The sequence below is a fragment of the Rhincodon typus genome, chromosome 9 (genome assembly GCF_021869965.1).
Source record: "Rhincodon typus isolate 14 chromosome 9, sRhiTyp1.1, whole genome shotgun sequence".
Classification (NCBI taxonomy): domain Eukaryota; kingdom Metazoa; phylum Chordata; class Chondrichthyes; order Orectolobiformes; family Rhincodontidae; genus Rhincodon; species Rhincodon typus.
In genome coordinates, this window is record NC_063340.1 from 20,687,950 (window position 1) to 20,760,038 (window position 72,089).

The following is a 72,089-nucleotide window of genomic DNA, read 5'->3' on the forward strand; positions in this document are numbered from 1 at the left end:
TAGATTAATTTAGAATATCTGGTCAGCATGAATGAGTTGGACCAGAGGGTCTGTTTCCGTGCAGTACATCTCCATGACTTGAAAATATGTTTTCTCATTCATCATTCTGATTTTATTTCTCATAACTAACATTTTACATTGGGTGGAATCTTGCTAAAATCTGAACAGTGTGGGCCATGGAGAGAAATTTGGGAAAATTGGGTGAGGTGCTGAGACCAAACTGTCCCTTTTTCCAACCATGTTTTTGAAGGTCAGGATGAGATTTTCGCTAATATGGGTTGAGAGGAGTCCTAGCATGGATTATCACTAATTAACAACCTCATTGTTATTTAATTCCATTTCATTGATATGTAGTCTCCCATTCTCCATCCTGCCAGACAGAAACTACACAGCAACAGCTCTTGACATGAAAGTCAATGCAGTTACCTCACAACTCCAGAATGCTGCTTGCTCCTCCAGACCATCACCTTGAAAAGCCAGCACCAACATCATTAATGCACAAAACTGCATATGCCCCTTGTCCACAGACATTGGTATCTGACATGTACCAGCCTCATCACATCCTTATGGCGCATCTCACACTAAGGTTCTGTACTTCAATGCTGTCCATTGGAGCACACCAACACCTTTCATTGGAAGGCCACTGCCCAGGACACTTTGTGCACAGGGACGGACACTGGATCAGGCTACAGATCAGGACTCCTCAACTCTTCCCTTGGCACTCATCTGGGAGATGATGATCTAGTGGTATTATCGCTAGACTACTAACCCTGAAACTCAGCTAATGTTCTGGGGACAGAGGTTCAAATCCCACCACGGCAGATGGTGGAATTTGAATTCAATAAGAAAAAATATCTGGAATTACAAATCTACCGATGACCATGAAACCATTGTCGATTATCAGAATAACCCATCTGGCTCACTAATGTCCTTCAGGTAGGGAAATCTGCCATCCTTACCTGGTCTGGCCTGCACATGACTCCAGACCCACAGCTATGTCGTTGACTCTCAATTTCCCTCTGAAATGGCCTAGCAAGCCATTCAGTTGTACCAATCGCTACAATGTCTCAAAGAAATGAAACCGGACGGATCACCTGGCATCGACCTAGGCACCGGAAAAGGCAATGGCTGAAAAAGCCCTGTCAACCCTGCAAAGTCCTACTCACTAATGTCTGGGGGCTAGTGCCAGCATTGGGAGAGCTTTCTCATAGGCTAGCCAAACAACAGCCTGACATAATCATACTTATGGAATCATACCTTACAAACAATGTCCCAGATACCACCATCACCATCCCTGGGTATGTCCTGTCCCTACTGTCAGGACAAATCCAGCAAAGGTGGTGATGCAGTGAGATACCGTCTGGAAAGAGATGCCCTGGAGTCCTCAGCATTGACTCTGGACCCCATGAAATTTCATAGCTTCAGGTTAAACATGGGCAAGGAAACCTCCTGCTGATTACCATGTACCATCCACCCTTGGCTGCTGAATCAGTACTCTACCATGTCAAACAACACTTGGAGAAAGCACTGAGGATGGCAAGGGCACAAAATTTACTCTGGATGGGGGAGTTCAATGTTGACCACCAAGAGTGGCTTGCAGCAACACTACTGATCAAGCTGGTCGGGTTCTAAAGGACATAGTTGCTAGACTGGTTCAGCAGAAGGTGATGAAGGAACCAACAAGAGGGTAAAACATACCTGACATCATCCTTACCAATGCTACAGTTTCATCTGTCCATGACAATATCAGGAAGAGTGACAAACGCACAGTCCTTGTGGAGGTGAAGTCCTGCCTTCAAATTTAGAAAACCTCCATCGTGTTATGTGGCACTATCACCGTGCTAAATGGGACAGACGTCGAACAGATCTAGCAACTCAAGACTGGGCATCCAAGGGGACCATCAACAGCAGCAGAATTGTACTCCAGCATAATCTGTAACCTCATGGCCCGGTATATCCCCAAACTCAACCGTTACCATCAAGCCAGGGGATCAATCCTGATTCAATGGAGAGTGCAGGAGAGCATGCCAGGAGCAGCAGCAGGCACACCTGATAATGAGGTGTCAACCTGGTAAAATACACAGAGGATTACTCGCATGCCAAACAGCATAAGCAACAAGTGATGGACAGAGCTAAGTGATCCCATAACTATTGGATCAGATCGAAGCTCTGCAGTCCTGCCACATCCAGTCGGGAATGGTGGTTGACAATTAAACAACTGACTGGAGGAGGCTGTTCCACAAATATCCCCATCCTCAATGTTGGAAGAGCCCAGCACTTCAGTGCAAAATATAACACTGAAACATTTGCAGTAATCATCAATCAGAAGTGCCGAGTGGATGATCCATCTCGGCCTCCTCCAGTGGTCCCCAGCATTACAGATACCAGCCTCCAGCCAATTGGATTCGCTCCACGTGATATCAAGAAACGGTTAGAGACACTGAATACTGCAAAGGCTATGGGCCCTGACAACATTCCAGCAATAGGACTGAAGACCTGTGCTCCACAACTTGCCGCTTCCCTAGCGAAGCTGTTCCAGTAAAGTTACAACACTGGTATCTACCCAATAATGCGAAAAATTGCCCAGCTATCTCCTGTACGCAAAAAGCACGACAAATCCAACCCAAACATTTACCGCCCCATCAGTCTGGATCATCAATAAAGTGATATATGGTGTCATCAACAGTGCTATCAAACAGCACCTGCTCAGCAATAACCTGCTCAGTGATACCTATTTGGGTTCCACCAGGGCCACTCAGTTTCTGACCTCATTACAGCCTTGGTTCAAACATGGACAAAACAGCTGAATTCCAGAGGTGAGGTAAGAGTGACAGCGCTTGACATCGAGGCCGCATTCGACCGAGTGTGGCCTCGTAAAAATGGAATCAATGGGTATCGGGGACAAACTCTCTGGTGGTTGGAATCATAACTGACACATAGGAAGATGGTTGTGGTTGTTGGACTTCAGTCATCTCAGCTCCAGGACATCTCTGTAGGAGTTCCTCAGGGTAGTGTCCTCGGCCCAACCATCTTCAGCTGCTTCATCAAAGACCTTCCCTCTATCATAAGGTCAGAAGTGGGGATGTTCGCCGATGATTACACAATGTTCAGCACCATCTGTGACTCCTTAGATACTGAAGCAGTCAGTGTTCAAATGCAACAAGATCTGAACGATATCAAGGCTTGGGCTGGCAACTGGCAAGTAATCTTTGCACCAAACAAATGCCAGGCTATGACCATTGCATGTAAGAGACAACCTAACCACTGCTTCTTAACATTCAATGGTGTTACTATCCCTGAATCTTGGACTATCAACATCTGGAGGGTTGCCATTGACCAAAAACTCAACTAGACTCACCACATAAATACAGTGGCTATAACAGCAGGTCAGCGGCTCGGAATACTGCAGCAAATAACTCACCTCCTAACTTCACAAAGCCTGTCCATCATCTACAATGAACAAGACAGGAGTGTGAGGGAAAACTTCTCACTTACCGGGACGGGTTCAGCCCCAACAAAACTTTCTAAAGGAGTCACTGCTTTATTTGTAGGCAAGAACGTGTGATTCAAGCACTGGAGTGTGCTTAAATGTTACAATTTCAACAAGATGCAAGCACACACAGTACAAATGGAGACAAAAAAATCCCAGATCCCACAAATGTTTTAAAAAATTCTCACCCAGGAAGTGCCTCACAGCATCCCCTGCCTTGTTTTGCCCTCTTTGCACTTGGCCCCTCAGCCAGAGCTACCAGGATCACTGTATGTCTATTTTGCTGAGCCTTTCAGCACAGATACAAAGCCAGGCAGCTCGTCATCAGTAATGATCAGTCAACAGGGTGGGTATGTTGTGATAGGGCACTGTGCTACGTCAGTGCATCACATACTGCACATGCTTCAAGCCAAACAGGGGTGTGGACATGGTCAGTCGACTGCCGGGGTGATCCTGGTCAGCCTAGTGCAGGGAGTTGCATGAGTGTCAGTCAGGGTCTGGTCCATTCATTGCTCAGGACCACGCAGCTATGTTGCTAAAGGATTCAGCCATGATCAGTCCAAGGGATCTATCACTAAATGTCAAGAGGAGGGGTGTCATCAGGGGCTAGTGCTGCTGAAGGAAAGCTGGGGAATTCAATAGTGGGGATTACAGGCAGAGTGCTAGGATTGTAGAGGGAATAAGCAGGGGCAAGTCAACATACAAGGGCAGGAAACAACAGAGCACTGAAGGGAGGGGGTAAATATTTTGTTCTGTGAGGGAGAGGGTTTCAAGCATGAGTAAAGTAATGCCCTTCAAAACAGCATTACACAGACGCCTGCACACTAAAGGGAAAACACAATCTGAGGTCACTACATGCTTAGTCATTGACCTATACAACCTGTGCCACCTGAGTACTCTTACAAGGTTTTCTTTTTACCCCTCCCCTCTACATCTCAGTGCAGCCCTGACTTCAACTATGGGCTGGAGGGAGTCTGACCTATGTTGGAGCCCATTCGCTTGGGGGTTTTGGCTGACAACCCAAGGGCTGATGGTGGTTGGAAGGTCCAGACATGCCCCGAGGTAGGTGCACTTTCCACAGCTTGAACTCCCACAGGGATAGGGTGGCAGGCAGGCTGGAGGTGGAAGGCCTGGCCACCTTTGGAGGGTCCTGGGGCACAGGGGTTGCTGTTTGGGGTTTCTCCTCTGACTGGCTGCCTCCTGGCACTGTCCTGTCTCCTTGTGAGTAAGGGGCACCTGGAATGAGGTCAAAGTCCCTGGTCCCCCTGCGCCTTGCTTCTGGTGCTCAGCATCATTGACTAAACGATGGAGTGCAAGTCTGTGCACATATCCAGCACACCCTGAGGGACCTAGATCTCCGCTGCATCACCAACCTGTCCATTGAGGCAGCCAAATGATTGCATCCCTGAGGCAGCAGCGTGCCAACTGTGTTACTGCAGTTCTGCAAATTTGAGTCAGGTTGCCCAGTGTGCCCCCAATAAACCTGTCTGCTACTTCTATGTCTGCTCGACATGTCAATGAAGCCACAAATTGCCAGTACCATAGGGTGCTCTCCTGCCTCGGGCTGAGCAAGAGCCTGGACTCCAGCAGTCCTCTGAGTGCCAGTGATCTGGGGAATTTCTCTCTTGATTAGTTGACAAGATGTGGTAGCGATGGCTCCCCAGTGGAGTGCTCCTGACATATACATGATAACATAGCCTCTGAGGTGTTAGTATCTAAGCTGGTGGAGCAATAAAGGATGTAGTCTTGCTGATGCATCCTTTGAACCATCTGTGCTCTCTATCTCAGAGGTAGAGGTGGCAATGTCTTGTGGCATTGCCCATTTGACCAAGGAGACCATGCAGATGCTACTGGTTCCTGCAGGAGACAAAAGAAGGAATGCATTGTGACTGAAGGGTAAAAGATCAGGCCTGTTGAGAATGCACTCACACTGGGGGCAATGGGACAATGGGCAATGGGACAATGGGCAAAGCTTCTTACTTTGTTGCTGAGACATGGGTGTTTCAACATCTCCACAGGACCAATCCCAGTCCTTGTTGGAGAAGATCGAGATCCTCTCATGAAAGGGGCTAAGGATCCAAATTTCAAGAGACCCAACACCTAACCTGGCTCTTTTGTCCCTTTTATGGGCCTTTTTCTCCTGGATGAGACACAGGAGGGATTGAATGAGGTGAAAGTTTCTGACACAGCTGTCCTGAGTGAGCACATAGACAGCACAAAGATCAGGGGAAGTTGGTGGTTTGAGAACGAAGGAGAGAAGATGTTTCATGCATGAGAGGGTTAGGTGGGAGGTGAGTGCAGTAGTGGAGATAAAGAGAGGTCACAGAGAGAAGAGTGTGGCACTTACCCTGGTGAAGGTCATTGACTTTCTTGCTACAATACTGGGCATTCCTCTACATGGCTAAGACCACACAGACCTGGGTGGCAAACTTGGAGCAGGCTGGCAGGTTCCGGTGTCATGGCTACGTCTCACAGGTCTGGAGGAAGAGGAGGTCCCTCCTCTGCACCAGTCTGTCCACCAGGATGTTCAAAGTCTTCAAATGCGTTGCCAATTTCCCCTTATCTGCCATGTCTGGGGCAAGTTAATCAAACCACACAAGGGCAGCTTGGGTCTGTCATGACTTGACTGGGTGCACAACTGCCTTTTAAATACAGTACCAGTGCCAATGATCCAGGGATATCCCAGGCACAGGGGGTGAGCTAGCACTGGGTGAGTGGGACACCATAAGGGTACCTATTTAATGAGGTGAGTTTGAGATGAAAAGATGACAAATCTTGCTTTGCCTTGCAGAGAAAATCTTCCATGAAACTTGACAAAAATCACACTTCACTGATGTCTGCTAATATTCAGCCCATTGTCTCTGAATGATTCTCCTCCTATACCGAAATAGTCATCTCTAATATTACTCCGGGATCCACTCCTACACCAACTCCTTTCATTACTCACAACCTTCCCCTTGATGATATTGCCGCTCACATCTACCTCTCCACCTCCGTCTCACAATCTCCAAGCTGTTACCAAACTGACTATGGACAAACATTACTAAAATACCATGGATAGGTACAGAAAACCCAACTTTATGACATGATTTTTAGTCATCTCCCCTAAACTCGCCTTTAAGTGCTTGGTATCCATTTTATTTGATTACATTCCTGCAAAGCATCTTACAGTTTAAACACACTAAACATGCTATCTGAATACACATTGTTTTTGTCAGGCAGCTGAAGACAGAACTGTGAAAGTGGTCTCACATTCAAGATCAGACTCTTGTCCCTGGGCAGACGGTCCTTCTAATGTAGACCTACCCCAGGCAGGATACTTTGCCCTACTCCCTGCTGATATTTTTGACTATAGATGTTATTATAAAATGGAGGAGATTATTAATATTGGAAGCTTATTGGGAGATTATTAATATTTCATGCTTCGCTCGTCTGAAAATCAATACTTTAGTCCTTTTACACTCCAAAATGATTTCCTCTTCACCATGACGTCACGGAGGAATGATTCCTTTCAAGAAGAAAATGCAGCAGATTCTGCAGAAAGGATAACCCACACTTTATTGCTGGATTTGCAATTGAATAGGTTTGTGTCAAACTGCCTCACACATGTCGGCTGAGGTCCTCTCAAGCTCAGCTAGGAACTTATTAAAAAACCTGTGCCCTACAGGGTGTGTCCTGCTTTGAATGTAGAGTGGGAGGATATACAGGTAGGACAGGTCTGCTCTTGTCCAAATCCATGGGCGGAACGCTAAGATATTTTGAAAGAAAATTGCCAACCATCGTTGTTTATTAAAACCTGTTTGAAACTTACAACTTTTCATTACTTAATCTTATGGCAACACACTCTAAAAATGATAAAATAAACCATTTAATAAGTGGAGCTGCTGATTTTGTGAAGGAACTAATTAGATGGATGAAGACAAACAGGGTCAAAGTTCCGTATATTTAAGTCAGAGCTGGATAAGGTGAGTTTTGATTTAATTTTTTTTTAATTAACCTTCTGAGCTTTAAGGGCACCAAAATTCCACAAAGTTTCTTCTGGTCTTCAGCGTTCTGGGAGAGACCAAGTCCAAAAATTCTCAGTTTGGATCAAGGTTAGTCGCCCAGTGTATCAGTGACAAGCAGTGCACCAAGATAAATGAAGAATGACAGAAACCATAAGGGGCACCATGGAATCCACCAGCTTGTCTTTTGGAACGAAAACCCAAAGGGGCTAAGAAATATTAAATATATATACATATATATTCACTTCTCTTGCTCAGGGGTGAATCATTGTAATGGCAACGTCCAGGTGTCATGGTATGAGAAACACCAACCCTTACATGGCTTTGTCTGCTCTCATGCATATGGATTGGCAGGTATTGAATAAATGTCCGAGATGGTATTCTCACACACTGACTGCAAATGAGGTGCCCTTCCATTAAACCCAAAGACTCTGGCTGGCCCAGTCTTGAATAGCATTACTAATACAATCATTAGGATCACAGGCTGTCATAACTTGAAGCCAAATCGATGGGTTCAGTCCCACTTGGGAGAAGGTGGACCCAAGATGTATGTCACTTCTGGATTGAATATCATGGATTATGGTTGTAGAAGATAATGCAGAAGTGGCTATCCTTTCTGCAGCTTGCACAGGTGAAAGGTGGAGGCAACTGATGTATTTTCCTTCCAGCATGATCCCTTTTCTGGTCATTTCTTATGCCCTCTGCCTTTTCTCATGCCTTTTTTGACTGCTTGTTTCCAGGCATCTTGTCAGCAGAGCGGAATTCCCATGCATCAACTCTGATCCTAGTCAGCATGAAGTCTCACTTGCAGACATCCTCCTATTGTAGATGTGGGCAACCTGTTGGTCTTAAGCCAATAGCAATCTCTTCAAAGAGCATGTCTTTGGGGATGTGATTGTCATCTATTTGGCTCAACAAGTTCTGCTGACTCAAGAAAGCAGACATACTCGGGATCCCTGCAGGCTGGTGTACTTCTACAGTCAGCACTCTGGCTTCCTAGGAGTAGCACAATATTTGTTTGCCTGGGAGAAGTGGTATCTGTACAGCTGCTTTTCTTATCTTGCATAAGTTGTCCGTACTACGCAACTATAAAGCATGATGCTGAGAACACAAGACTGGTACACAGGGAGTTTTGTACCAAGTAGTCCTTGCTTGGTACAGCTGAAGACGACTGAGGTTTGGAGTAACCTGGGGCAATGCCAGCTTAATGAAGCAAGTTGTTTGTGAAAGAGCTGGAAGTATTCCAGTGACTACGCATTGAAATGCACCCTCAGGAATCCAGTGAAATGTAATCTCATGGGAAGAGATTGAACTACCAGGATATGATCAGTCATTGAGACATTCCTATATGGGTTGGCTTTACAGGCCATTCCAAAGGAAGATCTTGAAAAGTGAAGATTTGGAGTCCTGTGTGAAAACATTGAAGTTTTAATGAAATCTAATGTCCTAGATTTTCACTGTTATGTGGAGGAGGGATCAGTTGTGCCACACTGGATATCTCAGCATTGACATGATAACTACAGCCTTGGGAGTTTAGCATCAAGGAGAAAATTGCTGGTAATTATTGATCCAAAGTGTGACAGCATTGCTGGAAGTTACAGTCCCAATGTAGTGGTCCATAACTTTGGTTTTCCTGATGCGATTCCTTGAAGTGCAGGGAGAACTGGTACACAAGCTGTTGCAAGTGAACTTCTGTCTTTGCTGTCACTGTGGCATCATCAAAAAACAACAACCCACGAACTAGGCCATTACACACTTTGGTATGCAGTTCTTACCAAATTGAACAGCTTGCTGTCAGCTTTGGCATGCAATAAGATTTTTTTGTCTCCATTTGTACTGTGTGTGCTTGCATCTTGTTGAAATTGTAACATTTAAGCACACTCCAGTGCTTGAATCACACGTTCTTGCCTACAAATAAAGCAGTGACTCCTTTAGAAAGTTTTGATAGGTCATCCAGATTAGCTCAATAGTTAGTGGACAGCAGTTCAACTGACAGCAGTCAGTTTTAATCAATGACAGAGTCAGAAAAGATGACTCAGTATTGTTAGGAGACAGTCAAAGCAGAAGGTTACTATCTTTGAACTGCTGGTCAGTCAAGTATTTAGAAGCAGGAGAACAGAGGTGCTGATGTTCAAAGTCACCGGGCAGTCAGGACTCAGGAGAAGGTCTGAGGAGATGGGTAGACAATGAAGGTTGCTGGCTCTATGTTGAAAAGAAAGGAGCAGACAAAGAAAATTTCTTCATACCAGCTAAATTGCTGTTGTTGGCTCTGAATGGCAGGGAACTCACTGAGGTCTGATGAGCCACTTGATAAATGGGAATGCAGCAAGCTCAAAAGTATTCCATGCTTGGTACAGCTGAGGAAGATTGAGGTTCACAGAAACATGGGACAATGCCAGCTTAATGAAGCAAGCTGCCTATGAAAGAGCAGGAAGTATTCCAGTGAGTAGGTATTGAAGTGCACCCTCAGGAATCCAGTGGGATGTAATCTCATGGGAAGAGATTGAACTACCAGGATCTGATAAATCATTGAGATATTCCAATGTGGAATGGCTTTTGAGGGCATTCTAATGCTAGAACTTCAAAAGTGAAGATTCAGAGTCCCATATGAAAAAAATTGAAGTTTTAATGAGATCTGGTGAGCCATATTTTCACTCTTATCTTGGGATGGGATCTGTTGCTGAGAAATCGTGGAATCTGTCTTGACCACATTAGCTAACTAATGACCACTATAGGATGTTCACAGTTTATCTGTTCACCCACATTTACTTCATGTTAATTTGTACTCTGATGTCCAATATTTTATATGTATGTATATAATATAATTATTTTTCACTTTTCTAACCTTGTACAGTGAACTTTATTTGGCTTATTCAAAATTGTGGGATCTTTGTTTTATTCTCTTTGAAAGTACCTGCGATCTGAAACTCCATATAATTTACACAAAAGATGTCACTGGTCCTTAAGCAAATGACAAAATGATTTGGCAGTGTCATCAGGGATTGCACACATGCAGGTAGATATCTTCATTTGAGTCACAGACAGCTTACAATAGCAGCATGGGGAAAAAAAATATGCCAAATAGGCACAGATAGACATTTCTCAGTATAGCACTACTCTGTTTCTGTTTGGAGAATTTTATTACTTTCATCATTTGTGGGAGCAGCCCCGAAGTCACCCTTTATATTCACTAACAGGTCAGGAAGTGTTTAATTTTGATATATTAAAGCATTATTAACTTCCAGCATAAAAGGTATTAATGTGAAACATCCTCTGCATATTGTCAGGCACATTGCTTTTTGGGAGAGTAGAAACCCTTCCTAGAGAGAGAATTGAAGCGGTGTCTTATTGGACACAAAGTAAGTCACTGGTCACCAAATAAGCTTAGTCAGTATCAGCACTGCATCCTGTAAAAAGAGCATAGAACAGCTTGTGCATTGGGGACGCACTGTTTGAAAACTGGATCTAGTAGCAATGATACCAATTAAGTGGAAACTGAAAGAACTGCAGATGCTGTAAATCAGAAACAAAATTACCCTTCTGAGGAAGGGTAACTCGACCGAAAATGTTAACTCTGATTTCTCTCCACAGATGCTGCTAGACCTGCTGAGCTTTTTCCCACAATTTCTGTTTTTGTTACAATTAAGTGGCTTGTTCTCCCCTGGGCTGTGCTGTGTTTATTGTGTTAAGTACTTTGAGACATTTTTTCGTTCAGTTAAAGGCATTATATAAACATAAATTGTTTATAGCTGCATGTGACCATGCAAGTGTTCCACCACACTCCTGCCTTAAAGGAAGTAATAGGATGTAAAAAGGGGGTCAGGAGAGAAGCCGCTTGTCACAATTACACAGTCATTACCCTGCTTTTTTTTAAATAACATTGATGATATGGCTCGCCCAGTTACATTTCTGGATTAGCTTCCAAGATATTACACGCAAGGGTGAGGGTGTTGCCATTGAAAGTCAGGAGAGATTATTTGGTCATTACCTATTTGAGGGAATCATTAACATTTTGTTAATACTTTAAGGGGACACAGGCATCAGTGAAGCCAGCATTTATTGCCCATTCCTAATTGCCCTAGGAAAAGTGGTGATGAGTTGCCTTCTTGAACCGTTGCAGTCAATCTGGTACAGTACTCCCACAGTGCGGTTCAGAAGAGAATTCAAGGAATTTGAACCAACAATGGTAGGGAACAGTGAATATATTTCCCAGTCAGGATGCCACCCTTTTCCTTCTAGCATAAATATTTGGGTTTAGGAAGGTGCTGTCACAGGGACTGTAGTACATCTTGTATATGGTACACACTGCTGCCAACGGTGGAGGAAGTGAAATAATTTGGTGCATGAACTGTCAATAAAATAGATTATTTTGAGCTGGATGATTAAAACTATTGAGTTTTGTTGGAGCTGCAGTCATCCTGGCAATTTCACAGTATTCCTTCAGACGCTTGATCTGTGCCTTGTAGGTGGCAGATGTTGACTTTGAGAAGTCAGGAAGTGAATTATTTGCCACAAAATTCCCATCCAATGACTTGCTTTTGTAGCCACAGCACTTATATGGGCTGATCCAGTTCATCTTCTGGTAATGGTAACCAGCAACACACCTCCTTCCACCCACCCCATGCCAAAGTCATCAATTGTTAAAAGAAGATGGTCATTGCCTGGCACTTGAGTGGTGTCCATGTTACTTGCCATTCATCAGTTCAAACCCTGAATGTTGTCTAGATCTTCCTACATAGGCATGCAGGCAGCTTCAGTATTTGAGAACTCATGAATATCGCTGAATACTGGGCAAACATCACCACTTCAGACCTTATGATGGAGAGAAGCTCAATTATGAAGTAGTTGAAGATGTTTGGACCTAAAACCCCGCTTTGAGGGCGTCCTGAAGACATGTCCTTGTACTAAGATGACTGGTCTCCAACAAATACAACTTTCATTTGTCCCAGGTATGTGTCCAACTAGTGGAGAGTATTCCTCTTGATTCCCATTGACTACAGTTTTGCCTGGGCTTCTTGATTTGACACTTGGTTAAATGTTGGCTTAACATCAAGGGTAGTCATTCCTACTTCACCTTTTGTGTTCAGCTGTTTTGTCCATGTTTGGACCAAGCAGTACTGAGGCCAAGTGACCCTCAAATTGAATATCAGTGAGTAGGTTTCTTTTCTGTAAGCACAATTTAAAAGCACTATTCAAAAACTTTCTTTACGATCAAAAAGTTGTTGGACCAGTTATTGGCTGGGTTGAATTTGCCCTGTTTTTGATAGATGGGACACAACTGAGCAATTTTGCACATTATCAGGTAGATGCCAATGGACCAGCTTGGTTAGGGTTTCAGCCAGTTTTGGAATTGTCAGGGCCCACTGCTTTTTGCAGTATCCAGCACCTTTAGCCATTCCTTTTTATCTCATAGAGTGAATTGAGTTGGTTGTATACTAGCATCTGTGATGTTGGGTCCTCAGGAGATAAATCATACACTTGCTACTTCTGGCTGAAGACAATTGCAGACACTTTAGCCTTGTGTTTTTCACTGATGCACTGGGCTTCCCAATCATTAAAGATAGTGAGGGGTCCTTCTCCTGTTAGTTGCTTAATTGTCCATCACAATCCATTTGTTACTGATGTGGCAGGACTGCTTTGACCTGATCCATTGTTTGTGAAATCATTGTCCATCACTTCCTGCTTCCACTGTTAGGCATGTCACATTGTAACTTCATGTTGACACTTAATCTTTAAGTGTGACTGGTGCTGCTCCTAACATGCCCTCCTGCATTCTTCATTGAACCAGGTCAATCTCTTGGCTTGATGGTAATGATACAGTGTAGGATATGCCAGCCCATGAAGTTATAGATTATGGTTGGATACAATTCTGATGCCTTTGAATACCCAAAGCACCTCATGGACGCCAGTTTTTAGCTTCCAGAAGTGTTCTTTCATTTACCACATGTGCAACATGGGAACTTTGTCTTCATGAGGATCATGTAGTTGTCACTCTTTCCAATACTGTGTTGGTTGGAATGAGTCTGAGACAGATAGATCAATAAGAAAAATGTCTAATAATTTTATCCCTCTTTTAGGCTCCCTCACTAGTTGCTCCAAACCAAATATGGCAGATATGTCCTTCTGGACTTGATCAGCTCAATCAGTAGTGGTGCCTCTGAGCCACTATTAGTGATTGACATTGAAGTCCTCAACCATAATAGTTTCTGTGCCCTTGCCATCCTCTGTGCTTCCTCCAAGTGGTGCTCAAAGTGGTAAAAGGTAATTAGGGGATTTCTTTGTCCAAGTCTGATCAAATGCCATGAGGCTTCATGGGTCTGAAATCAAATTTGAACAAAGATGGGGCAATATCCTCCTGTCTGCATTCCACTGTGCTGATGTCCTGCTGGTGGGACATGAAATACTGAGAGAGGATACAATGGTTGTAAAGCGTGATTCAAGGATTATGATTATGTCAGGCTGTTACTTTACTACTCAGTGAGACTGCTGTAATGACACACCTCTGGAGCAGGTGGGACTTGAATCTGGGCTGTTCTGGCTCAAAGATTAGGACACTACCACTGCACTTGAAGAGCCCCAGTTGACATAATATATTTGGATGTCCACAAGGTATTTCAGAAGGTACTGCATGTTAGCCTACATAATAAGATTTGTGTCCATAGCATCAGAGGTTATATATTAGCATAATTAATAAAAGACTGAATGTTGGAATAAGAATGGCATTTTCAAGATGGCAATCTGTAGCTAGTAGTGCCACAGGGATTAATGCTGAGCTACACTTATTTACAATATACATTAATGACTCGGTTGAGGAAAATGAAAGTACTACAGCCAAGTTTGAAGATGACACAAAAAAAAATCTGCATAAGGTATCGAAGATGCACATAGTTTAATTTGAAGGAACGCAAATACAATTCATTTGTTTGAATTTTGCTTTGTTGCAATTTGTTAGCAATGTCTCCGGGTCTGTACCCGAATTATTTTTGGCCCTTTTTCATGTGGTGAACGATTTTTACTTCAGAAAACTAAAACTTTCCTTCCTCTCCTGTAAATATTTTCCTGATCAGCCTGTTCAGAGATGTTATGTTATTACACACCTCTCTGGAGCAGGTAGGAATTTGAATCCGGGCCTCCTAGGCCAGAGGGTCACAAGAGCCTTCCTTCCTCCCCAATAGAGGTAGAATTTGAATAGCGCCAGAACGTCCCAGTGTCCAAATTCTCACTCCACAAAACGCCGAACTATTTTGTGAGGTCTTGTGGTGTCAAGGGGAAACTCAATGGCTTTTTTCCACCCCCTCCCCCCGGAAGCGCCACATTCCCAGGAAGATTGTGGGCGGTCTCGGAATTCCTCTCTGCCCAAGTATGGCAACAGTCACCTTCTTTAATAAGACAAAACCAGCGTCATTTACTCCAACCAAGAATGAATCAAAATGTTGGGTTTTTTTCTTAAAAATGGGCGGGGAAAAGTTTTTTTGAGAGACTGTCTCTGGAACAGACTGTGTCAGGTGAGCGCGGGAATGGTGTTCAATAGGCGTAAACAGCAGATTTTGGGGAGGGAGTGGATTAACGAGTGGGAGGATCAGAACAGCCAGTTCCATCGAGAGCAGCGACGGAGAGCAAGCAGCTACTGCCGGTTACATTATGGTAAGAAATGCGGAGCTCTCCAAAGAAAAGTTGAGGTGGAATGAAACTTTGTTACCTTTCTTTCCTGTCGCAGTAATTTAGTGTTTCGCCAAGCATCCTCAAGGCTGCTGATTTTATTAGAGAGGTTGTGCGCTTTCCCGATGCTTGGGGGGGAGGGGGGGGAAAAAGTGTTTTTAGTTGCGGGTTTGTCGCAGGTTGTCAGTGGGAGTGCTGGGCTCTGCTTCTTCCCTTTCACAAAGCCGGCCTTTAACTTTTCTTCTGAATCCAGCGAACATCCCGTTGCCCAAATGTAAATCTATATCTATGTATTCGAGATCCAGTGCCTTTATAAACGAAGTTTCGTCCATCGAGTTTGAGGCAACTGGATGGAGTTTTTTTTTTGTGTATGACAATTCGACTTCCATACGACTTCCAAATTGGATTGAAGTCACGAAACATTAACGTTGCTTACTTCCCACTGATGTCCAAAATTCTTTGTTCTTTGTTTTATTATATTGGCTTGTTCGGCTCCAAGTTTGTTTGTTTCTATGCTGTTCGATACCTCCGACGAACAGAACGCTCCTTCATTACAGTGTGGAGCTGGAGAAACACAGCAAGTCGACGTTTCGGGTTTACGCCCTTCACCCAGTCCATCGACTTTCCTGCCCCTCTGCTGCCTAGCCTGCTGTATTCCTCCAGCTTCACATTGTGTTGACTCTGACTCGAGAATCTGCAGTTCTTGCTATCTCCAGGACACTTCTCATTTTTTTTTGTTTTGCTTCGTTACAAAGTAGCTGCAACATCATTGTATTTGAATTATTTTGGGGCCTTTTTTTTTAACCTATATTTTTCCCTAATCTCTCTGTTCAGAGATGTTATTACACACTCTGGAGCAGGTGGGACTTGAACCCGGCTCTCCTGGGGATACTTATCATTGCGCCACAAGAGACCTTTATCATGTGAGCCTTCGCTGTGTGCGACGCCTCTTTCCCCATATCTGTGTAGAAATGTATTAGCAGCAAAGAGTAGTTTTACCTGTCCGACCAGTATATGGTAGGTGTGGTAAATGAGTCACCAATTCTTTCTCTTTTAAAGGCTCAAAGAAGTCTTGCAGCTAGCAGAAATGTCTCTGGCCGGAAGTTTTAGTTTAGAGTTTGGGAAACACTCACTGAACCTCGATTCCTTACTGGCTGGGGTCAGTCCAGCTGGTGTTGTGTTTGAAGTTTTTTTTGGGGCGGGGTGTAGGTTATTGTGGATGGTAGACTCAAGGCCTCCAGGATGCTTGCAGTGTAACAGTTGGTTTGCATAGCCAACACACCCCTCTAATTTTTGTTCTAGCTCTGCCCTATCTGAAAAATGTAATTAATATGTTGCTCACAACCAGAGGAATATATATAGTCACATTTGTTTTGATACGTTCCACAGGCTAAGCTTGATGTTCAAGATAAATTGTATTCAGTAACAGTTATAACAATTTTTCATAATTTATGAATACACAGATCATTTGGATATACATCTTGCCATTTTGGTTGACAAATGAAGGAAAAGTTCCTTATTTAACTTTCTGTGAGCACTAAATAAAATTATTGTGGAATTTAAAAGCCAAAGTAACGTGATCTTTCTGCTTAATTATTGATGCTTGCTATTAGCCTGCTTTCCGTTTTCAGCTTGGTTTGCATGAGCCTAGCTAGTCAAAGTGGCCGTGAGATCTAGAAGGTGTTCTATTATCCATAGACACAGTATCAAAGTACTTTTTTTGGATGGGGGGAGGCAAGGGTCACCGAATGATACTGTACAAACTAAGGGAAATGGTTAAAAGTATGGCCTGACTAGGTTTTAGGTTTTAGGCTTTCAAGTGGAAGCATTTGGGAAAGATTTCCACAAAGCCAGGTGAGACCAGCTGGAAATTTGTACAGAGTAATCTTGGCCTAAAAGCTTGGAAACTGGTAAATAATTCTGTAGAATTTCTTCCGCTTTAACAGCTTCCAATTCTAATTAATACGAGTGCCTGCTGCAGAGTTTGAGTTCCGCTCTTGACGGTACAATCTGGTAATTGTTCAGTTTGGACACTTGAACAAGAGCAGAACAGTAGCTTCATAATTATCATAGATCAAGGAAGGGTGATGCATAATTAGTTATGAATTTCCTTTTGAAGCAAGTGATGAACCTGCAGTCTAGCCTTGTCTTGCCTCTTACCTCAAACAGCAAACAAACTGTATTACATCAAGGTGTTAACTATTTTGGTATTACCATTAATGCTAATTCCTATTTAGTGTGTTTACTACTTTTATTAGTGCCAGATAAAATTAGCTGTTAACAGTCCTCGTTATTTTTTTGATAGCTTGTCAAGCCACATGATATTTTCTTGTTTTGATTGTTCTGTTCTGAAAGCAACAATTCAAACTTAACAGTAGCTACATGTTGGAAATGAAGAAACCACATTTTGTAAAGGGAAAATTACTTGGATCTGCTAGATTACAGGCTGTCTGATTGTTCACTTTACAGTAGAAGTAAAATGTTTTGAAAGTATTCAGTGTATTCTGGAGCTGTTTAAAATGAAATTAGGCATGAGACTTGACCAAATACAAAACTAAAACCTTGCAGATACTGAAATTGAGATACAAAATGTTGAAAATGCTCAGCTAGTTAAGTCCACTGATTCCTGCAGTTAGCTTGACTGCAATCTTTCACACCCCATTTCTTGCAAAACTTCATCCTCCTGTTTTCTTCCTCTTTTCACAATGATTCTGTTGTTGGCCACTTTCCAAAATTTTGTATTTTCTTTTGCACCCCCCCCCCCGCCCCAAAAAAAAAGTTTAGGGTTCCACTCCACTGGCGAGGCATGTCCCTCAATATCAATTCCTACACTGCTCTTCCTGTCACTTCCCAATCCATGACAGGATCACATTTCACTCCATTTCACCTCACCAATCTCTTTATTCATTAAATCCTTCTCTACCAGCTTCCGCATGATGCTATCATGAAACACTATCAAAACCCTTTCAGAATTTTGTTCCTTTCGTGACACCAGACCCCCTTCCGGATGAAATGGCACCTTTTTTTTTGTATTTCTATCACTGAGTATGATCTCTCCTGCAGCTTTTGGGTGACTGCTTAGCAGACCATGTACATCCAGTCCACAAGCTTGACCCTTTGCTTAATTTCTGTCATCTCAATATCCAGTGCCCCAACAGACTGATCTCATGGTTCTCTGTCTCCTACTTTATGCCGTGGCATTGGTATAAATTTGAGTGGTTTGAATGCATCTATTTCAATGTTCAAAATTACCTTGCATTAGTATCAAAATGGCAGTGTAACTCCACCCTTGGTGGGGGATGGGGAAGAAACACCTTTTTTTTCTTAGCACATTAAGTTGCACAATTGCCAGATCATTTTGAGGATTTGGGAGAAGAATGTGCATCAACAGTTCCACTTTTATAAGGAATTAATATAGCGAAGTGATTTTATTTATTTAATTAGCTTTTGGCAGTTGGAGTTAATGCAGCTTTAAGAAACAAATTTGCGGATTGGGAGGAGTCTCCGGTTGGGGTAGTGTTACGGCAGTATTAGGCTGGAGTTGGCTGAAGTGAATCTGAAATCTTTGTTTTACATATTTTTGCATAAAGAATTGGATCGCTATGTTTCCCATGCAGGGGACAGCCTGTGGCTTTACGCAGTCTAGCTACAATCTGACTGCAGTTCTACACCTGGTTGATACTTAAAATCTGTAGTTCAAGCAGCTGTGGGCCCAAAATTGGACATTCTGTATTGACCCACAGCTGGAGAATTCGGGCATGACAAAATATTGGCCAAAATATGCTTAAAACAGCAGCTATAGGCTACAGAGAACAGTGGAAACCAAGGTCAAAGAGCTTACAAAGGTTTGAGGGGAACCAGTTACAACCCGTCTGAGAGGATTGATGCTTTTCCAGCTCACAATTTGTCCTTTTGGCACCCTGACTACTTGAGATATACTTTGCATCTTCCCAGCAAGCAACAGTAAGGGGTGTTGGTGTGACCCCATTTGATGCTTTGAATCCCACTTGTAACCTAGTTAAAGGCCACAATGTTTGGGATGGTCTGGGGTGAGGGGGATAGAAACAGACATCCTGGAAGTTTGGGGTGATATACTTTCTCAGAGCAAGATAGAAAGAAAATATTGTGGGAATTTGGGAAATGCTGTCATTGTGCTTTTAATGAGGAATATTTTGTTAACAAAATCGATTAAATCACAAACCAAATTGTATCCTTTTGTCCCTTCACTGACCAGCAGCACTTGGGTAAAGTGCTTTTAATACACAGTCTGATCGAAGCACAGAAAACAAACCTTTTGCCTCAGAGGTGGCCTAGCAAGCCACTCTGTTCTAATCAACCTTGGATAACAGTCTTTCCATTGACTCATCTCCAGGATAAGTTGCTTTATCATTGATTCTGGCTCATATAAACAAATGAGGCTCATGATATCTTGGTAAGTAGAGCTTTCTAGAAGCACAAATGAGCTTGGAAACTTCCAATAGTGTAAATCAAGCAGAAGTGGCCTCCATTTCGATTATCGCACTCCAAATGTAGTTAGAGTTGTGGATAGGAGAAGTTAAGGAAATTTAAGGCTGTGATGAATGTAATCTCTGTGAGGGCTTTGCAGGATATCAGTAATAGTCTTCTCTGCACGGTTGGAGAGACTCCTGTCTGATTGGACTTTGACCTCTAGTTGTATATTGGAAAATGGAGGCTCACCTTTTGAATGTACTATTGTTTGGTTTTATTGGATAAACCACAGGCTAATGAGTTTGTCTTTTTTAATAGGCTGTATTTTTCTTTCTTTCAGGACTGTGGTATCCAGGTCAAAGATTCAGTTGTTGAAGCCTTCAATCTAATGAAGATAGTGTCCAGAAAGTCAGAGCAAAGGAGAAAGTTTCTTTGTTTGCGCGTTAGTGACGATGATCGATATGTCATTGTGAATGAGGAATTTGACAATGAGGAATTTGACAATGTGAAGAAACCATCTGAAGATGACTTTCTGAAGTTCTTAAGCTACCTCAAGTCTGACTGTTGCTGCATTGTGATTTATGATGTCTGTTATGAAACAACGAACTCCCTCGTCAAAGATGATCTGGTGATTGTAAATTGGTATGTTAGCTGCAGTAAATTTCCTTGTGGTTATTAGCACTGAATGGAAAGACATGAAACATTAGGATGGTCTCTTGTGTGTATATTAAGTTTCAAAACTGATTTATCTCTGTGCTTGTATTAAATTCCTACCTCTGTTCTGCAAAAGGTCTTCCCTAATTTCCAAACAGGCAGACTAAGTTATTTAGCTCTGTATATGATCCAGCTGCAAACAAAGAATGCTGGTTCTGAGGAAGGGTCACCAGACCTGAAACGTTAACTCTGATTTCTCATCACAGACGCTGCCAGACCTGCTGAGCTTTTCCGGCTACTTCTGTTTTTGATTACAGCATCCGCAGTTCTTTTGGTTTTTAAACTGGAATCAGTACTGTCCAACAAATTGACCACTTCATACCAAGCCTTCGTAAAGGCCGTGGTGTTTGAAAACTTTCTGTTGCTCAATCCCTTTCGACTCTTACAATAGACGATGCAGTATCTGTTGCTACAATAGATGGAGTAATCCTGCTACTAGACTGCTACAGGAAGTCACTAAATTTTTACACTGCAGAAGGAAGCTAGCCATATGGCCAGTCCTGTCTGCACCAGCTCTCTGAACGTTTTAACTTGGTGCTAATCTGTCTCTCCCCTGCAACTCTGTGCATTGTTTCTATTTAAATAATCATCCAATATCCTCGTTACTGCCCCAGTTGAATCTGCCTCTGTCATACTTCCAGACAGTGCGTTCCAGATCGTATGTACTCACTGTTTTTGGAAAAGCTTTTTTTTTTTCTCAGCTTGCTTTTGTTTTTCTTGTAAAATGCTTTAAAACTGTCCCTCTGTTCCTGGATGAAAAAACAGTTTCTCCCAGTCTACTGTCTTGACCGTTCATGATTTTGGAAACTTCTGTCAAATCTCCACTTAGCCTTCTCTTTCCCCAAGGAGTACTGCCCTAACTTCTGCAACAGAGCAAAATGCTGCAAATTCTGTAAATCCAAAAGGGGGAAAACAATCAAAAAATGCTGGAGAAACTTGTATTGGACTCAACCTTAACTCTCTTTCTCTCTCTCCACAGATGCTGCCAGACCTGCTGAGTGTCTCCAGCATTTTCTGTTTGTCTGATTTTGTCCAGTCTTACTCCAGAACTGAAGTGTCTCATCCCTGCAGCTATTCTTGTAAATCTCTTATGCACCCTCTGCAGTGTATTCATCTTCTCATTGTATAGCACTTGGAATTGGACAGAATACTCCAGCTGAAGTCTGACCAGTATCTTATAAATCCGTAATCTCCCTGCTGACATTGCATGTCAATGAAGCCTAGAATACTGTGCTTTAGAAACCGTACTCTTTGTTGTCCTGCTACTTTGAATGGCTTATGTACACATATAATGCCAGGATTCAGTACAATTATGAGGCAGAGATGAGATCAGCTGAGAGACTGTGATGAATGGTGAAGCAGGCTTGAGGGGCTGAATTGTCCACTCCTGCTCATAGCTTTTATGTTCTCATGTTCTGTGTTCCAGCACAAACCCTTTAGAACAGTACCCTTTGTTTTATGCTGTCTGTCCATTTCTTTGTACCAAAGTATATCACCACATACTTCTCCATTTTGAACTTCAAATATCACCCATCTGCCCACTCCTCCAATGTGTCCATGTGCTTTTGAAGTTCAGCGCTGTCCTCTTTCCAATTCTCCCAAGTTTTGTGTTGTCAGCACACTTTGAAATTGTCCCCTGTGTGTGAAGGTGCCAAACTGGTCCTACTCCTCCTCCTCGCTACCTTTTTTCACTATTGATGTGCATATGGAAAACTGTGGGATTTCCCTTTATGTTGGCTGCCAGTCGTTCTTCATAATCCCTCTTCGCTTCTCAAAATTGTTCTTTCTGTTCCTTTCTGCACTTTCTGTATTCCTTATGGTTCTCAATTTACTGCCTGACTCTTATAGCAAGCACACTTTTTTTTTTTCTTTTTAACTTCATTTCTATCTCCTTTGTCATTCGTGGAGCTTTGAATTTGGTTGGTCTGCCTTTCCTTTCCTTTCTTTTGCGGTGACATACCTTGACTGTGCCCAGGCCATCTCTTTGAAAGTTCCACTCCTATTTATTCAGCCAAACTTGATCTACCTGGCCCATCTAATTCCTGAGAAGCAGGTCTAGCAATGCCTTCCTTCTTACTGGGTGAGACACTGCTGTAGGCAATTCTCCTGAAAACCAACAGTGTGGAGCTGGAGGAACACAGCAGGCCAGGCAGCATCAGAACGGCAGGAAAGTTGACGTTTCGGGTCGGGACCCTTCTTCGGATGCTGCCTGGCCTACCGTGTGCCTGTAGCTCCACACTGCTATTTCTGACTCCAGCATCTGCAGTTCTTACTATCTCTGAACAATCTAAGAATGCTTGTTCTTTGCTGCTCCTTGCAGTACCTCCTTACCCTGTCTGTGTTGGTCCTTAAAGTTCCCCCATTACAATGTTTAAACCGCTCTAATTTCATTGAAGATTTATTCCTCCATACCCTTCCCACTAATTGGTGGTCAACAGATTAAACAGATCAGTGTAACTGCACCCTTCTTATTCCTTAGCTCTAGCCAAATCAATTCTGTCCTCGTCCTCTGAACTGTCCCCTTTCTTCAAAACTGCAATATTCTCCTTAATTAAACCCCCCAGCTGTCAGTCTCCAATCTTGCCTAAATATTATACTCCACAGTACTGAAGTGACTGTCCTGCCCCACCCTCAACCACATCTCTAATAGCAATTATCTCATCTTCTTGCTTTAATCAACATACCCTTGTGTTGCCAGCATTGGAAAGTTTGAGCTATAGGGAGAGGCTGAATAGGCTGGGGTACAGAAAATGGTGCATGTATGGAATGAGCTGCCAGAGCAAGTGGTGGAGGCTGGTACAGTTACACCATGTAAAAGACATCTGGATGGGCATATGAATGGGGAAGGGGTTAGAGGGATGTGGGCCAAATGCTGGCAAATGGGACTAGATCAGTTAGGATATCTGGTCGGCATGAACAAGTAGGACCGAAGGGTCTGTTTCTGTGCTGTGACTCTGACTCTATTCGCCTTACTTGCAAGACTTCATGCTTTTAAAATAAATGCCATTCAGCCTTGTGCTGCTCCTTTGTCCCTTAACTTTGACTATATTTGCATTTTTGGACTGACCCAATACTTAGCTGTGCAGTAAATCCCATGCCCCTGCTTATCCCATGCTTATCCCCCCCACTAACCATACTAGTAAACCTCGCCACAAGGATCTTGGTTCTATTCTGCTTCAGTTCCAATGTGCACGTGACCCATCTTCCTTACAAGTCTGGTAACCTGGAATCTAAAGCCCCCTCCCTCATGCTCCAACTCTACAACCATGCATACTGTCTCATCTGCCTATTCCTATACTCACTGAAGAAAGTGGCACATGGAGTAATGTTGAGATTACAACTTTTGAGAACCTGATTTATAATCTGCCTGGCTCCCCAGATTTTTGTCACAGGACCCGATTCCTTTATCTGCCTGTGTCGTTAGTCCCAATGTGAAGCATGGTCTCTCTGACCAGCCATCTTCCCCTTTAGAACGCATTCCTGCCATTAAGTGACATCCTTGACACCAGCAGCACACCATCCTGGAGTCACATCAGTGGCTTCAGAAATGCCTGTCTGACCCCTTACTATTGAATCTCCTACCGCTATTGTTCTCCGTCTCTTTCTGATTGCCTTCCTCTTCTTCAGCTAGGCTCTGGCTGAACTCCGAGAGTCATTCTTGCCAATTTCCAGCCTGAAAATCTATTTTCAAATGAGATGCATTCAGGGACTTTGCTGACCGCTTGCCTACTACTCTTCTTCTGACTGATGGTCAATCATTCCCTTTCTGACTGCAAAACCCAGCTCCAAAACCCAGTGCTGAAGCTGGTCAAATCAGTGATGCTTCCTGTAAATGTCACCCAGACTGCCAGGAGTGTCTAGGATTTCCCCCATATAACATGACAAACACTGGACTGAGTTCCCCGCTGGGCCTAGTATTTGAAAAAATTGATTAACTCAAATACCAGAAATAAGTGAAAAGTTGGGGCCTGTATAATGAAGTAATATAAGCCAGAGTAGGATAAGGGATGGAAAGTGAATTTAATGTAAGAAAATATGCTTTAGACTAAGTAATTAAGAAAATAAATTAGTTTAAGACATGGCATTGCAGGTTGGTAAAGTGGAATGTACAGACTGTAATATGGGGAATTAATGTACCCTATTGGTGTCTGAGACAACCATATGCTTAGAAAGTGCTTCCAGCTACAGAACAATGACTGGCATATCTATGAGGTTGAAAGTTACATGGATAGCACATTCAAAGCGGTGATTGTACCACAGTTTAAGGATCTGGAGGGTTGAAGGGAACGAGTAACCACCAGACAGTCCAGGAGAAACTGGCAGGTGATGCAGGACACCCCTGGGGTCCTACTCTCAAGCAGGTTTTCCATTGCAGAAGCTGATGAGGGCACTGGTTCCTCAAGTGTGTAGTCAGAGCCTGGTTTGTGGCACCGTGAGCAACCTGACTTTACAGGAGGTGGGGAGGAGGGAGAAGGGAGAAGGAAAGAGGCGTGATAGTGACAGAGGGTTCATCGGTTAGGAGTTTCTTTGGCTGTCAACGTGACTCCAGGATGATGTGTTAGCTCCCTGGTGCCAGGGTCTAGGATCTCAATAGCTGCAAGGTATTCATCTGGGGGTGAAAAACCAGAGATTGTGGTCCATGTTGGTATTGGTAGCTTGGGCAGGAAGGCAGATCTGGTCCTACAGTTGGAATTTAGGGAAGCAGGAACATTGGAATTAGGAGAGAGTTCAGCCTTTCAAGCCTGTGCATCCATTTATCAGGATCATGGTTGATCTTACCCTGGTCTCCAATCACTTCCTGCCTGCTCCCCATAGCTCTTTAATCCTGCTTTTCATCTGAAACATATCTATTTCTTGAATTTGATTCTGTCTGCACTATACTCTGGGGCAGCAAGTTCCACAAATTCACAACCCTCAGAAGTAATTTCTCCTCCTCTCGGTTTTGAAGCTACTTCCTCTCACTCTATATCTATGACCTCATGTTCAAGACTGTCCCACAAGGGGGACCATCTGTTTTACATCAACCTTGTTACCAAGCAGATGTTGTAATTTCTAGATTACTCCCAGTGCCACATTCAAGTGAGTACAAAAATAGGAGAAGGCAGATAAATGAGTGATGGGAAAGATGGTGCAGGAGGGAGGGTTTTGGATTCCTGGAACACAGATTGGCTGTAGGGAAGATAGCCCCTGAACAGAGGTTGGAACTGAGTTCCTTGTGGGCTACGATTACATCTTACGTCTGGCTATAGACTGCCAACTAGTGGAAAGAATGTAGAGGGACAAATTTTAAGGGTAATGAGAAATGCCAACGTTATAGTGTAGTTATAATGGGAGAGTTAAATTATCCAAACATAGACTGGGATATTTGTACGGCGCAGTGAGGGGCAAATGTTCCTGGAGTGCAGGCGTGTTTCTGACAGCACTCTGTCTCCAGTCCAGCAAAAAAATGCACAGGTGGTTCTTGGGAATGAGCCGGGCCAAATGGATCAAGTATTAGTATGGGCACACCTAGGAGATAATGATCATTGTTTCAAAAGGTGTAGGATGATTTTAATGGGCAAGAATAAGGTTGGACAAGCCAGAATTGGTGGGAAAAGCAGTAACTGAACGGTGAACTACCTTTCTGAGAGGAGATGGTTCAGATACAGTCCAAGTATATTCCCTCTAATGGAAAATGTGGAATAAACAAATCCAAAGGTCCGTAGAGGCTCCATGACTGGATGAGATGCATGCAAGGATTTTGAAGTAAGTGAGAGTAGAAATGCAGGGGCACTGGTTGTAATCTTTCCATCTTCCCTAGACTCAGGAGGGACCAGAGAACTGGTAAATTGCAAACACGATGGATTTGTACGAGAAAGCTTGTAAGGATAAGCCCAGCAATTACAGACCAGTCAATTTAACTTCAGTGATGGGAAAGCTTCTAGAAACAGCTATACAGGATCAAATCGGTAGTCGCATGGCAAAAAGTAGGTCGGTTAGGAAGAATAGTTGTGGATTTCTAAAGGGGAAATCATGTTTAACGAAGTTGCAAAAGATTTTTGAAAAGGGGACAGGCCCAATGAGGGAAACCTTAGATTTCCAGAAGGTGTTTAATACAGTGCCACACAACAGACTTGAGGAAAGCTGTAGAATATGGAATAAAGGATCCGTAATAAAATCTGTACAGAATTGATAGCAAACGGTATCATTGTCAAACTGTGAGGAGATCTCCAAAAGGACACATGTTGGTTGGGTGAGCAATTAGGTTGCAGGTGAATTTCAGTGCAGAAAACATGAGATGTTGCATTTTTTGTAGGAAGAACTTTGAAAGACAAAATAGGGGGTACAACTCTTCTAAACAGTGCAGGAGCAGAGGGACCTGTTTGTGTATGTGCACAAATCATTGAAAGTGACAGAACAGGGGGAGAGCGCAATAAGTAAAGCTGCACAGTATCCTTGACTTTATTATAAGGGCCATAGTTAAAGAGCAAGGACGTGATGTTGAACTTGTAGAAGACACTTGTTAGACCTCAGCTGGAGCATTGTGTTCATTTCTGGGTGCCACATTATAGTAAGGATGTGAACACGTTGGAGAGAGTGCAGACGTGATGTACGAGAATGGTGTCAGGGATAAGGATATGGTGAAGTTGGGACTGTTCTCATTAGAGAAGAGTTCCCGACAGGTGATCTGATGGAGGTTTTCGAAACCATGGATAGAGTAGATGGGGGAAACCGACTCCAACTGGAGAAGGAACAAAATGGGCATCGAATTAGAGAATTGCTAAAGAAGCAAGGGTGAAGTGAGGAAAACCTTTTTTCACTCAATTAGGGGTCTAGAATGCACTGCGTGGAAATGTGGAGGAGGCCAGTTCATCTGAGGCATTAACGATGTTGATTATTTAGATGGATATAGTCTGCCATGGTATTGGGGTGGGGGAGGCGCAGTGAAGCAGGAGGTTGGCTCTTTTGAAGTGCCAGTGCAGGGATGATGGGCTAAATCCATGATGTCTGCCACAAATTGGATGAACCTAACTGGAACAGACAGAACAGATATGTTAGTGAGAGGAGCAAAGTGATGAACTGTAATGGCAAACCCACTGGAAGCTCAATCGTGTGACTAAATGGAGATGTTCCATAAAATGGTCACCAGATCGGTGTTTGGTCTCCCTGACTGAAGGTCTGCGTTGTCCTTAACAGGCAAAGGTTAGGGAGAGGAGATGGGGAATAAATCAAAATGGAGTTGAGGCCTGTCACATTTCTATCTTAAGAGTTCTGTTGGATTCCTGTTACTGTCTTTTTCTTCAGGGATGCTGCAAGTATTTCCAGCATTTAAGACATTGAACACCATGTTAGTCATGTTGTCAAGATTTTACTTTTCCTAGCAGGAGAAGCGGTTTACAAAAGGTTAAAAGTCACATTTTCCCAACGTAAATCTTTTTGGATTTTCTAGGTGTCCAGAAAAAGCACCAGCGAAACAAAAACTACAGTTTGCATCAGCGATAAATATTGTGAAGACAAAACTCCAAGGTTGGTTCACTTATTATTTTACACTGTGCTTCTGTAGAAATTTGAATTGGGCATCCACTTCAGTGTATTTGAGATTTGTTTTTTGAATTAAAGTATTACGTTTCTATTTTGCTTTTCACCATTTTAAGATGTCACAAACTTCTTGAAAAAGTTCAGCTCTGCAGTGTAGTTACTGTAATGATCTTGAATCATGTAGCAAATTTTATAAGAGATTTTTGATGTTTATCTGTGCTGAGGAACAGTGGGGGTGATGAGATCTTCCAATTTTTTTTTGTCCTTCCTGCATGATTGTTTGTTCTGTGGTGTCTTCCTCAGATTCTCATTTAACAACAAGTCATTTATTTCTTGCAGCCTGTTCTTTTTGATCCTATTTATGGTCTTGCCTCTATAGCTTCATGTTCTTAATTTAGATTTTACTTCAGAGTCTCAGTTTTAATGTCTTTCCACCTAAAATCCAGAAACTTTAAATATTTGAGATTTTGGCAATACCCCACAGCATGTGACATACCTAACCTAGTTTTGCACTTCATCCCTGAGAGCATCACTGTTTCCTGTTTTTGCGTTTTTCATAAAATTAGAACCCTTTAAATAGGTTTTTGATTTTTCTTTTGTTTTCAAATACATAATAAGAGTGGAGAGTTCCCTAAAACTGTGGATTTCTTTGTTCATACAGAGCTTTATGGTAGATTTTGCTGTGTATAATACATTCCCATGTGTTCCCCCAGGTGTCAAGGCCACATTGCAGTTCAATTCCATGGAAGATGTAAGCCGCAGTGCCGTTGCTGAAAAGCTGGGGAAAGATGTTGTGAAAGTAGAAGGAGTGAAAGTAGAGGAGTAGTTGTGTGATGCAGTAGAGTGCCACCTATTGGAAAGCTCCCTTGTTATAATTACACTGTCCTGATTATGTTTTTAAACGTATTCTCAGATTGCTTCCACTTATTTTCAACTCTGATCTATTCCAAATGGTTCTTTTCTGAAAGATCAATTTATCATTGAAGTAAGAATGAAATTTTGTCCCTGCTAAGTGGTCCATTTAATGTACCTTCTCTAGACCAGAACATGTTTCATTCAACATGTAACATTACAGTTTTTTGAAAATTGCTTGCCAACTTTGATCAGTGCCTTGTTTGAGACTTTTTTAAAAACAATAGTTAAGTTGTCTTGAAGTTCACAGCAAAAGTGAGAGCCATTGGCACTGATTTATCTTGTTCCATCCTGACTGTACAATTGTTGTTCTATTCTGCATTAAAGGACCACTAAAACCCTTTGACAATGTGTATTAACATTGTTACTGCAATTGGTTAATAAAGCTCTAACTAAGAATAAAAAGTCCAACTTATTTTTACCTAATTTAGTTTGTGTTGCATTGAGATACCAGGAGACCAGATACTGCTGTTCTTTGGGCTGGTGGGGAATCTGTCTGGCTTTCCTAGCCTATCCCATTATAATCTATATGTGGGCAGGTTATTATCTTGTCAGACAGGGACAGTGGCAACTAGCTGAACATGATGGGCACGCATAATGGGTGCATAGCTCTTAATTCCATTGAAGTTAGTTTGACACTCAATGGCTCAGTGCAGGAGGACATGCCAGGCATAATTAAGAGGTGTCAACCCTTGAAGCAGCATTCAGTCAACAAGGCTAAGTGATCCCACAACCAACTGTTCAGATCTAAGCTCAGCTGCCGTACTATATGTTGGCAAATGATGCTGGACAATTAAACAAATCCCTGAAGGAAGAGGTTCCATAAATATCCCCATCACCAATGATGGGAGAGCCCAGCACATAGATGCAAATACTCCATCTGCATCTTCTGTACCAATCTTCAACCAGAAGTACCAATTGATGATCTACCTTGCCCTCCTCCCTTGGCCCCCAGCGTCATAGATGCCAGTCTTTAGCCAATTTGATCTATGTGATATCAAAAAATGGCTGGAGGCACTGGATACTGCAAATGCTCAGGGCCCTGACAACATTACTTCAATAGTATTGAAGACTTGTGCTCTACAACTCACCATGTTCCTAGCCAAGTTGTTCCAGAACAATATTGCGCTGGCATCTACCTGATGCCGGTGAGCAAAATTGCCCAGCTATGTCCTGTCCACAAAAGGCAAGACAATTTCTTACAATGTAAAGACAGACAGCTGAACTAGATCTGTCTTTCCACCTCTGTATTTACAACACAGTAAAATTAAAACCTTCAAAGATCATCAATAGTTAGTCCAAGGTTCCTAACTGGGCTTGTGAATAACCAATCCCAGACACCAGTTTTTTGTATCTTAAATTACTTATACAATAACTAGCAGAGGAGAAATCAAACAATAAGATAATCTAATTAATATCTGTGCTTTAAATCCAAAACTTTTGCTTTCAGCTTTCATTCCCACAAAAGACAGACAGTTGAAGGATAAATAAAGGTAAATAACAAAACTGGCCAGATGACTTAAATAGCTTTCATGATATGTTATTTCACAAGTGTAGATATGGACTCTTTCGTTGCGCTTTTTTTTTTTTGGAAATGTCAATCTGGGTCACCTTTTTCAGTTCACTCAAATAAAAGTGGTATTTCTAACTCTGCTGTCTACTCTTGGCCTTGTGAAAGCTGGTGAGGAAGGTTACACAGGGAGCTCTTGGACCTTCACGCTGTGTTGTCAGCAGCCAAACTCTTCTCCCGGAGCGGGGAAAGAAGTTGCTTTTTCGGGGGGGGGAGCACATTCAACTCTGATCTTCCCTGAGAGATGGTCTGTTTTTTTCCTGGAGCCTCAGTTACTGTTCAATGTCTGCTATCTGCTTGAGTATATGAACCCAGATCCTAGGTGCTGACCTCGTTAATAGCCAGTGTCTGCTATCTGTTTAAACACAATGCTCCTCCAAGAGTTGTATCTCTGTAATTACTTCTAATCAAGAAATAGCCTGCAATCAACCTCCAGACCTTACCTCACAAATAAATTAAAGTTTGTTTGGTCTGTTCTTTTCTTTTTACCTCCAGGTGTTTCCCACAGTCTAAAAGTCATCTTCAGCCCACAATTCCTAGTTCACAGCTTCAAACCAAAACTGATAAAAGTAATGAAAAGTCAGCAAGGGCTCTGACACAATCCAACCTTTACCAGCCCATTACAAGGTTCAGCACTATTCGGCACTATTTCCAGCAAAGCCCAATGCAAACTGGAAGAACAACATTTCATTTTCCACTTGGGGACCCTACAGCCCTCCAGACTCCATTTTGAATTCAATAATTTTAGGGCCTAAACTCTCCCATGTCGCAGCCTCCTGTCCCACACACCAGACCTTGTTATCACGTAGCCTGCCATTACACACCCGCTGTTGTTAGTCGCTAACAGTCCCCATTAACAACTTCACCCTCCCAGCCTGATCCTTAGCAGCTCCTTTGTCCAACTGTCTTTCTTTCTCTTTGGGCTCTATCCTATCACTTACTCCCTACCCTACCCACCTCCCTATTTTCTGCATATAAACTGACGTTTTTCCCGGCCACCATCCGTTCCGAGGAAGGCTCGCTGGACCCGAAACATTAACTCTGTTTTTTCTCCTTCACAGATGCTGCCAGACCTGTTGAGCTTTTCCAGCAACTTTCGTCTTTGTTCCTGATTTACAGCATCTGCAGTTCTTTCGGTTTTTATTCAGCACTATTCATGTTTACTGACGTACATTTGAGTTGCATACAAGGTTGCTTTCCCTGAAACAGTGAGAGCAAAAAGCGCGCCCCGTGGACCCCCAATGGGTTCTGAACTAAGGGGGAACACTGCTTGAGTATAATACCAAGACAGTTGTCCAAAATAAAATGGACATTGCTCATGCAGAGCAAGTTGACAAGTAATGCACTGGAAATTTATTGTCATAGGAAGTTTCTAGGAATTATTAAATAAATATATACAGGATGCATATGAGTCAGTTTCAAAAGCACACATGCAAAAGTTTGGACAACGCCGCAGTGAATTTCAAAGGGCTAAACAAAGTAATTTCGACGGTTTCAAACATTAGGAGCTGAACTCGTGTGAAATTCTCCGAGAGACCATTCTTTTAGAAGAACTTTTTAAAAACTCTGTTCCTTTTGTAATAAGAACCAATGTTGAAGACCAAAGGGTTGCAACTGCCAGACCAGCAGCAGTAAAGGATGATGATTATGAGCTGACGCGTGAAACAAAATTTTTATTCCACCCTTTTCGTAAGAAGGATAGAGGAGGGAAAAGTAAAAGGATGGCAAATAACCAGAAAGATACTACGGATCAAACTATAGTCATAGAGGCATAGACTTGTATAGCACAGAAACAGACCTTTGGGTCCAACACATCCGTGCTGACCAGATATCCTAAATTAATCTTGTCTCATTTGCCAGCATTTCACCCATATCCTGTTAAACCCTTTCTACCATATATCCATCCAGGTGCTTTTTAAATGTTATAATTGTACCAGCCTCCACCACTTCCTATGGCAGCTTATTCTAGACATGCACCACCATCAGTGTGAAAAAGTTGACTCTCTGGTCCTTTTTAAATCTTTCCGTTCTCACCTTAAACCTATACCCTCCAGTTTTGGAGTCTGCTCCCTGGGGAAAAGACCTTGACTATTCACCCTATCCGTGCTCCTTATGATTTTTTAAACCTGTATGAGGTTACCCCTCAGCCTCCAACACTCCAGGGAAAATAGCCCCAGCCTATTCAGCCTCTCCTATACTCCAAATACTCCAGCCCTGGCAACATGTTTGTAAATCTTTCTGAACCCTTTCAAGTTTAACAACATCTTTCCTACAGCAGGGAGACCAGACTTGAATGCAGTATTCCAACAGTGGCCGAACCAATGTCCTGTACAACTGATACATGATATCCCAACTCCTATATTCAATGCACTGACCAATAAAAGCAATTGTACCAAATGCCTTCTTCGTGACCCTGTTTATCTGTATGTCCACTTTCAAGGAACTATGAACCTGCACCCCAAGATTTCTTTGTTTGGCAACGCTTCCTATTGTTTAGTGTATAAGTCCTGCCCTGATTTGCCTGGCCAAAATGCAACACCTCACATTTATCTAAATTAAACTCCATCTGCCACTCCTCGGACCATCGGACCAACTGATCAAGGTCTCATTGTACTCTGAGGTAACCTTCTTTGATGTCCATAAAACCACCAATTTTTGTGTCATCCGCAGACTTACTAACCATTCCTCCTATATTTACATCCAAATCATTTATAACTTTAACTACAACCAGGGAACTGGAGGTAAAAATTGCTGTGAGCCCAGGTGATATGAATAAGGTAGATAAGAGATACCAAGGGATTTTATCAAAAGGGAAGGTAATTCTTTTTGCTTTAAATGATGCAGCTAAACTGATAACTGTATAAAGGAACACAGGGAGCTACTCAAAATGTTTTACTGGTGAAAGATCTAGTTCTCCCTCCAGAAAGTTCAATGAAAGCCAAAGCGTTGGTATAGACAATAAGTGGGAAGAAAATTTCGGTTCTATCATACAAAGTGCAGTTACAGTGTGACTGGTTATCTGGACCAGACGCTTAGGAGAAGTTAAGAAATTGCCCAGGGTTGAATGGACACTGGGTAATGATTTAGCTGGAGTGAAGATGATAACTTCACCTGTAATCACAGAAAGCACGAGGGAGTTCAAGCAGGCAGAACAGTAACAGGATCAAATTGCAGGTATTTCTCCATTGTGTGTGATAACTACAGCAATGGCTAAACAATGTCCATCCAGGTCAAAATAATACAACAGGCAGATGTTAGAGTAACCAAAACATTCATCAATGATGAGGATGATTGAAAAGAAGGAATTAGCACATCTTCACTGATAGAAGCTGAGAATGCAAATCCTGAGATAATAAGTTAGCACAGACAGCTCACACTGAAACTGAGACTAAAGGGATTCCAGAGTGCTATTGCATTAAAAATGGACATGGAGTGGAAACATTCTCACAGACTTGTGAATGAGGAATGCGCAGTTATTTATCAGAGCCCACACAAAATACAAAAATATTTTGAGTAGCACATGGAATTTCCCTAGCAGGATAGACATATGAAAGACTCAAACTTTGATGTACAGGTATTTTACCTGGCACAAATTTAATCAGGATGTGAGGCAGTGCTGTAAAGCATGCGATACATGCAAAACCTTAATATGTTATTAAACCAGCTCCTTTAATATCCATACCAAAGTTTTGAAGAACTATTCAGTAGGTTGTTTGTTATTTCAGAAGAAAATTCGCACTGTAATAAAGAGATCACCTCTGTTTGAAACGTGGGAATCATTTACCAGCAGGGATATCAAGTGTTTCCAAAAGTTGAATGGCGTTTGGCATATTTGGACAACTCCATACCATCCATTGTCCAATGGTCTGGTGAAAAGAGCAGTCTAAATGTTGAAGGCAGGCTTAAAGAAACAGCCTACAGCTTCACTGGATAATAAACTGTCCCAGTTCCTGTTTGATTATAGGACCACCCTGCATGCAACTACAGGGATAGCTCTAGCAGAGTTGCTGATGGGGAGAAACCTACTATAGGAACGTAAAAGGCCTTCAATATTTAATGTCATAATAGAAAATAGACTACAGAAGTTTGTTCAGTTAGGAGAAAATGGTACACTTCTATGTCAGATTCATTGATACTATCAGGTTTAAATTTTGATCGTGGCATTCAGGAAGCAGTGATTTTGCCTCATGTATGGGAGAACAAGGAAATGCAGGTAAATTCTGTTCAATGAAATGAACATAATATCACAAATCATCTTTAAGATCCTTTAACAATCTCCTTAGCTACACCATGTCCAGATCTTTTGCACTGGCCTCTGGAAATATCAATGTTGACCAGTGAACGGGAGACTGAGGATAAGCAGTCTACTGTTACACAAGTAATAGAACGCAAAAAATTGAAATTCCCTTTTACAGTCTAATGTAGATCTGTCAGAGATAAAATAGAAATTCCTGAAAAATCTCAGCAGGTCTGGCAGCATCTGTGCAGAGGAATCAGAATTAACATTTCAGGTCCGGTGACCCTTCCTTAGAACTGAGCATCAACAGTTCTTTCAGCTTTTATTTAGGATCTGTCAGGGACCTATTTCCCAGAGTGTTTGAGATAGGGGAATTAAGTGCAGGAATTTTCAGCTGCTGCTGATGATGATGAGGGCAGACATTCTGATAAAGTAGAAAATGCATTGACTTTGAGGTGCAAGAAATTAACATCCAATCAGAGTCATCAAGCTTAAAGCAACTGAGATTCAAATTCCTCACATTAATTGTTGCACTGATTTTCAGTTTGATGAACAAAAGGATTTTAAAGACTTGGATGAAATAAAAGGGTCAGACGTTTAAATGCTGTTGCTTCTGAGACAAGGGACATATGGAACTTAAAACAACAGATGGAAAATGCGCTTCTGAAAATGGATTTTGAGTTTGATCTGATGGTTCAGAACAATAGATGCTCCACGATCTGTTGTTTAATACAAATACTGATCAGTTACTTCAGTAACCAGGTTTCCCTTCCAATTTGAGGAAGCAGATATTAGTGAAACAACTCTGACAAAACAAGCAACTGCAGCTGCGAGTTGGGAAACGCACCAAATATGTGGGAAATATTTCTAGTCTATGCCTTGAGAATGACTTTGTTGCAGCAGGAATGCTAGAGTATTTATTTGAATTAGAATCACAGGAAGAATCCAATGCCTCTAATTGATCTGGGGCCAGGTTAACTGAATATAGTTTTTAACATTGACACAGAAGAATTCACTGCGGAACCAAATGAAGTATGCTTTCTGTTTTGAGTGAAGATTTGGGATATAGAGAGTGCCGTTAACCTAAATTAGCATTGTTTTTATGTTAAGTAAGAGACTCTGGGCACAGAGCTGACGGAATTTCCTGCTTCTGAGTAATATATTTTGCTGGAAAGTTCAAAACTTGAAATGCAAGTTATTGTCATTAATTCATGAGATATGGGTTTCATGGCTGGGCCAATATTTATTCCCCTGGATCTGAGTGGATTGCTAGACAACTTCAGAGGCCAGTTAAGAGTCACATGTAGGCCAACCATGTAAAGACAGCAGATTCTCTTTTCTAAAGAACAACAGTGAACCAGATGGGCTTTTATAACAATTGGTCGTTACCGTTAGATCAGCTTCTAATTTTTAGATTTTTATTGAATTCACATTTCACCATCTGCCATATTGGTATTCCAACCACCCAGAACTTTAGCCTGGGATAATGGATTGCTAGTCCAACGGCATTGCCACTAAACCACTGCTTCCCCTTAAAGTTTAACTGGAGTTTATTGATTCCACCATTTTGTGTAAAGATTGTTTGCATTGCTGGTAAGGATAATGAGATTGTAATTGCCTTGTCCCAAATATAAAATGATGAAGTAACGATTTAAAAGATGTTTAAAAATTCTATGAAATCTATTTAAGGGGAGAATAAGGATTTAAATTTAATTCTCTGTTGTCTATGTGTTACTAACGTTGTGATGAATTTTTGAAATGGCATCCATCTATCCTAAGGGGTGGAGGCGTGTTAAGACCTGTGAAATCTTACAGGCAAGTGAGTGATGTGAGCTATAACAAGGTGTGTCGCAGACTAGAGCAACACATGCAGCGAGGCACATCTTGATGTTAAAACATCATTTTGTGCATCATCTCTTTTGCTTTTCACAAGTGGCATGACGAGATTCTCAGTAGGCAGTGGCGAGATACCAATTAGTGGTTATTATTGCTGGTTAAACATTTTGTTAACACCACAACTCACCTATTTAATATTCAGCCTCTTATTTTAACAAATTCACCAACAAACTAAATGATGGGAAAATGCGACAAGGAAACCAGAGTGATCACTGGGTAGATTCAGCTTGCTGTTTGATCCATATGGAACACCGGGCACCAACATCCCAGGGCATGATTCATGGGGACTTGCCACATGCATTTCATGTCCACAGATATTGGGATCCGACATGTGGCAGACTCTAAGAACCCTCATGACACATCTCCGATCCGCTTACAGGACACTCCTGCACCTCAACATTGCACCTTGGCGGCATTGGGACCTATTTTTGCAAAGTTCCTTTATTCATTCACGGGATGAGGGCATCGCTGGCTAGGCAGCATTTAGTGTCCATCCCTAATTGCCCAGAGGGCAGTTAAGAGTCAACCACAGCAAGGACACTATACGGTCAGGGGCACACACCCCGGACTGCACCGGGCTGCACCTCTAGGGTCTTCACTCAATCTCATAGTTCTCACTTGACCCTATGAAGATGCTCACAGCATTCTTGCCTTGCAATCCCTTGCCTTCCCTTTTTGCAGTTAGCCCCCTCAGACAGAGATACCAGGCTAAAACAATGTTATTTGTCTCGCCATGCCGTTCACAGTTGCCTTGCCATGCCGTTAGCACAGCCACAAAGGCAGGACACTTGCTTTTGTTGTCAGCAGACCTCAGTCAAATCACAAGGGGAACAATCATCTCTCAGAGACTCCCAGCAAAGTAAGGCAAGGACAGCTTTCAATACCAGGGCCTGCTCCGGGTGGTCAGTGTCACAAACCTCTCCTCAAGAGAAGAGGAGCAGAACACTGGGCAGCTCACTACCCTCTTCCAGTTCTATTGTGGTCTGTTTTCTCACTGGAAAGAGAAAAAGGCAGGCATTATGGGAGATGTAAGTATTGTGGGTGATACAGCTGTTACTGTTCATATTGGTGGGGACGTCTCACAAGTGTGTGAGCAAGCAATGCTGAGGGCATGCAGGTTGACTGGTGTCCGGGATAAGTGTGGTCAAGGTGCATGGGGAAGATGTTAAAGGCACTAAGGAGAGTGGTAGAGCATGAGCCTTGGTGGGAGGTGGGTGCAGTAGCGGAAATAGAGTGAGTGTGTGGTATTGGAGAGAACTCACCCTAGCAGATTGGAGAAGGACATTGACCTTCCTCCTAGAGCACTGGGCATTCCTCCAGATGGCTGAAACTGCTTTACACAGGGTGGATCGGGCTGGTATAGCCTGGTGCGATGGCTTCCATTCATGGTCCTGGGAAAGGGAAAATCCCACGTCTGCATCACCCCATCCCGCAGAACCTTCAGGAGCCTGCCCACAAAGCAGGTGCCAATTCCTCACGTGCCCCTCCACCCCACGCCCCCCCAACCACCACCAACACCCTGCCACCCCCACCTCCCTCCCCAAATTATCCCCCCGACCCCACCATCACCAAGGCAAATGTCAGCAACTGTGCAGGGCAGTTCCGGAATGACAGTGCTAGTCCTGGTACACAATGGGCTTTTCAAGGTGGCACAGGCACAAGGGGTGACAGTGAATTCTGGCAGATCCTGACAGTGACAACTTGTTCCAGGAATGGCACAAGGTAAACTGGGGTGGAAATCAGGCGCGAGAGTCACTAAACAGCAAGGTAATTAATTAGTGAGGTGTGTTTGGTAAGATCGGGTAAGAAAACTCACTGGGCCTCACAGTGAGAATGCCACCAACAACACAAAAACGTCTTATCACAAACACATGAGACTCAGCCCCATATCTTTCGCTTGCCTTTCTTGTAGAATTTGGATGAAAAACAGGGAGAGTCTGCTTTAAACCAAGGAGATGGCTGCAGTTTTATAAATCATTTTCACTGGAGCACATTGTAAGGTGTATACAAAATTATATTTGTACCTCACTGGAATTTGTATCTCACTGGAACAGTGAAAACAAAAAGCAGACAACAGGGAGCCCAATGGATTTGAACCAAGGAGGAAAACAGCTTGACAACAGCATTCTGATTGGTTCCTGACCAGGGGACCATGGACAGTGCAGCAGAGAACAACCTAGTCTGGAAAATGAAAGTATTAAAAAAACCTTTCTACCTATCCCCCTCTCTCTCTTTCTTTCTGCTTTTGGGAGGTACTGTACTAGAAAATCTCCAGCGACAGCTAGCTGCCTTCCAATCTTCTTTCTCTGCGAATTCCTTATTGAAAGAGGAATTAAAAATCCTAAAGCCAGTGAAAGGGCAAATTCTTAACCAGAAAATAAAAGACAGCATCTGAATTCACTCTTGTCTCATCGGCAAATAATTAAAATTGAAATTGGTAGAAAGAGATCAAATCACACCCATCCTGATTTGGAACTAAATCACTGTTCCTTCTCTGTTGCTGGTTCAAAATCCTTCATAACAGTACTGTGGTTATTCCTGCATTCCAAGGGTTGCAGTCGTACAAGAAAGCAGCTCGCTACCACTTTCTATACAAAAGCCTGGTTCGGCCATATCTGGAGTATTGTGTCCAGTTCTGGTCATCTCATTACAGGAAAAATGTGGAAGCATTAGAAAAGGTGCAGAGGAGATTTACCAGGATGTTGCCTGGAATGGAGGGAAGGTCTTACGAGGAAAGGTTGAGAGAGCTAGGGCTTTTCTCTTTAGAACAATGAAGGATGAGAAGTGACTTGATAGAGGTGTACAAAATGATCAGAGGTATAGATAGAGTAGACAGCCAGAGACTTTTTCCTAGGGTCGAGGTAGCTTTTACGAGGGGACATAGTTTTAAAGTGAAAGGAGGTAGATATCGGGGAGACATCAGAGGTAGGTTCTTTACTCAGAAAGTGGTCGGGGCATGGAATGCATTGCCAGAGAGGGTAGTGGAGTCGGCCTCATTAGGGGCATTTAAGCGGCTGTTAGATAGGCATATGGATGATAGTATAAGGTAGGGGTGGAGGTTAGATAGACCTTAGGTTTAGGGTAAAAGTTCGGCACAACATCGTGGGCTGAAGGGCCTGTACTGTGCTGTACTGTTCTATGTTCTGTGTTCTATGTTTTTCAGGACAACCCAATTGGCCGAGGAGTGGCAGATGGAGTTTAAATTAGATAAATGTGAGGTGCTGCATTTTGGAAAGGCAAATCAGGGCAGGACGTATACACTTAATGGGGACTGTTGCTGAACAAAAAGGGCTCGGAGTGCAGGTTCAGAGTTCCTTGAAAGTGGAGTCCCAGGTAGACAGGATAGTGAAGAAGGCGTTTGGTATGTTCACCTTTATTGGTCAGTGCATTGAGTATAGGAGTTGGGAGGTTGTGTTGTGGCTGTACAGGACATTGGTTAGGTCACTTATGGAATACTGTGTGCAGTTCTGGTCTCCCTGCTATAGGAAGGCTGTTGTGAAACTTAAAAAGGTTCAAAAAAGATTTACAAGGATGTTGCCAGAGTTGGAGGGTTTGAGCTTTGGGAGGAGAAGCTGGGACTATTTTCCCTGGAGCATCAGTGGCAGAGGGGTGACCTTATAGAGGTTTATAAGATCACGAGGGGCATGAATAGGGTGATTGGACAAGTTTTTTTCCCAGAGGAGGGTGGTGACAGTGCATCGGTTTAAGGTGCGAGGGGAAAGACTTAAAAGAGACCTAAGGAACAACTTTTTCATGCAAAGGGTGGTGCGTGTATGGAATGAGCTGCCAGAGGAAGTGATAGAGGTTGGTATAATTACAACATTTCAAAGGCATCTGGATGGGTATGTGATTAGGAAGGGTTTAGAGGGATATGGGCCAAATACTGGCAAATGGAACTAAAATAATTTAGGATATCTAGTCAACATGGATGAGTTGGACCGAAGGTTCTGTTTCCATCCTGCATTGCTCTAGGACTGTGTGACTCTACAAATAGGGTAATAAATGCTAGCCTGCGATATCCATATCTCATGAACACATTTTGTAAAAAAATCTCCCTGCCACTACTTTTTCCCAATTAATGAAAAATAGTTTGGGGTTACAGCAGACCATTGGTGCCCTCAGACCTGTATCCAAGCTTGAATCCCTTTCTACAGGGACATGCTTAAAACCACCAAAAAGCAAATACTGCTGTCACCAGATTAATTAAGGTAGTCTGCATAAATGTTTGATAGACTCAAAAAGAAGTTTACAAACCAATTATTTTGCTTACCAGTGACTTACTAAGTGATGCAGTTGCCTCAATGTCTTACATAAAACTTCATTAGTTTTTGTTCACATGGCAACATTGAGCTTTTACATGACAAAATGAAACCACACAGCAGTTAGGCTAAAAACTTAAAGATATTGAACAAGCTTTTTAATGCACACATTAACAAGATTCTTAAGTATCTCATCCTCTTCTTCTGCTTCTGATTATCAGTAAAGTGATGTTAGCACTGTTGATATCACTGAGTGGCATTTATACAGCAATGACCCGTTCACTGATTCTCATTGTTGGTTTGACCTGAGCTAGCCATTCCTAACTGGTTGCAGCCTTATGTCTAAAGATCGACAAAAGAGTTGAATTCCAAAGGTGAGGTAAGGGTGACTGCCCTTGACATTAAGACTGCATTTGGTTGCGTGCAACATCAAGGAACCCGAGCAAAACTGGCATCAATGGAAATTGGGAGAAAAATCTCCACTGTTTGGAGCGCAAAGGAAAATGGCGTGGGTACTGGTCCCAGGACATGACTGTAAGAGTTCTTCAGAATTGTATCCTAACCCCAAATATTTTTAGCTACTTCATCAATGACTGCCTTTCAAAATAAGTGGGTATGTTCTTTGATAATTGTACAATGTTTTACATCATTTGTAACCCCTCAGATACTGAAATAGCCTTGCCCATATGCAGGAAGACATGGGCAATTTTCAGACATGAGCTGGTAAGTGGCAAGTAAAGTTCATGTCTTATGCATGAGCATCTTTAACAAGAGTGAATTGAACTATCTTCTATTATTCTATGGGATGTTACCATCACAGAAATTCCCATTATCAATATCCTGGGGTTACCATTAACCAAAACTGAACTGGACCAACTATAAAGAGACTGCAGCCACATGAGGTGGTTAAAGACTAGGAATCCTGTCACTTCCGAACTCCCAAAGTCTGTCCTCTGTCTATAATGCACAAGCCAGGACTCTGGTTAACTGGATGAGCGCTGCTCCATCGACATTCAATAGGTTCAACGCCATTCAGGACAAAGCACCCAGTTTATAAATACCCTATCCACCACTTAAATGATCACTTATGCCACCAATGACACACACTACATACAAGATACGCTGCAGCAACTCACCCAAGCTCCCTCAGCATCACCTTTCAAATGTATGACTTCTGCCACCCGAAAGGACAAGGGTAGCAACTGCACGGTAATGTGACAACCATTCATGTCACATACCATTCTGACATGGAACTATTTCTTTGCTGTTGCTGGGTCAAAATTCTGGAACTCCCCTCCTATGAGCACAATGTACCTATACCACATGGAGGTTATTGGTATAGAAGGATGGGCTCACTACCATCTTCAACGGTAATTAGAGTTGGCCACATTGACAATTAGAACTTCATGTGAAATACTTTTCAAAAGATCTCTAAACTACATTCACAGCCCCCCACCTGATTGTGTCATCATGTGACCTTGCTGCTCCCACTGTTTCAATTCCAAAGACTATTTCTGATCACTTCCTTCTTTAATATGAGCCACACACAACCCCAGCCTTTTCCAGCCCTACTTCCTTCTGCATTGGCTCCAGAAAGTAATATTCTTTCTATTGACACATCTCCTTCCTTCAGATTCCTGTGTTACAGGGGTCATCACAATGCCGGTTGATTGCCTTGACATTAACCATTCAGATTGGAGGATGGTGGTAGGGGGCAATTCCTGATGGTAACTTTTCACATGTATTCTGAGATGGAGCCTGGAGCATGGTCATGGGTAAACTGGAACGATGGCAATTACTCCTCGGTCATCAAGTCTTGGAGTGGGAGTTGATCCCTGAGTGTCTGGGTCAGATGCGAGGATGCTTCCCGCTAAGCCATTCTACCTCACTGCCAACTAATTTACAACTACACTTGAATCCCACCTGTCTAAACTCATTGCACTATAATATTTCTGCAGGTACCGATCTGTTCAATTGCATACTCATCTCCATCCATTATGTCCTGCTCCCCATTATTCTCTCTCTAACCATAGGCTCTCATCATTCTCCTTCAAGCGCTAAAGGATGCACGCTTGAAACAACCTAATGGATAACTGGTTTAGCCATTTACTGCCTGATCTAGGTGGACCACAGAAAGGACAATTGGGTCTTGCCCTCATCTGTTACATGGCTCCCGATTCGGGGATCATCTCGGTGGCGGTAGGGGCAAAGGGAACTCATGTAATTGAGTAATACCTCTTGTATTAAAGGTGAAAAGATCTGCAATTCAACAGATGGTTTTGTCAATATTTTTGTCAATCTTGTTAACTCAAAAATATTCACAAAGCTTAAATATTTTGGTACAGTAATAACTTCAAATTATGTTAATTTAAAAGTATCGCAATTCAACCAAGATTGTTTCAATTAGTGCAATATCACCAGCTCACACACCACACCAATGTTTGCTCTATCCTCAAATTCCAACAAAAACGTGACTCCACTTGTCACTTCCTGTCAATTAGACAAAGACCTATTATGCATCCTCTCAGTTTATTGCCAGTCAAACTTCTAGCCAGGCTTAATAAGTTACTCCCTAACCCATGAACCTTTCCCCAATAAAGTTTGATGTGACACCCTTGTCAAGTGCCTGCTGGAAAAACAAATAAAATACAGGCTCCCCTTTTGAGCACAGCGCATGTTATTCCTTCAAAGAACAGCAATAAATTGGTTAAATATGATTTCCCTTTGACAAAATCATGCTGACTTTACTTTATTATCTTGAGTTCTTTCTCAGTGAGCAGTTATCATTTCTTGAAGGACCACTTCTAACACATTCCCCAGGACAGATGTCAATCTAGCTGGTTTATAGTTTCCTGTTTTCTGCCTCCCTCCCTTCTTGAATAGAGGGGTCATATTTTCCACTCTGCAGTCTAATGGAATCTAGGGAATTTTGGAAAATTAGCATCTGAATTCCATCTGAACTTGTAGTCTTGTCATCCCACAGTTTTTTCAGTTTGCATAATATCACTTCCTTGTGATCATAATTTCATTAAGTTCTTTTCTCTCTCCAACCTCCTGATTTACAGCTACTGGAATATTTTTTATATCCTCTATAGAGAAGACAGAAGCAAAATATTTGTTCATTTCATCTACAATTTCCTTATTATCTATCATTAACTCCCCATTCTCACTCTCTAAATGGCCAGCACATATTTTACTAATTCTTTTTCTTTTTAAATACCTGTAGAAACTTTTGCTGTTTTTACATTCCTAGCTAGCTTCCAGTGATATTCTAATTTCATCCTCCTGATTAATCTTTTAATCATTCTCCGCTGTTCTTTATATTCAGACCAACTATCTGACCTGTTTGCACAGTTATGCTTTTTCCTTAAGTTTGATGCTTTCACTAACTTCTTTAGTTAATCATGGATGGTGAATCCCCCTTTTAAAAATTGTCATTAAAGCAGGGATATATTATTCTGAATATTCTGAAATATCTCCCTAAATGCCTGTCACTACGTCACTATGGATCTATCACCTAGCCTAGTACGCCCAGTCACATTAGATTGATCAGCTTTCATGCTCACATCGTTGCCCTTATTTAGGTTTAAAACACAAACCTTAGACCCAATCTTGTCCCTTGCAAAATGCAAGATTATTAAAGGTTACTGATACATCAGATACCCTTGATTTGAGGTAACTAATTAATACTGTCACATTACACGGTGCCACATTTAACATAATCTGCTGTTTGTTTGCTTCCAGAAAGTGCCGCTCTCAGAAACTATCTTGATAGCTTCCTATGAACTCTTTCATTAACAGTGCTACCCACTCTTCCCGAATACATCTTAATATTCAGGGCCCAATCTTTAGCATCCTGCAACTAAGTCTTCATAAAGGCTATTGGATTATATTAATTTTTTCCAATGTCCATTATTTGTTTACTTTGTTATGAATGTTACACATATTTAGATACGAAGCCTTTAATTTTGTCTTTTTGTTATGTTTGTAGCACGTAGTCTTGAATGTTGGTGTATTACTAGTTTTTTTTCTCTGCCCCTCCCTTCCATTCTCCGATCCTCACTTCCCAAATTACTATTTCCCTTTCTTACCTTGTCTCTATTTTTTGACACATCACATCCTCCCACATTTGATCCCTTGCCCCTACAATTTACTTTAAAGTTCTCCCTACTTCCTCAATTATGCAGTTCACAAGAACATTATCCCCAGCATGGTTCAGGTATAGACTGTCCCAATGGTAGATCCCTGACATTCCCCAGCACTGGTTTCAGTGGCCCATAAACTGAAACCCACTTCTCCTTCACCAGTCTTTGAGTTTTAAATCCATTTCTCTAATTTTATGTACCCTATGCCAATTTGCATGTGGTTGCAATAATGGATTCTAACCTTTGAGGTTCTGCTTTTTGATTTAGTGCCTAGCTCCTCAGTTTCTGCACAGAACCTGTTTCCTCATTCTACCTATGTTGTTGGTACTTTCACAGACATCAACCACTGCATCTTCCCCATCCTCCTCACTATACTATTCCCTACAATTGCTACACTCTGAATTGCTCCCTCCCCAAACTTGAATAACTCCCTGTTACCGCAGTGTCATTTTGTTTTAATTCATTCATTGCATTTGGCATTGCTGGCTGGCCAGCATTTATTGCCTTGTCCCTAGTTGCCCTTAAAAAGGTGGTGGCGAGCTGCCTTCTTGAACCGCTGCAATCCACCTTCTAAGCATCAGTGGTGGAGGGAGTGGATGTTTGTGGATGTCGTGCCAATCAAGTGTCTGGATGGTGTCAAGTTTCTTGAGTATTGTTGAAATTGCACCCATCCATGCAAGTAGGGAGTATTCCATCACACTCCTGACTTGTGCCTTCTAGATGATCGATAGGCTTTGGCGAGTCAGGAGGTGAGTTAGTCACCCTAGCCTCTGACCTGCTCTTGTAGCCACATTGTGTTTACGTGGCAAGTCCAGTTTAGTTTCTGGTCAATGGTAACCCCTGGGATATTGATAGTTGGAGATTTCTGATGGTAACACCATTGCATGTCAAGACGCGGTGCTTAGATTGACTCTTATTTGTGGTGGTCATAGCCCAGCATTTGTGTGGCACAACTGTTACTTGCCACTTGTCAGCCCAAGCTTGGGATGTTGACCAGATCTTGTTACATTGGAACATGGACTGCTTCAGTATATGAGAAGCCACAAATGATGCTGAACATTGTGCAATCATCAGCGAACATCCCCACTTCTGACCCTATGATGGAGGGAAGAACATTGATGAAGCAGCTGAAGATGGTCAGGCCTAGGACACTACCCTGAGGAACTCCTACAAAGATGTCCTGGAGCTGAAATGACTGATCTCCAACAATCACAACGATCTTCCTATCTTCCAGGTATGATTGCAACCAGCGGAGAGTTTGCCCCCGATTCCCATATATGTGGAACCACAGGAAATGCGTGCGATACTAAACGAGTATTTTGCATCAGTGTTTACTGTGGGGAAGGATATGGAAGATAGAGAACTTGGGGAAATAAATAGCGATATCTTGAAAAATATCCATATTACAGAGGAGGAGGTTCCTGATGTGTTAAAATGCATAAAGGTGATAAATCCCCAGGACCTGATCAGGTATACCATTGAAATTTGTAGGAAGCTAGGGAAGTGATTGCTGGACTCCTTGCTGAGATACTTCTGTCATCGATAGCCACAGGTGAGGTGCCTAAAGACTGGTGATTGGCTAATGAGGTGCCACTGTTTAAGAAAGGTGGTAAGGAGAAGCCAGGGAACGATTGACTGACATTAGTGGTGGGCAAGTTGTTGGAAGGGATCCTGAGGGACAGAATTTACATGTATTTGGAAAGGCAAGGGCTGATTAGGGATAGTCAACATGGCTTTGTGCGTGGGAAATAGTGCCCCACTAACTTGATCGAGTTTTTTTGTAGAAGTGACGAAAAGACTTGATGAAGGCAGAGCCGTGGACGTTGTCTATATGGACTTCAGCAAGGTGTTCGACAAGGTTCTGTACGATAGACTTGTTAACAAGGTTAGATCACATGGAACACAGGGAGAACTAGTTGTTCGGATACAATATTGGCTCGAAGGTAGGAGACAGAGGCTGGTGGTGGAGGTATGCTTTTCAGATTGGAGGCCTGTGACAGTGGTGTGCCACTGGGGTCAGTGCTGGGCCCATTGCTTTTTATCATCTGTATAAATGATTTGGATGTGAATATAGGAGGTGTGGTTAGTAAGTTTGCAGATAACATGGTGTAGTAGACAGCGAAGAAGGTTACCTCAGAGTACAATGGGACCTTGATCAGTTGGGTTGAAGTGCCAAGGAGTGGCAGATGGAGTTTAAATTAGATAAGTGTGAGGTGCTGCATTTTGGAAAGGCAAATCAGGGCAGGACTTATACACTTATTGGTAAGGTGCTGGGGGTGTTGCTGAACAGACAGACCTTGGAGTGCAGGTTCATAGTTCCTTGAAAGTGGATTTGCAGGTAGATAGGATAATGAAGAAGGTGTTTGGTATGCTTGCCTTCATTGGTCAATGCATTGAGTATACGATTTGGGAAGTCATGTTGCAGCTGTACAGGACATTGGTTAGGCCACTTTTAGAATACTGTATCCAATTCTGGTCTCCTTATTATAGGGAGGATGTTGTTAAACTTGAAAGAGTTTAGAAAAGATTTACGAGGATGTTGCCAAAGTTGAGGGTTTGAGCTAAAGGGAGAGGCTGAATGGGGCTGGGGCAATTTTCTCCAGAGCATTGGAGGCTGAGGGATGACCTTATAGAAATTTTTAAAATAATGAAGGGCATGGATAGGGTGAGTAGTCAAGGTCTTTTCCCCAGGATAGGAAAGTCCAAAACTACAGGGCATAGGTTTAAGGTGAGAGGGGAAAGTAAAAAGGGACCTAAGGGGCAACTTTTTCATGCAGAGGGTGGTGCGTGTATGGTATCAACTACCAGAGGAAGTGGTAGAGGCTGGTACAATTACAATATTTAAAAGTCATCTGGATGTGTATAAGAAAAGGAATGGTTTGGAGGGATATGGGCCAAATGCTGGCAAATGGGAGAAGATTAATTCAGATTATCCGGTCAGTTTGAATGAGTTGAACCAAAGGGTTTGTTTCCACGCTGTACATCTCTATGACTCTATGATTCCAGTTTTGCGTGGGCTCCTTGATGCCACACTTAATCGAATACAGCCTTGATCTCAAGGGCTATCACTGTCACCTTACCTCTAGAATTTAATGCTTTTGTCCATGTTTGAACCAAGGCTGTAATGAGATCAGGAGCTGAGTGGCCCTGGTGGAACCCAAACTGGGTGTCACTGAGTAGGTTATTGCTGAGCAGGTGCTCCTTGATAGCACTGTTGATGACATCTTCCATCACTTTACTGATGACTGAGAGTAGACTGATGGGGCGGTAATTGGTTGGGTTGGATTTATTCTGCTTTTTGTGTACAGGATATACTTGGGCTTGGCTAGGGGACTGACAAGTTCTGGAGCACAAGCCTTCAGTACTATTGGCAGAATGTAGTCAGGGCCCAAAGCCTTTGCAGTATCCAGTGCCAACCATTTGTTGATGTCACATGGTGTGAATCAAATTGGCTGAGTTTGAACCTGCAGCCCTGGCTCTCATCCAAACAGGCCGAGAAAACCTTCAACCTATCGGACATATATACCATGAACACGTGAATAACATAATTCGATAATTAACTAAACTCACTAAGGATGACAAGATAGCTGATATTCAAGGCTGCAGGATTTAGATATCATTTGAGCAGCTTTGGCTGAGAGTTTATGAGCTGAAGGCTGAATAATAGAACTGCAACACATCAGGCGAAGTATGGGCGTTGCTCCCGCCTTGTGGCTCCCCTTACAAGCCTCACCTGTAGTCACACCCTCCTGTCCATGACTACTGACCAAATCAGAAGATACTATCTGGTGGGATGTAATTTCCTCATGGAGCAAGGAACCCAGCCGCCCACACTTCGCCTGATGTGTTGCAGTTCTATTATTCAGCCTTCAGTTCATAAACTCTCAGCCAAAGCTGCTCAAATGATATCTAAATCCTGCAGCCTTGAATATCAGCTATCGTCATCCTTAGTGAGTTTAGTTAATTATCGAATTATGTTATTCACGTGTTCATGGTATATTTTGCATATTTTATCTTTACCACTAATTTATATACAATGGAAACTTAAAAATAGAGACCATAATTGGTTACTTGAGACTCATCAAGCAGCTCACTCTTTTCTTTGTTGCAGAGCAAGAATCAATTCCAACCAGCTGAATCAGGCAGCCTGGACTGATGTCACCACAGTACCCCAAATGAGATATCTGTAATCCTCGAATCGGTCGTACATGATGTGCAGGACTGACCGTTACTAACTTGAATGACTTTGGTGTCAGCCCCTGCATGAGTATTTCCCCTGATCCTACTAGGGACTGTCCCTTTTCACTTTCTCCCATTGTCATTTGATTGAAGCACATGCTGTGTGTTTGCCGCATAAGCTGTTGGCACTTGCGCATGTGTGACAGTGACATAGCACAGTGCAGTACAACAACTACCACCCCCTTGACTGGTCAGTGACAAGCTGCCTGCTCCTTCCTCTGTGCTAAAAGAGGATGCACGATACAGAGGCAAGTGCAAAATGAATGAGCTGACAGCCGTAATGGCTGAGACTTTGACTAAAATGTGAGGCTGGATGTCTTCATGGGCAAGAAAGTGCCACCAACAAGAAAACCACCAACCAATCAGGCATTTAAATGGTGAGCAGTGGGCTTCTCAACCAATCAGATCCCATGCTGCCTGAAGCTGCTGTTCAATGAGATGCTGTAAGTGACCCACCAATAGCCAGGCTCCCTGTGCCTAGGTGTCCCTGGAGAAGGGACACATGGGGTGCACTGGTGCTGTCAATGCCTTTTGGGAAGGGTGGGCACCGCGGGGTGTGGAGTGCTTTATTTCCCCCACAAACTCTATTTTGATTTGATTCCTACCTTCCCCTTCACTTTTTCTTTCACATAAGCATTGCCCCTAAGGGCTCTGCTTGATACAGATTCTTTGGTCACATGGGTGTTTTTCCTGGTGGTGGTATGTTAATAAAGTTATTTGTACACCTGGTGTTTTTGCTGTGTCTCACACCAGCACACGCACAAAAAAAAGGAAAAGAAAAGAAAAAAAGTGGAAAAAAAACCCAGCAAGGTTGCTGGCTGAACAACACTGGAGACCATGACAAGCAAAAAAGTAAGTCCAATTTTTGAGGATTCCTGGTGTAAGGGACCAATGGAATTGGAGGCAAGGGCAGGGGATGGCTTTCAGTGGCCGTGGGGTTCCCTTTAGGGAAAGCAGCCACTTTTCTTCCCTGCTCCTCCCTTCTCCTTTGGATATAGAGTGTATTGTTTGCAGCAATCCGACTCAAAGAAGGCTGTCAGTTTATTAGTCCCAAGTTATGGTACCCCCTGCAGCCTTGTGGAGTCTGTGTCCCATGTCAACATAGGATGTATGAAATTGCACTGCTCAATGTTTTGTTGCACTTCATCTCCATGCTCCTCATCTTTCACTACAAGTTCAGGGAGAGACAAACATATCAGATGGACCCTAATTAGTTTGCTCATGTGTCTGGCCATACTAGCCATTAGTTCAGGTCCAGGCAGCAGGATTTTAGGAAGCTGTTTGGTTTGACTGCCAGTCTCTCTTCCATTGCTTATGTTCATGCCCATGTGTGAGGGAGCATACAGTGTCCAGTAGCACTCTCAAGGCCTTCCACAACCAGTGGGCACCACAGGGGCTGGAATGCTGCATCACTGCCCAGAGTGACATCATAAATTAATATGGTACCATTAGTCTTTGTCAGGTTATAGCATCACATTCCAAAGGATTATTAATTATTTTATTTGTTTCACGTGCTTCAAAAGAATCTAACTTTCCAGGTCCCTCTATTTCTACATCCTTTAGAAATTATGGAAATTTTATATTGCCTCTCCATATTCCTTCTCCCATTTCACAACTTCATACAGTGCGGAAATAAGTCATAGGGTCCGTCAGGTCCACACTGACTCTTTGACGAGCATTCAACCCAGACCCAGACCGAGGCCCCCACCCTATCCCGTAATTTCCCACGGCTAATCCACCTAGCCTACACATCTTTGGACTGTTGGAGGAAACCAGAGCACCTGGCGGAAACCCACACAGACACAGGGGCAAACTCCACACAGTCACCCAAGGCTGGAATCAAACCCAAGTCCCTGGTGCTGTAAGGCAGCAGTGTTAACCACTGAACCACTATGCCACCCCAACTTCCAGCATCACATTTCATCTGCTAAATATCCACCCATTCTAGCAGCCCACTGATATCTGCTGGAATCCACCACTATCCTTAATGTTCATTATATCCCTGGAAACCCAAGTTTAATCCATTAACATAAATCAAGAACCAACCACTGTGAACCTACCAAAAATCTTCCTCCACTCTGAAAAAAATAACTATTCATCGCTATTGTGCTTCCTATCACTCAGCCAATGCTGCATCCACATTGCCACTGTCCTTTTCTTTCTTCACTCTTTTTCATATCTGAAAGTGCTATCACACACAAGCTTTTCCCACCACCAAATGCCAGTACTGATTTTCACCTATTAACCAGTAAATCATTTGTGTTTTCCAATTGATTAGTTTACATGCAAAGCTGGTTAAGGGCAATGCAGACCACCAGAGGTCAGGGAGAGATAAGGAGACAGGGAGGGGTTAAATCAAAATGGACCACGTCCTTTTCTTTGCATGGGCTTTAATTTTGCTGACAAATCTATTTTGTGATATTTTATTAAACACATCTTGGAGGTTCATGAACACCACATCATCTTCATTGACCTTAACCCTGCTTATTAACTCATCAAAAAAAAATGAAATTGGATTCAATTTGCATTGACAAATCTGCTGGTTTTCCTTAATATGCATTCATCCAAGTGATTGTTATTTTTGTTTACTTTCTAAAAGCTTTTTCATCACTGAAATTAGACTGACTAGTTTTGAGTCACTTAACTAGGTGCAACATTAGGATTTCTCCAGGTCTCTGCCAAGTATCCTTGTGTCTAAGGAGGATTGGAATATTACAGCCAGTGCCTTGTTAATTCCCACCTTGATTTCCCTCTGGGGCTTAGACAAATCTGGTCTGGTTCTGTTGACTTATCAACTTTCAGTATAGCCAGCCTTTCACGTAGCTTCTGAGATTTTTGTTCATCCAGCGCATTAACTAACCCTTCTTCCATGATGACTTTGGTAGCATCTTCTTCTTTGGTAAAGACAAGTGCAAAGTACTTAGGATCTCAGCCATTTCCTCCGCCTCCAAGTATTAAATCCCTTTTTTGGTTCCTTTTCAACTTCAATCCTGTTTTAACTATTCATATACCTAATGAAGGCTTTTACATTCCCTTCAATGTTAGCTGCTGGTCTCTTCTCATACCTTCTTTTCACATGCTTACTTCTTTCTTTACTTGCTTCCCCAATCCTTTATATTCAGCCTCATGATCAGACTGGAACATGTGCAAAAATATTAATTCTATGAATTTAGCTTTTGATTTTCATTCCTATGTGTTTTAATATTGAGGAAGCTTCCCTATTTACATCATTTGATAAATGCACTTTGTGATGTAGAACTGGACTGTAGGTTAGAAAGGTTTTCTGAAGTAATCAGAGAGACAGTAAAGACATGACAACTGGGTTCATGAACTGTAATAATCCTTGGTACCCAGTTCTTCCCTGTCTATTGGCAAAATTCACAAATACAGATACCAGGTCAGGGCCAAACAGCTCTGACTGCATTCTTAGGAAAAGAGGACATTTGGATGAGCCACCATTTCATCAATTTGAACTGCATCCTGGTGTCCAATTCATCCGTTGGTATTCCCAATGGAAAGATCACACAGGGCGGTGAACAACGGTTACAATGTTTTATTTGTCGTACGGACAACTTTTAGAAAAACAAAAAAGAACGTTGTGAAAACTTGTTCTGTTGACAACCCAATCATGTCACTGGCCAAGGTTTGCCTCACAGCTGAATAAAAATCATTGAAAGACCTAAACTTCACTTGCTCCTTTTCTCTTGCTTATTCATTTTTCCTTGAAGAAAAAATAATAATAATTGCACAATTCAATGTACGTTCCCCACAACAGTACATTTGCTTCCCTTTTCATGTAAACTGAGCATTCAGGTCATTTTGTTTCATATACAAAGTGGACATCTAGATTTCAGATCACTGACACAGTCAGAGCTCATTCACTGTAATGTGTCTTAAAAGGAGAAGAAAAGTCAAAAAAGCTTTTTAAAAAAACTGGTGACTGGAACTTTTCTCAAACTTTTGACTGGCTCACTAACAGTTCATAATTAACTACGGTACAATACTGAGCGCACAGTTTAGGAATGGCATAAGAACTATTATATCTGTAAGGCATCTGGCAAGTTCGAGTAGTGTTCACTGCAACTGTAGACTCTTTAGACGGATGTCCCCTCCTTCATACCTTCCTCCGTCACTGCTTTCTCCTCTTCCTATAAAAGAACACAGTGCAATATATAGGTGAGCAAGACTTAGGTCAATCAGGCTCAATTACAACAATTCCAAAACTAATCAGTGTCTCTGTAGCTTCATGGACTCCCAACAGTAAATACTGGGGTAAATAAGACATAGAACTGCGGACGCTGCAGACCTAAAACAAAAATAGAAATTGCTGGTGAAACTCAGCAGGTCCGGCAGTATCTGTGAGAAGAAAGCAGAGTAAACATTTCAAGTCTGGTGACACTTCATCAGAACTGTTAGCAGCTGAGAAAAAGTAATCTTTATGTAGAAGACGAAGTCAGTGAAGGGGAGAAGTGAGTGGATAGGTGAAGATGGAGTGTGGAGAGAGAGATATATGAAAAGGGTAGGTAAACAAGGACATTATGGAAAGCAGGCCAGGACAGAAGAAAAGCTGAATAAGTGATAATAAAAGCTAACAGTAGGAGAGAAAGGGTGATCCATACTAAAAGTAACCCAAATAACGTGATAATGGGCCTCAGAGTATGTGAGAATGGGTGACTGTGCTAAAAGCAACCCATGTCATGATGGAGATAGTAGGAACTGCTGATGCTGGAGTCTGAGATAACAAGAGCTGGATGAACACAGCAGGCCAGGCAGCATCAGAGGAGCAGGAAAGCTGACGCTTTGGGTCTGGGCCGTTCTTCAGAAAAGGCTGGGTGTTGGGGTGGGTAAAAAACATGGAATGATGGAATCAGGCTCTAAAGTTCTTGAAATCTATGTTGAGACCCAGAGGCTATAGGGTCCCCGAATGGAAAATGAGATGTTGCTCTTTGAGCTTGTGTTGAGGCCTGCTGGAACACTGCAGCAGATCTGCAACAGTAGAATTGGCGTAGGAACATGGTGGTGTGTTGAAGTGGCAAGCGACTGGAAGCTCGGGGTCATTTTTGTGGACAGAACATAGATGTTCTGCAAAGCAGTCACCTAGTCTGTGTTTTGTCTTACCAATATAGAGGAGACCACACTAACAATAGGGAATACAGCAGACTAGATTGAGTGAAGAACAGGTAAATTGCTGCTTTACCTTGAAGGTGTGTCTGGATTGTGAGAATGGAGGAGGTAAACAGGCAGGTGTTACACCTGCAATCGCATGGGAAGTTGCCGTAAATACTGGGATACAGCTCCAGGGCTGATGGCAGTCAATAAAAACCGAAAGAACTGCGGATGCTGTGAATCAGGAACAAAAACAAAGTTGCTGGAAAAGCTCAGCAGGTCTGGTAGCATCTGTGAAGGAAAAATCAGAGTTAATGTTTCAGGTCTGGTGATTCTTCCTCAGAACTCCTACCCCACCCACCTCCCTATTTTCTGCATATAAAGTGACGTTTTCCCAGCCACCATCAGTTCTGAGGAAGGGTCACTGGACCCGAAACATTAACTCTTTTTTCTTTCACAGATGCTGCCAGACCTGCTGAGCTTTTCCAGCAACTTTGTTTTTGTTCTCGATTTACAGCATCCGCAGTTCTTTCGGTTTTTGCAAAACTGGAACTCCGAAGAACCTTTATTGCTTTTTGTAATATGAAAATCCTATCACTTGGATGGAGCGTCCCAAATAAAAACTTTTGCGTGAATGCAGGGTAGTCCTTCACATATATGTGTTTTGGTGTAATATGTTTCTAGAGTTAGATGAAGTAAGATACAAAGTGATGTCGGGAACAAACACCACATGGACTTGCATAAAATGGCATCTTCGTAAGTGTTGCAAGTACTATTTGAGATACATATTTCAAAAGTCTGCACATTCAAGAGTAAAGACTGATAAATGCCAAAGAGAGATTCACAGTTTATAGGAGACGTACATGTCTTGTACACAGGAAACAGAAGGAGAAAGGGAGAGAGATACATATTTGGAGGGAAAAAAAACTTTTGACAAAAAATTGTCAGCAACCAAAATTATACAACTGTTTTCTGTCAATGTTTGTTAATGTACCTTTTCCTGTCTCTGTGTTTGTAGCTTCACAACAGTTTCTTTTTCCTTGTTAAGTTGTTCCTGGGTAGCCTTCAGCATCTGCTGGAGTTTTGCAGCAGCTTCACTCAAGTCCTTGGTCATTTTCTTTTCCTTGTTAAGTCTTTCCTGCAAGTTTAAACATAATGATTTTAATACTATGTTATAATCTCCATAAAAAGGAGAACTTCCAGTTAGTAGGCGAAAGAATGCTACATAAAAGAAAAAACTATTAATTAAAATCTATATGAAAACTGAAAGAACTGTGGATGCTGTAAATCAGAAACAAAAACAGAAGTTGTTGGAACAGCTCAGCAGGTCTGGCAGCATCTGTGGACAGAAATCAGAGTTAATGTTTCTGGTTGAGTGACTCTTCCTTAGAATTAGAAGTTTTGAGGAAGGCGCACTGGACCCGAAACGTTAATTCTTATTTCTCTCCCAGACCTACTGAGCTTTTCTAGCAATTTCTGTTTTTGTTTGTAATTAAACACTATTTTAATTTATAAGCCACTAGTACTTTAAACTGCAGAAAGTGATATTCCTGTTTTATATTTATCATCTGTTGCACTCTCCACATAATTAGTCCTTTTAGAAAACATTTCACATTTGTTCCCAGTTTCCAATGGGTTCCAGTATCTCACTTCAAATAACTGTCTCCAGACACCTTCCTCTGTTTTCAGACAGTTCCTTGAATCCAACTCCAGCAGTAAAGCATGTTCTGCTGATTCAACAAGGTGCAGGGCTGGATGAACACAGCAGGCCAAGCAGCATCATAGGAGCAGAGAGGCTGACGTTTCGGGCCTAGACCCTTTCCACAACCAAGTCAGGGTTGCTCTAAGTCCAGACTGCCTCCCTCCTGCATTTGGCTATGATAGCTCAAGATTCAAAGCAGCCTTTCTCTTGGTTGGGCACTCAGAAACTATCTGTCGTGTTCATTCACTTGCAAGGAAGCCTACAAGTTGATCTCAAAAATGCTTTCTCCGTCTCTTTCCATGACAATGTGAAATACACTGGGGCCTTGTGTTTAGGTAAAATGCTAATTAACTAATTGATCTCAACTCCCTTTCAGCTGAGAAGCAAACAGAGAATTTACAGCAAATCTATTTACATTCCAGTACCTTCAACGCCTCTTTGGGACTTTGGGAGACTCAGAGTCTACTCATTGTAAACTCAGAGACTGCTGATCTTGTTTTCAAGTAAATAACTCGCACCTTTGCAGGAAAACAATTTAAGCCTTCTTTTGATCTCTAACAATCAAAATACTCAAGCTTACTGTGAGCAAACTATGAAAGAGGTCACACAATCCCCTTTGTTTACTTTAAATTAGTGACATTTCCAAAATATAATCTTACAAACTTCCTAACTGTACCATTTATCAATAACCATCTGAATTTATAGCATCTTTAGAACTGAAATTAAAAATTATCCAAAAGGTTTCAGAAGGACGGAACTGAAAAATAGATGTTTTGATGAAAGACGGCAATTAAAATCCAGATAATAATAGTGTGTTTTAAGAAGGACCTTATAGAGGAGAAACATGATATATTTAGGGATGGAAGCCCAGACTGTAGAGATGAGGCAATCAGAGGTATAGCCATTAATGATGGGGCAAAGGTAGGAGGTATACAAGAGATCAGAAAAATCAAGAATGGGTTGTAGACTTGGAAATGGTTGCAGAGACTTGGACAAGCAAGGAGCTGTGAAAGAATTTGAAAAGAAAGATGAGATTTTGAGCAGGTTGACATGCGTTAAAACACACTCCTCATTGTTCCAGAATGTCCAGGTTGTAAATTATTTCACTGTCTTCTGTGAGTCTTCTCATGACTGAACAGTATGATACAGGATCAGCACGGATGTTCACAGTTCATGCTCCTGCCATTGGTGTTTGAAGGAATTTATGCAGCTGCTTCACCTCTGGACATCATGAGTTTGGCATAAATGGTGCTCAAAATATACTAAACAGATTTTGGTGCGTGTCTCCATGTGGGCCAGTCAACTGCACTGTAAAGCTTCATAAGACTATTTTAGATCCTAACATTTTTACTCAATGACTTTGATGTCATTTTCCCTGAGACAGTTCCCTAGTGAAGACCTGCTTTGGCAATCATCTACGCCAGAGATATGGCCAACTCATCTAAGTGGAATTTTTGAGGATGGTCTCCATGCTGTTAAGCCCAACATGATGGAGGACCTCAGTGTTTGTGCCATAAAGTTCTCATGATGGACCTCAAGTGTCTTTCGTAGGGGTATCCAAATCTTGTGACTAATACATGGTGGCATGGTTGGATGTGTTTATGTCAGTGGTGAGATGCCCATGGCATAAACAAAGGGTGAAACGTCATGGACCCCAAATGTTTCAAATCCTTTGTTTCAAGTCTGCGAGACCTGTCAGACATGATCAATACGAATGGTGCAACAGGCTTGACAGGCACCAAAGCCTCCTCCTGTTTCTGTGCTCCCAATGCCCAAATACATGCAGATTTCAATCAAGAGAAAGAGTAGCTTAGCTGTATTGGTGCCTCCAGCACAGCCATTCTGTTAACACTCACTGACCTACGGTATCGGAGGAATTCATGCACCTGTTCTCTGGACTCGAATTGATGGACTCAGGATATCAGGGAAGAAAATGAAAACAAAGAAAGCCTGGTACACATATAAAATTTAAACTTTAAGATCATGTGTTCAACTGTATGCTCCATGTCAACTGCAACTCCTATAGCTGCTATGACCAACAGCATGTATATTCCTAGTCTGACTGTAGGTGATGCTTCACAATCGTAGGATGAGAAAGCACAGGAGGTCATTTGGTCTATCACACCTCTGCTGGCTCTTTAGTAGAGCTATACAATTATCTCCAAGTGTTCTTGTGGCACAACAATAGTGTCGTTGCCTCTAAGACAGGAGGCCCCGGTTCACATTCCACCTGCCCCAAAGGTGTGTAATAATATCTCTGAGCAAGCTGATTAGAAGATATCCACAATTAAGTTAACTTTCTCTTTACCTTTAGCCCAACAATTTTTTTCACAATAGGTATTTATTGAATTCTCTTTTGTAATTCGCTATTAAATCTGCTTTCACCTCTTCTTAAACAGACCGTGCATTTTGGACCACAAAATTGTTGCATTAAAAACATTTCTTCAATGTCACTTCTGCTTTTTATGCAGATCAGCTTAAATCCATGTCCTCTGGGTACTAACCCTTTTCTAGCTGGAAGCAACTTTCCATATTTATTCTTTTGAGATGATTCATGAATTCAAATACCACAATTAATTGCCTTTTAGTTTGTTCTGCTTTAAGGAAAACAACCCACACACCTAAAGTCCCTCGGCCCCAGTACGTTAACATTCTGGTTCATCTTTTCTGCACACTCACTAAGGCCTACACAGCTTTTCCCAAAGTGTGATGATAAATGGGTCAATTGAAATGGGCCTCCATTCAATTAAGGAAGAATCTCAATCCTTTAGCTCACAGAAGCAGACAGAAGAACAGGCAAAACTCAAATACCAAAGAGCAGCGACTGAGATACTTTTTAAAAATGTATTCTTTCATGGTATGTGGGGGTCGCTGGCATGGTGAGAATGTGCTTCCCAACCCTCAATGCCTGGGAAAAGGTAGTGGTGAGATGTCTTCTTCAACCAGTGAAGCACATACATGATGCTTTTAGGGAGGGAGTTCCAGGGTTTTGACCCAGTAACACTGAAAGAACAATGATATATTTCCAAGTCAGGATGGTGTGCGGCTTGCAGGGGAGCTTGCTGGTGATGGTGTTCCCATGCTTCTGCTGCCCTTATCATTCTAGGTGGCAGAAGTATAACTCGAATAACTCAGATTAGTTTTATTGTCACATGCATTCATATGAGTACATTGAAAAGTTTGCAATGTCACCGCTTACAGTGCCATCTTAGGTACCAGACACCTCAGTACAGATTCTTAAGTATTTGGTACAAAATTGAAAGAATAATAAAAGCCCAGCATGAGAATTAAAAGGAAAAAATTGCTCTGTTTACAGTCCTTTCACCCAGGTCCGTGCCAGCATCGAGCCTTCAGACTGCTCCGGATCAAGTCTCCAGTTCAGGGCGAGTTTCAAAGGTCTCAAGGAGCCTCCCCTCCCCGCCCCGGCCCCGGACCCACCGTCCCCGCCCCAGCCCACGGCCCGGGACCCGCCCTGGCCCAGGACCCGCCCTCCCCACCCCGGCCACCGGCCCCGGACTCGCCCTCTCCGCCCTGGCCCCTGGCCCTGGACTCGCCCTTCCCTCCCCAGGCTCCGGTACCGGGACTCGCCCTCCTCACCCCGCCCTCCGGCCCCGGACTCGTCTCCCCGCCCCGCCCTCCGGCCCTGGACTCGCCACCCCGCCCCACCCTCCGGCCCTGGACTCACCTCCCCGCCCCACCCTCTTGCCCGGGACTTGCCCTCCCCCATTTCCCTCCGAGTAAGTTTGAAAAGTTAAAAGTTTAAAAAGGACACGCAAGGAAAAAGAAAAACAAAGAAAAAGAAAAAGAACAAGCACAGTAGAGGAGCTCCAGTTGGAGGGTCCCACTCTGCTGCCATCTTTGTGGGTTTGGAGGTGCTAACAAAGGATTCTTGAGGAGCTGCGGCAGTGCATCGTGAATATGGTACACACTGCTGTGGAGGCAGTGAATGTTGAAAGCAGTGTGTGGGGTGCCAGTCAAAATGGACTAATGTGTCCTGCATGGTGTTGACCTTCTGGAATCTTGCTGGGGCTGCACTCATTCAGGCAAGTGGGGAGTATTGCATTACACACCCAAATTGTACATTGTAAATGGCAGACAGGCTTTGGAGTGTCAGGTGGTGAGATACTTGCCTCAGAATTCTTACCCTCTGACCTGATCTTGTGGCCACACTAATTACATGGTTCATCCAGTTCCGTTTTTGTAAATAGAAACCCCAAGATATTGATAGCGTGGGATTTGATGATGGTAATTGCAAGGTCTAAATGTTTTATTTGAAATATAACTGAAAAATTGAAGTTTGGAAACAGCTGTGTTGCAGAGAATAGACACTATTATTTTCTTACAAAAGAAAGCAAAAGTGAAGAGTGTGGTGTTTACTTAATGATTACACAACAAAATATACTTTTTGGAGAAGGCAGGTTTGATACTTTCATGAGACTAACTGGCACCAAGTGTCCCTGGATGGAAAAGAACTGCCCTGCGACAACTTTTCATTTGGTTTTAAGTAGTTTCTGAGAGCAGTTGTACTCTTCAGAAGCTTACAAGCCAAGCCAGCTCTCCCTCTCTTCCCCTCTGTGAGTGGAAGAAAATCAGCACTAAAAGACTCTGAAAAGCAGAATTTCTAACTCAAGCAAAAGACCTAGGTCCAATGGATTGGCTACTGAACAACAATTGGTTACTGCACTCAACAAAACCATGACATTCTCACCAAAAACTGAAGAAAGTGAGGAAGTCACGTCATTTCATCTCTTATGGTATGGATTGTTAAACCATAGAACTTGGTCATTTTTAGCCTATAGTTTTCTAACCAGAATATTTTTCCAAAGTTGTCAATTCTATTTGTGAATGAATATGTATATGTTTGGACAATAAGAGCGGGTTGCTTATCTTACATTAATAGCCATATTTCCACTTGTAAAAGGATAGGCTTGTTTATTATACCGTAGATACGTTTTTGTTTTCTTGTTCATTGATGGAACCTGGTGTACATTTCTTTCACCTGGGGTATGGTCAAAGTGAAGCAAATTAATCATTCTAGAAATTAAGTTGGTCAATTTCACATTTGTGATGCCTCTTGGAATCAAGGAGCTTGATTTCCAGCATACTCTTCCTGTCACAGTCATAACATACTGCCAGTGAATGTCATGGGGAGGTGGTTAGATCTTCCCTTCATGGAGATGGTCAGTGCCTGCTACTTGGCTGGTGTGAACAGTGATAGGAAATACAAACTAGATAAGTTTAAACAGATGATTGACTTCGAGATCGAATTGCAACCTTATACTTTTTGTAGAACAAAACAAAATACCAAATTGGCTGAAAATCGAAATATAAATGTGAGCTTCCAACATTTGCATAACTGGTAATGGCTTCGCTCAATATGCCACTGGATGAGTCAAATGTTTGTAAAATCTAGCTGTATTTTTGTTTTATTATTCATTCTCAGGATATGAGCAATACCAGCAAAGCCTACTGACTGCCCATTGCTTGTTATCCTGAGAAAATGGTAGGCTTTCTGTTTGAACTACTGCACGTAATAGGCTAGCGAACAGAGCAGATCACTAAGCCACATCAAGGGACAGATAATGGTGAACTACATTGAGCTGAAACTGGAGTCATATATAGTTCAGACTGGGTACAATTAGCAGGGTTTCATCCTTAATAGACATTAATGAGCCAGTCAGGTTTTTGTAACAATCTAATAATTCATATTCAAGTTTACTGGAAGCAGCTTGTTTTTTTTATGTCCTGAGAAGCTGGTGGTGATGGGGCTACCCTTGTAACAGTGGAGTTCTTGTGATGATGGTGCTCCCACAACAGCACTTTGATTGGTGGGAGTGTTCTTATGCTGGGAAGGCAGGGGAACAGTGAATCAGGATTCCTGCTCCCAATGACTGTCCAACTGAAAACTGCATTCTGTTCAGACTGCTCAAATCTGACACGGCATGTGACGCATTCCATGATCAAATGGCCTCAGAATGTCAAAACCAGCCAGTTGGGCAAGCTACAGAACGGCAATAAGAACCTCTGAATTCCTAGCTATGAGTTAGGATCTTCAAAAAGCAGCAGTGGAATGGTAAGAAAGTACATGATGTAAGGAAGAAAAAAATTCCGCATTGGACCATGATGGCCAGAAACTTAAAATAGGTTAAACAGCTGTAAATTCACAATATGGCCTCTCATTGAACAGCATTTAGGTGACTTATTCAGTATGCGTTGTACCAAAGTGGCACTGATAGGTAACTGTTTTTGCAGAAAGAATGAGATATATTGTTAGTGCACATGTAGAACATAAAGTACAAGATGCGTCAAGATTACCTTTAGTTGAACGATATCCTCTCCGGCACAGGTGACACTGTCCCCTGCTGCTCTCAACTTTTCCAGCTCTTCCTGTAAGTTTAGTGCAGATCTCTGGGCCTAATATAAAGTGTACAGGCTTTAGTTAGAAACCACTGTTATAAAATCTGCTACACACAAGTGAAAGCAAAAGATAGAGTTTTGAAGAATATTAAATACTACATGGTACAGAAAATCATCCATTCCACAAGAGGGGATCTCAAAATATTAAGTCTAGGTTGATCCACGCTTCTGTTCAGAATAAGCTGGCTTCTTAACAGTGCAGGAGTTGAACAGCTACAATTGTCCTGAGTGGCCCTGGGGTAGAAGGTATAATTTGTTGAGTATACCTATCAAGCTATTGCCTGGCTAATCTGTTGAGCAGTGCTCCCACTTTGGGTAAGTATTCCCAAACATTAATGTGAAGGACACTGTATGGTTGACCAGACAGCGTACGTCTTTGTCATATCTAGTGTTTAGGTGGATGCTGGGTAGCTCATCCAATTTTATTCTTATTTGTCCTTTCTGTAGTAGGTTGGTACAACTGCATGGCACTTCCGACAGCAATTAAGAGTCAACCCTTCATTACTGTGTATCTGTATTCACACCTAGGCCAGAACAAGTAAGGTTGGTAGATATCTTTGAAGAACATTAGTGAACCAGACAGATTTATGACTGTGTAGTAATTTTCTGATCAAATTTTAATTCCAGATTTATATTAAGTTTAGTTTAAATTCCTGTAGTAGCTGGAGTATTAATATGAATCGCTGGATTACTAGTCTACAACTATGTGCTATTCTCCTTCAAGCCCCCTCCTTTGCCTGATTGAGCTCCTGTGAAATATTTTAGGATACTTTACTATGTTAAAAGTCTGCATGAATGCAAGGACTTGTTGACTTCATCTAATGCCAACACACAGTAACTAAACTTATGATTAATTGATCAGTATGTCAATGCTCTCATGAGACATCTCAGTGTGTCAAGGGAGTGCCTGGTGGCTTCTTAAGAAGTGGAGTGCAATCAAATGGGTCTTGAAGATAATGTGAGTACTATAGCATTAGGCTTGATCTCAGCTTCAATAATTTCCAGATTCATGACCAGTAAATGGCCATGATGACCCTCCATCAGTGGGAAAGGAAAAAGGGGAGAATAAACAGGGTCCCTCAAATATCTTGCTGACCAGGCAGGCACACTGTTGAAAGTCACAGAGCAAGCAATCTCCTGTCAGCCTGTCTCTCCACCAACTGCGGAGATGTCTAGTCCAGGCAACCAGACAGCAAGGAATCATTTACCTTACTGGAAAAATAAACAAATAAAAATGAGGGCATTTTGTTCTTAAAAAATATTCTGTACCTTTTCAAATTCCTCAGCCAGCTGCTGTCTTTGTATCTGCTCACTGGTCACAGTTTCTTCCAACTGGGTTTTAAACTAAACAAAACATAAAGAAGGTGTCGAGTTTTTTTTACTGCAGATGTTGAATTATAGGCAATCAACTAACAGATGAAAAGTTGGAAGTGGAACAAATATTTGAAGTTTAGATGATGAAAATGGTCAGGAGTCATGCTGTGCAGGGAAATATTAGATAATGGACATGAATTGAGATCCAGGTCTTGTAGGAATAGTTACCACAGAGAATGGGTGTACACCATACAGTGACATTAAAGAGGCATAAGGTGTTACTGATCAACATTACAGACCAACATGCTTTCTCCAGACACGCATAAGCGCCTCACCACCCTAACCTTGGCAGGCTCAACTTGATCAGACAATGATTCAGCCAACTCTCCATCACGCATATGGGTCTCCATTGTAGACAGACGCTGCCTCACCTAAAGTGAGGAGATTAAAACTCATTTAAAATGCACAAAAGTACACTCGTTAAATAAAGAGCTCCCATCCTTCCCACCCACACCAAAACACAACAGAGAATATGTTAAGCTTTTTTCAATCAAGTTTAAATGTGTATTGAACATAAGCAGAGGCCAAAAAACCAAGGGTTGCTGTTATGATGAAGAAAAGAACATTAAGCCCAACCGGTTCATGGCAAATCGATCCCAATTTGACAATATCCCGCAGTTTTCCAGAAATGCATATTTAAAATAGGCAGAAATGTGACCTATTTCAAAATTGCCCATTAAGGTGATGGAGCACATGCTCCAGCCCCCAAGGTGCTGCCAGCTTGGGGGGTCTGAGCCAAAGTTGGTTTCGAACCTACTTTGAACAGAAACTGACTGGTATGAAGATCTAACAGGCATCAGTAATAAACTTCACCAGATGGAACATGATTCCAAATATAAAGTCAGGCAGGCCTCGGGAAGCAAAGGGGCTGCTGTGGTCAATGCCCACCAACCACCACCTCACCACAAATCCTGATTCCGCAATTTTAGGTGGAAAGCAAGCAGTTGAGTTTTGAATGTCTCCGTGGCCCGTGTCTATTTAAATTTTTTATTTAACCTCTTCTTCCTAATCAAACTGTTCAGAGCTGCTATTACACACCTCAGGAGCAGGTGGGACTTGAACCTGGGCCATCTCAGTCCAGAGATAGAGACACTCTGCCACCAGAGGTCCCAAAGTATTTTTATCAACCTGTTCACAGTTGCAATCACACACCTCTGGAGATGGTGGGATTTGGACCTGGACTTCCCAGTCCAGGAATAGGGATGCTACTACTGTGGCACAAGCCTACCAACTCTAAGTTTTAAAGTGGCTAAGTGTGGAGCTGGAGGACCACAGCAGGTCAGACAGCACCAGAGGAGCAGCAAAGTCAACATTTCAGATCAGGACTCTTCATCAGGATTGGGCTCCTGAAGAAGGGCCCCGACCCGAAACGCCAACTTTCCTGCTCCTCTGATGGCTGTCTGACCTTCTGTGTTCCTCCAACTCCACACTTTATCGACTCTGACTTCCAGCATCTGCAGTCCTTGCTATCTCCACTTTAAAATTTATATTTTTTAGGGACACTACCACTTTGCCGCAAGAAGGCCCCTTTGAGTCCATTTATTTTATTTAGTTCAATGGCTATCAACAGACTTTAATGATGTCCTTTGATAATTCAATGGGTGTCAGCCCAGGTTCAGTGATTAGCACTTTTGGGTGAGTCCAAAGGTTGTGAACTCAAGCCCAACAACCAAAGACTTGAACACAAAATCCAGACAAAAACCACTAGCACAGTTCTAAGGGAATGCTGCTCTGTTGGTGGTTCCACCTTTAGATGGAATGTTAAGTCAAGAATCCATATGCCTTTTCAGATGAACGTTCAAGATCCTTTGCAGTAGCTCTAAATCTTCAATCTCTCAACCAACAATATTAAAAAAAATCTGGTCAATATTACCTTCTCCAAGTAAATTGGTTGCTGCACTTCATTTCAAGACAACATTGACTTTCTAATTCCACAGGTCATGAGAGGAATTATTTACATTGTTTTTGCTCTTTGACAGCCTGGTATTTTAATGCAACATGGAAACCAGTTGCAAGCAATGCTGCTCCAAGGTGTGAGATTGGTTTGTTCATCTGAGTGGTTTCAGCAGCTCAGGGAGGAGGAGAAAAAGGAATTGAGTCATTGTGGGTGAATAGGCTGCAAAGACTCTCACAGGACAAACTGTGCATTGGGCAGCGTACTGCTGCTAGCAATCTGAACTATGCCTCTACAAGAGTTGGTCAATTCCAAAGTAGAAGCCAGAAATGGGACCTGGTCTGTAAGATGGACAGAGCATCAACTCCATAATCACTGGTCATCTCATCAGATGATCTTGAAACTCCCTTAAGAGTTTACCTCTCATCAATTAATAATTGGTCAGTTGTTTAAGATATCCGTTATGTCTTTTTAACACAAAAAGTTGTAACTTTGCCTGTCCATCCCACTCTGGTTGCAAATTTGGCCAACTTTTCTTGATAGCTGCTCTTTTTTTTCCCCTTTTCTGATTGGTGAGTAACAAAAGTAGAAACTAATCAATCATACCACACAAAACCACCCGATTGAAAATTCTCTGGCCAGCCATGCCCCCATTAAAAACACCTACAAAAAAGCAATCACAGTGCAGCAGCAGGATTGTTCCCTGGGATCTGGCTACCATTATGATTCCAAAAATAACATTTATTACCTAACAGTGGTCAGATGGAAATAAATGATTTCAAGGAGTGTTTAAATGTTACTCCACCCCACAAGATGCACATGATCACAGCACAGTCAATACTATACAGGGATATAGCTACAGAAGAATAGGATCCAAGTTATCAGCAAGTCAAATCCTGCACAGATTCCTGATTGAAATACTATAAGAACTTTCAGATTCTGAATATACTATCTTCTGGGAGATTGCCAGACTGCTGAGCAGAAATGCTTCAATTTGCCTGTTTTGCTCATGTTATATCCTCCTAACTGCATTCAGCATAAGATCAGAAGTTACAGCATCTTATCATGTTAGAAGTATCCTTCAGCTGAGTTTGAAATGCATGTTGCAAGATTGAAAATTTAATTCAGCGAACGATTGGTGAAAGTGATGCTGCAAAATAAATTACCTGTGAAAGCTCCTCACTGTGTTTCTGTACCTCTTTATTGGCTATTTCAAGCTGGCTTTGTGCATCATTTAGGAGCTCGCTCAACTGCAAAAGGACAGAAAAAGAACAAATCATAAACTTCAATTCATCACAAAGTAGCATAATAGATCAGCTCCAGACCTCATTTAACACTAGAGTTACAGCACATATTTACTGCTGACTTGATGCTTTGTATTAAACATCACACCATTCTTTCAGCTGTAACATCAGGTTTAGTGGGACCAGTAAAACCACCTGATGTTGGCCATCCTCACCATCAGATAGCATCACCAAATATCCAGCAATGCAACACTTGGTACACAGAAACAACACCTTATCAGAACACTTTACAAATACAGGCCTGTTTTTCCATTGTCTCCTCACAACTTAATATTAAAAATATTATTTCAAAATGGTCCAAATCATATTACTTATTTTATAAATACTCCTTCTTTATAATATTCTAAGGACAAATGTTTGTAAATACAAAGGGTAAAAATGGAATTGAGACTCTTGGTAATATTTCCACAAGATTTACCCGAGTGGCTCTATTCACATTGTGTAGTACAGTTATGCAACAGTGTGGAAAGAGTTTGAGTGTTTCCACACACTAGCTGCTGCAAATTTGGGAATGTGGTCAGCAATTTGATTTTTACTCCATTCATGACGAGAGACCTGCACTTGGTCCTGCAATACACAGATTTTACCCAAGTGTAATTCACTCCAGACTGGTAGAAAGTCACTTCCTAAAGCACACGTGGTCCACTGAAACTCCACAGATTTTATAACAGTACAGGATGGTTTAGATGTAGCTGTGGCTCAGCAAGTGGCACTGTCAAATCTCAGTTAGAAGGCTGTGAATTCTAGCCCTGGAGGCAATCAATCAATGTGGACCCCTGTCCAATTAGGGGTGGCAGGCAGGCTGGTCAGTACAACCAAGGCTGCAGACAGCTAGCAGTCTGACCTGGAGAGATGGACACTGCTGATAGAGGTGAGGGTCTCAAGGCACCTCAAGGTGAAGATATTCCCGTTCCCTGAAGTGGAACATCTAGTGAAAACTAGTTAAAGTGTTGCCATGTCCACTACACTACCCCAATGGAAGAAGGCTCCTAGTAAGGCTCATAAGTGCCCTCATTGGTTCCTCACCTCCGACAAGTGGACTGTCTATTTTCTTCCCTGCCCATCTCAGGTAAACGCCGTATAAGTGGAAATGCGAGATGCAGATCTCTTTTACTTTCCTGGCCGCTGCCTCAAATCCCATCTCCTCTATCAGGAAAAATTCAACCCATAGTCACAATCTAGTATGATAGTCCACTGCAGTGCAGTGCTAAGGGAGCATTACACTGTCAAAGGTCTCACTTTTCGAATGATAAGCAGAAAGCTCATCTCTCCTCTCAAGTGATCATTAAAGATCTGGTGGTGCTATTCTGAAGAAGAACAAGAGAGCTCTCGCCAATGCCCCGGCCAATATTTATCTGTTAGGCATCAGGAAAAACGATTATCTGATCATTATTACATTGCATTCACTATGCACAAATTTGCAGCAGAGGTCCCTACATTAACAAGAATGACTGCATTCAAAATTATATGATTGGTCGTAAAGTTATTTGGGAGTTTCTGACATTATGAAAGGCACCGTATAAAGGCAACCATTTCTTTCTTTCCATTCTAGTTTATACGTACTCCTGTCCCAGAGAAGAGCTTGACCATTGATGCCCATATGCACTGGTTACAGTGACTGCACACACTATACACAGACTGGTGACCATCAGACACAACTATGTACTAATCCACCACTGCTGCCAGAAGTGAGACTGTTCCTTACAGCATTAAGGGGCAGTAGAACTGACTGTCTAACCTAACTCTATAGAAATCCTAATGGCATAACAGGACTCAAACCCTTCACTATCCGAGAGTACTAAATCTTTCAGAAATAACAAATATGTAGAATTGACCAAGCACCATGTGGAATGTTCAGAGTGTCGAGGAGACTTCATTGCTGCAGTATCTTAGAACAGCCACTCAAAGTTCTCATTGCTAGCCATTATGGAAAATTACACATCAACTGCTAAATTTGATCACTTTGAGTAAAGTTGCACAAAGATCAAAAATGGGGTTGGGTTTGGTGTAGCGGTGGTCATTCATTAGTCCAGTCAAGAAATTCTATTTCACAAAGAGAAGTAGTGGAATCTGGAAAACCCTCCCTCAAATGGCTGCCTGACAGGATTAACTGCAACTTTTAAGACCAATAAGACATGTTTGCTGGGCTAAGGATATCAGGGGGTATGGAGAACAAGTGGATATGGGAGACTGACATATAGATCAAGTATAATCTAACTGATGGTAGGGCAGGCTTGCAAAAATGCTCTCTGCCTGCTTCTATATTCCTAGATTTCTGAAGTATCTCCTTGCAATCGCAGTCCATTAAATCAATGACAAATCACAAACGCTCCTACTTTGTGCTAAGTCAGCTGATTGAAAACCCTTGGATGGCAGTCAGACCCAGGAAAGGGTCAAGCTGGGCTCTGTCACCCTTGAGGCTTGAGGTTATATGTTTTTGGCAGAAGGGGCGGGTTGAATAAAATCACTTTGCCAGCCCACCACATTCCCATCTGCTGCTGACTCAGTCCTCAAAGTACAAAGGGTGTAAAATGCACCCACTTTAGGCTCTCGGTCTGCCTTGATTGCCCTAATACGTTAGGCTACTATTTAATTAATTTGTTAAAAAGGTAGACAGGAAGGGAGTTGTGTTTTTGTGGCTGCCCTGTCCACGTCAGGAGCACCCCTCCCCAGGGAGTTACCCCCACCTCCACCCTGTGCCTTACAGCATCCTAAAACCTACTGCCTCGCCCCTCACCCAGGTCCCTTCATGCCCAAAAAGGCCTGAGCCTTAGAGGACACTGAAACTGTGGTCTTCTTCCCAGGGAACCCCTTGCTAGCAATCAGATTGGTTGACATCTCTCAAGGGTAGAACTTCCTGTACAATGAGGGATAGAAGATTGGTGCTCGGCTTGTTTAGGCTGACTCCAGCATTACAACACTGAGGTTGATCTCAGCAAAGGAGAGAGATGGAAGTCAATGATAGATCAGTGAAAACTGGGTAACAAAGTTTGGGTTTGAAATATGTTTTTACTCGGTCTAAAATGAAAGCACATGGTTCTCGAACTATGTAACACAAAAAGCAAATGGTGAAAAATCACCATAGTTGGCAGATCAGCAAAGAATACAAAACAAGTTGCAGCTTTTGGGTGTGTAAACTGATGCCTTTAGATATAATTGGTTTGCCATGTGCTGCTGCATTTCCCATTTTAATTTGAGAGTTGCAGTAATTGTAGTCCTGTTTTCTTTCTGAAGATTTATTAACTTCAGTGGTGGGTAGCTGTGAACAGTCGATACAGCCGTGTTCTTTGCAGAGTAAAGTACTGGAATCAATGGGATTCATGTTGCTGATCATGTGCAATCTGAGGGTTCCTGGGATAAGAACACAGAAAACAGGGCCAGGAGTAGACTACATGACCCTCAAAGCTGCTCTGCCATTCATCACAATTATGGCTGATCTTCAGCTTCAGCTCCACTTTCTCACCTGCTCCCTGTATTCCTTAATTCAAAGATCAAAAATCTGTTTATTTCAGTCCTGAATATATGCAAAGATAGAGTATCCACAAACCTTTAGGGTAGACATTTTCAAAGATTCATAACCATTAGCCCATCACAGCCTGAATGATGCACAAACTGAGAGCTCTAGTGTACAAGCTGAGTGTCCCTGAGACACGGCTGAGGGAGCCCAGGCCAACAGTTTCCATTGTGAGTTACTTCTATTGAACCTGTTAATGTACAGTCTGTTACAAATTCACTAAACCTAGAGGAAATTATGGAGACCCACCTCTTTTACTTCTACTGAGTATTTCTGACACACTGAGTCTGCAGATTCTAATTGGTACTGTAGCTGTACCTCCAATTCAACAACACGATCCTTCATCTAGGGCGAAAACAGAGATTTAATGATAGCAGAATTATTCAATGAAGTTTCTTACCCGCCACAGCTGATGAAGTGACACTGTTGAAACAGGAATGTGGACATTGGAAAGGATGCCATCAAGTCTGGCCATAAGGGTTTAATGCGTCCTTGAGTAAGGCATCTGGTGCCAATTTGTGCATGTAGACCAGTTCCTAGATAAACAGTCAAGATCTTCAAGGTTGGAAGAGTTGTTGACTATGTAAAATACAAAGAACCTCTGATGGAGGACTCAAGAACTAAGGATGTGATCTGAAATTATGAAGCACAAAGGGTAGTGGAAATTTGAAATTTCTCCTCCAAAAGGCATTGGAGTCTATGGGCAGTATCAAGTACAGCTCTCAAGACAAGCTTGAAAGACTTTTATTTGGCGAGGACATCGCAGGCCGTGGAGCAGTGGTGAACGGGAGTTCAGGTACAGATCATTCATGATTCAATTGAAGGCTGAGCAGGACCAAGTGGTTGAATGGTCTGCTGCCACTCTCATGGAGTGAATGAGAAAAAAGTACCTGTTCTGTGTTTTGGGCTTCTAGCTTCATTTTCTCCAGCATGTCCTCTAACTTTTTTACTTGTAGCTGTGCCTGTAAAAACAGAAATGCCAATTAGCTGTCACCACACAGACCTTATTGCTTCTAGCAGGTGCATCTATGCAAGTACAATTACCCCCTTATATGTGAGGGCCTGTATAATGATGTAGAGCAATGATACAGCTCTATTACATACTGTAGAGCATTATTAATGAAAGCAAACAAGACTGCATGCAATATACTTTGATTTATTTAAACCATACAAACTGCAGTCCTACACCACACATGGAAGATTAGGGTAGTTTATTTGCACAAAAACTAGAGATGGTATTTCCTGCATTAAAAATAGAAAACAGTAGAAAAACACTCATTATGTCAGCCAGATTCTGTGCAGAAAGAAAGAGGTCACATTTCAGGCTCATGACATTTTGTTGAAAACATTCCGATGAAAGGCCATTGACCTGAAACGTTAATTCTGTTTCTGTCTCCACAGATCCTGCTTGACCTATAGTTCCCAACACTTTCTGCTTTTGTTTTTTGATTTCCAGCATTAGCAGTATTTTGGGAGTTTGTTCTGAATTCCGCCTTAGACCGTCCGTGCATCTCTACTCCGCTGTTGCACAAGATTTTCATTGACATTTGTTAATGTGGAGAAAATATCATGGGATCATCATCATGGTCTGAAGGTATTGTGTTTTTAAACATATTAAAGGACAAGAAAAGGCCATTGATCCCAAATATCTGTGTTGGTGTTTATGCTTAATACAAGATTCCTCTA

General features: G+C 42.3%; 2 protein-coding genes across 4 annotated transcripts in view; one reads left to right on the plus strand and one right to left on the minus strand.

Annotated features, from left to right (window-relative positions):
• The first annotated feature begins 15,005 nt into the window (after positions 1 to 15,005).
• Positions 15,006 to 29,167, plus strand: LOC109910572 (cofilin-1-like). Its single transcript, XM_020509788.2, has 4 exons — positions 15,006 to 15,138; positions 19,943 to 20,244; positions 27,746 to 27,822; positions 28,548 to 29,167. The coding sequence occupies exons 1-4, from the start codon at positions 15,136 to 15,138 to the stop codon at positions 28,658 to 28,660; spliced, it is 495 nt and encodes a 164-aa protein (XP_020365377.2). The 5' UTR covers positions 15,006 to 15,135; the 3' UTR covers positions 28,661 to 29,167.
• Positions 29,168 to 52,630: 23,463 nt separating this feature from the next.
• The window catches only part of LOC109910579 (ribosome-binding protein 1), an 83,602-nt gene continuing 64,143 nt past the window's right edge, over positions 52,631 to 72,089 (minus strand). For 2 of the 3 annotated variants that reach the window (XM_020509796.2, XM_020509794.2), the window contains 8 exons: positions 71,294 to 71,365; positions 70,653 to 70,748; positions 66,752 to 66,835; positions 63,976 to 64,062; positions 63,587 to 63,661; positions 62,216 to 62,314; positions 55,193 to 55,336; positions 52,631 to 53,240 (listed from right to left, as the gene is read on the minus strand). In XM_020509796.2, coding sequence (XP_020365385.1) covers positions 53,187 to 53,240; positions 55,193 to 55,336; positions 62,216 to 62,314; positions 63,587 to 63,661; positions 63,976 to 64,062; positions 66,752 to 66,835; positions 70,653 to 70,748; positions 71,294 to 71,365 — 711 coding nt within the window. In that variant the 3' untranslated portion in view covers positions 52,631 to 53,186. The remainder of the gene's footprint in view (positions 53,241 to 55,192; positions 55,337 to 62,215; positions 62,315 to 63,586; positions 63,662 to 63,975; positions 64,063 to 66,751; positions 66,836 to 70,652; positions 70,749 to 71,293; positions 71,366 to 72,089) is intronic. The other variant, XM_048601121.1, reaches the window with a different exon arrangement.

Bases quoted from the DNA above. Each gene is read 5' to 3' on its own strand.
- LOC109910572 (XM_020509788.2), top strand. The intron at 20,245-27,745 runs GTATGTTAGCTG...TGGATTTTCTAG, and splicing joins GATCTGGTGATTGTAAATTG to GTGTCCAGAAAAAGCACCAG. The intron at 27,823-28,547 runs GTTGGTTCACTT...GTGTTCCCCCAG, and splicing joins TGTGAAGACAAAACTCCAAG to GTGTCAAGGCCACATTGCAG.